This window comes from Haemaphysalis longicornis, unplaced genomic scaffold (assembly GCF_048455015.1).
Source record: "Haemaphysalis longicornis isolate Haplotype H1 unplaced genomic scaffold, Haemaphysalis longicornis Haplotype H1 scaffold_7, whole genome shotgun sequence".
Taxonomy (NCBI): domain Eukaryota; kingdom Metazoa; phylum Arthropoda; class Arachnida; order Ixodida; family Ixodidae; genus Haemaphysalis; species Haemaphysalis longicornis.
The window spans coordinates 166,832,860-166,904,948 of record NW_027526422.1 but is presented as its reverse complement, the minus strand read 5'-3'; the positions used below and the strand labels follow the sequence as shown (position 1 = coordinate 166,904,948).

Here is a 72,089-nt window from a genome sequence, read left to right as displayed (position 1 = left end):
ACCGCGAGAGGAGTTTTAGTAGAGCGTCTCATCAGTTTTGCGTAGCGACACGCTAATGCTTACGGCGCCATCTGTCGAATGTTTTGCGAAATGAATCGCTGGCTGATTTGCCAGGGCCCAGCGGAGTGTCGGAGTGCTTGGACATTTTGCGACTATCCGAACAAGTGTAAACAAACGCTTTCCCTTTAGTATTGAATGCAACATGGCCATAACCCGACATGAATATTCTCTTACCTGAGTACGTCCCATAAAGAAAACGTTGAAGCCTCGTGGCACTTCTTTCGTGCAATCGCAGGGAACGCCCTCAACCGAATGCCCGGGTTTGACGCATACATATTATTCAACTTCAAAACAATCCTGAGATGCGCTTCTAATGAACACAACGTCACAACATGCGTTGCAAGTCCGAACCGCGATTGACAGGGGATCGGTTGCTCCGCCTACCCCTCGTAAATACGGCATTCACTTCTCGCGCGTTTTGTGGGGACGAACAGCAAGTCACTTAACTGTGGCTCATACATACTGTGGCGGCGCAGAGCAGCCGTCGGGGAAAAAGAGATCGGCCAGGGCCGCAGACACGACTCAACGCTTCCCACAGTCAGACAAGAACTGTTTATTTCTCGCTCCGAGCACACGAGGGGCGAGCACCCCGCGGCCGCAGGCACGGCGTCTGGTGTCGGAGGGTCGGCGTGGGAAAGACAAGAGGGAGAGAACCGCAGTCCGCAGTCGCGCGTAAGTGAGCCGAAAAGCACTTACGTTACATAAACACAGCGCGCAACGCCACATTCCGGGGTTCTGAAAAATGTCGTCCCGACATTTATGTTTAACACTCCCCTGCGGGCTGTAGACAGGAAACACTTAGTTTTGAGAGTCACAACACGGCTGCGAGAACTCTGCAATGGGCGACAAGTATGGCTTCAGCTTTTCCACGTGAACTATTTCGCGGCACGAACCATCCATGAGTTCAATCTCATAGTTCACTGGGGAAACACGAGACACAATCCGATGAGGACCTGTGAACTTCCGCTGAGCTTTGATGCCGACGGGAGGTATCTTTAGGAGCACCAGCTGGTCTTTTTCAAACGTGATATCCTTGCGGCCCCTGTCGAAGTAGGTCTTCTGCCGTTCTTGCGCGAGTTTGATGTTTTTTGATGCCAATGTCCGAGCTTCGTTCAGTCGCTCACGCACTAGCGCGGCGTAATCTGATGATTCCCGGAGCTCGGCAAGTTCTTTGCGATTGAAGCTGACGTCGAGAGGCAACACTAGATCTCTGCCGTACACCAGAAGAAAGGGCGTCTCCAAAATGGTGTCTTGGTAGCCGGTGTTGTAACAAAACACAACGTATGGCAATATATCAGCCCATTTTTCGCCTGTGGCGGTCAACATGCTGATCATTTGCTTCAGTGTCTTGTTGGCCCTCTCGCACAGTCCGTTCGCAGCTGGGTGATAGGCTGTAGTAGGAGAATGGTGAATTCCACGGTGCTGAAGGTATGCTGTCGTAGATTTTGCCATCATCTGAGTGCCACGGTCGGTAATAATTACCGCTGGACAGCCATGCTTCAGAATGATCCGACGTTCAATGAATTTTTGAACAGTCACGGCTTCTATGTTGCGGACCGGTTTGGCCTCTACGAACTTTGTTAAGTAGTCGATAGCAACGATGATGTACTTGTATCCCCGTGACGACTTGAATGGTCCAACAATGTCGAGACCAATCGTGTGGAATGGAGAATGCACTTCAATCGGCTGCAGGAGACCTAGCGGTCCAACTGGTGAAGTCTTCATTCGTTGACAAAGGTCGCAATGGTTGACAAAACTTTTGATTTGCTGGTACATCTTCGGCCAGAAGTATTTCAAGCGGATGGCTTCGAACGTACGTCGTATACCCATGTGAGCTCCGTACTTGCCTCCGTGAAATTCGTTAACTTCAGCCCTTTTGCTTGCAGGAAGGCACATGAGAAAGCGTTGGTGAATCGGGCCCTGATCTCTCTTGTAGAGAACGCCGTCGTGTATGACGAACTTAGATCGTGCTCGCTTCTGCTGTTTTCTGGTACCGGATTCTCCCGCTAACAAGCTGAAGATGTCTTTGCAGAAAGCGTCTGCATATTGTGCTTCATCAAAGTTTGCCAACGGTTGGCGTACTTCTTCAGAAGAAATTTGAAGAACTTGGTCGGAGTTTTCTTCAGAGTGAGGGATTCTAGACAAGCAATCAGGAGGACCGTGTAGTCTGCCGGATTTGTAGATTACCTCAAAATCGAACTCTTGCAGGACAAGAGACCAACGGAGTAACCTTTGATTTCCCTCTTTGTAGCGCATCACCCAACAGAGCGCATGATGGTCAGTCACAACTTGAAACTTCCGTCCCATTAGATAGGGGCGAAGTTGTTCCAAGGACCATTTCACGGCTAACGCTTCGAGTTCTGTTGAGGTGTAGTTGCTTTCAGCGCCTTTGAGAGAACGGCTCAGGTAGACCACAGGCCGTAACTTGCTACATTCGTCCTCTTGTAGAAGTAAAGCTCCTAGACCCAGCCGCGATGCGTCCGTGTGCACTTGAACGTTTAACCGCAAATCGTCTGAAAATAGCTTCAGCAGCGGTGGCTCACAAAGGCAAGCCTTTAGTACTTCGAAAGCATCTTGCTGTGGGTCTTCCCATTGGAATGGAGTGTCCTTTTTCAACAGCGCGCGCAAAGGTGCGGCATGAACGCTGTAGTTTGGGATAAACTTCCTGAAGTACGACGTCAGTCCTAAAAATGACTGAAGCTCTTGGACATTCCTCGGTGGAGGGAAATTCTTCACAGCTGCCAGTTTCCTCGGATCCGGAGAAACTCTATTTTCTGTGACAACGTGTCCAAGGTAAACAATTGATGTGCAAAAGAGAAAACACTTCTGTGGTTTGAACTTAAGTCCAGCCTTGCGAAATCGGTCGAAGACTTCTTGCAAGTGGCTCAGGTGTTCTTCAAATGTTTTGCTATAGATGACACAGTCGTCCATGTAAACTAGAGCGTTGTCGTACTTGAGGTCTCCAATCAATGAATCCACTGCGCGCTGACACGTGAAGGGTGCTCCTTTCAATCCAAAAGGCATACGAAGAAATTCGTATAGTCCTCATTGAGTCACAAATGCAGTTTTTTCAGTGTCGGCAGGGTTCATTGGAATCTGGTAAAAGCCTGAAACCAAGTCCATAACTGAGAAGAATTTGCAACCAGTGAGAGCTTGCAATGCGTCTTCAATTCTTGGCATAGGATAGACTGTGTCTTCCGTGACTGCATTGAGGCGCCGGTAATCGACACAAATGCGTATCGAGCCATCTCTTTTTGTCACCAGTACCAACGGTGATGCCCATCGACTTCTGGATGGTGCAATTATTTTGGCATCAATTAGGTCCTTGATCATCGCTTTCACGATGTCGCGTTGAACAGGAGATAGTCGGCGAGCGCCTTGTGCGATTGGTTTTGCGTCTCCGGTCGGTATTGAGTGTTCCTCAACGGAACAGTTCCCAACATCTGTACTACTTGTGGAAAAGCATGCGAGGTTTGCTGCGAGGAGCTCCTTTGCTTTTTCGAACTGGCTATGTGTCAGCGTTGAACCAACGTTGAATGAAATGCCATTCAAGTTTAAGGTCTGATGCTGAGCTTCACTGCAAGGGGCGGACGCTGGTTCCTCCATATCCTCAGGAGACGGCAAAGTAGTGCAGCGGAATATATTCTCTGCTTCGTCAGCGCTGATATCTAACTCTGTGATGTCGGAGACGACTTCCGCCAATCCCACTGTCATGCCAGGAGTCAGGATAACAGGTTGCGTTGAACAGTTCGTCAAGAGAACGTAGAATATTCGTTCCGTTGAGCTTATTAGCGCCGGCTCGAGAAGAACGGAGTGTCGCTCAAATAGCAAGCGCGTTCCACCAACCTCCATCTGTGCCTCTTCTTCCAATTGGGGTGAGCTAGCAAACTTCACCTTCACAAGCTTCCGCGATGTTGCTGGAATGTGGGTCTGCTTTTTATAAGGTTAATCTTCGGAAGTCGCTGAGGCTTAGGCACCTGAAAGGTGTTCGTACCCCAGTCAATAATGGCTTTCGATGTCACCAGAAAGTCATTCCCAAGGAGAAGTCGTTCGCTCTCGAGGTGAGGGACAACGATGAAGGTTTGGAGGAATGCTTGGCCGTCAGCAACAATCGACGCAGTCGCTTCTCCTAAATTGATTAGTGGCTGGCCGTTTGCTCCTTTTAAATGCAGGGAAGATGGTTTAATTTCTAGCTCAAGCTGCTGTGCCAAGAGAAAATTCATTAGTCTTCTCATTGCTCCTGAGTCCAAAAGTGCTGAGATCGTTCTTCTCTCAATGGAAACATCGATGCTTTTTCCACCCGCTTCCGTGTGACATGCAACACGCTTGACTAATGATGACCTCTCACGGGCGTCAGAGGCATCACATCGTCGTTTCCCTGGCTGGCACTGGTGAAACGCTCTTGCCATTCCAAAAACTGCTGTGTCAACGGCTGTCTACAGCGCGTGACGAAATGTCCAGGTTTCTTGCAGTTGAGGCAAAGACGACGTACCTGTGTCTGCTGGGGAGTTGAACGCTGAGCGCTGTGTGAAGGTGACGCTGGTTGCGACATCCCTGCAGCGTTTCTCGACATTCGAGGAGACGAAGTTGGGGGCGTGCTGCTTCCGGATCTGGTGGGTGGTTGTTTCCTTGAGGGAGAAACTGGTGGGCTTTGCTTTTTGGGTGGTGCAGCCTTCAGTGTACCGACGGTCACGGTGAGTGCTGGCGCTTTACCTGTAGTTGATGACACTTGGTCGAAGCGCAGTAGCGAATCGAACAGCTGGTCCAGAGACTTGAAAGTCTTGTCGAAGAAATGCTTCTTGGCTTTCTGTGAAAGAGTGGCCAGGATCAACTTGCATTTCTCCGCTTCGGCCTCGGGGTAGCTGCACTGCTCGATGAGCTCCAATTTTCGGAGGGCGAAGTCCGTGCATGACTCTCCAGAACGCTGGCTCGCGCCGTACATCTTCTGCTTCGTTTCCACTTCATCATCCAGGTTGTAGCGCTTGCGGAAAACTGATTTTAGCTGATCCCAGGTTGTGACGTCCGCTGTCTTCAGGTGGTGTCTCATCCACATGAAATCCTTCGGTGGCAATTTCGAAACGATCAGGGGGATGGCTACGTCGTTGGCAATTCTGAAGGTTTTGAACCAAAACTCTGTTTGGTAGAGCCAAGCCGTGACGTCCTTTCCAAGTATTGGAAGTGAGGCAGCCGCAACGGAAGTGAGAGGCGCCTTCTCCTCACCTGGAGTTCCTGTAGTTTCGGATTTGACCGAGGTTACTTGCTGTGGCGAGCTTTTCTTCTTTTTGGTTTTCACCTGACTACCTGAAGAGCTCGTGTCGGAGTCCTCGTTGCCTGTCGCAGGTGAAGAAGCTCCACGCATCCCTGCTTCGATCTGGTCGAGGCGGCACAACACTGGGGAAAGCATATCCGCGATCAGTTATTGCGTAGCTTGCAGCTGCACTTCAATGTCAGTTGCTGGCGGCTGACGCACTGTAGAAGTCTGTGAGGATGGCGAGGCTGCTGTTTTCAGCTCCGTCAGTTGTCGCCGCATCTCTTCAACTTCTTCCCTCAAACTTCTTACCTCTTCGACGGAGGCTTTGTACGCTTCCGTCTTGGCCGTGTCGTCCATGGTTGCGAAACTTTCGATGGATGGCTCCATTATGTTCACAAAACGTGGGCGACGTCGACCTGTAGCAAGCGGTGACAGAAGGGGTGGTCGAAGAGAGCGTAGACCCCACATACGTTGAATAACTGCTTAAAATCCCTGGTCCCCGTTCGGGCGCCAAATGTGGCGGCGCAGAGCAGCCGTCGGGGAAAAAGAGATCGGCCAGGGCCGCAGACACGACTCAACGCTTCCACAGTCCGACAAGAACTGTTTATTTCTCGCTCCGAGCACACGAGGGGCGAGCACCCCGCGGCCGCAGGCACGGCGTCTGGTGTCGGAGGGTCGGCGTGGGAAAGATAAGAGGGAGAGAACCGCAGTCCGCAGTCGCGCGTAAGTGAGCCGAAAAGCACTTACGTTACATAAACACAGCGCGCAACGCCACACATACCCGATGCGATCAGCACATATCAGCACATACCCGATGCGAGGTTGAGTCGTACGTCGCTCTAAAAAGATGATCCAGTGCATGGGATGCCCTATCCACCCGCAGCACAACGTCGAGCGCGCGCGCACACACGCACACACACACACACACGCGCACGCACATGCACACGCACACGCGCACACACGCGCACATGCGCACACGCGCACACACACACACGCACGCACACACACACGCGCGCACGCACAAACACACACACACACACACGCACGCACACGCACACGCACGCACGCACGCACACACGCACACGCACACGCACACGCACACGCACGCACACACACACACACACACACACACACACACACACACACACACACACACACACACACACACACACACACACACACACACACACACACACACACACACACACACACACACACACACACACACACACACACACACACACACAGCTTCGGTCGCTGGCTTGGCTGCAAGCATCGTTCGGACAGTCAGCGATGTTACGACGATACAGAGCTGCGCGAGGGCGACGTGCTAACCACTCGACGTATATAAAAACACAGGAGCAAAGAAATTGGCCCATCGGAAGCAAATTACTGTCCACAGAAGAGCGGAACCGGGGATGGTTGTCGCGCTACTTGCCGCCATGTTGGAAACGCAAGCGGCCTCACGTACGCACGCTATTTTGCTGAAATAGCGTCGGCTATTCTTCCGTCCGCTAAACGCAAATGCGGCTTAACGTACGGCGCATGCGCAGTGCGAACGGCGCAAAAAATAGCGTTAGCTAGCTATTTGCGTACGGTTGCGTACGTTATTCTAAAACTCTCTATTAACAGCTAAGCGCAAGCATGCAGCGCGCCAGGTCGCACGATTTTCTCGTCCCAGTTATTGACGCGTGATTTATTCAGCTATGCGACGAAAATTGGCACCACTGGATGCTTGATCTCCCTAGACCAAGCGAAAGCCTTCGACAGAGTGGAACATCGTTACCTGGCAGGCGTTTTGCGTCAAAACGGCTTTCCGCCATACTTTGTAACAATACTCTAGCTGCTGTACTCGAATCTGAGTGTTAGACTCCTTGTGAACGTGCTATTAATTAGTCCGTTCTCTGTCACCCGTGGGATAATGCAGGGCTGCCCCTTGTCGCCTCTGCTCTGCGTCATTTGTCGCCGTAGTGATTCAAACACCTCCGTGCGCGACTTTCCGTTGCCAGGCATAGGCCAAGTCAAAGTGTCTGCGTATGCGGACGATGCGTCCCTGTTCATTCGGGATGTGGAGAGCTATGAAGCGTTTATGCGGGTGTTCAGTGAGTACGGTGATCTGTCTGGAGCTCGCTTGAACAGGGTCAAAAGTATGGCGGTGCGCTTCGGCACATCCGCATCTGGCCTTGTGGGCGGCGTTACGGGTGTTCGAGAAGAGAGAGAAAATGAGCTTTATTGAGGAGTCCGGCATGCAGGGGCGGATCAGGCCACGCAGGGCTTCACCGCCCCTTGTCTAGTATCTAGACCTCGAGGAACACTAGGCCAGTGTCCCGGCGTTGGCTACTTGGCGGGACCGCTTCCCCCCGCTAGGAGGAGTACTCGGTGTCGTTTTCCATTCCTCGGGTGAAGTGGCGCGTAGTACTTGGAAGCGCCTCCTTGAGACAGCGAATAAACGTCTTGCAGTTGCAGCAAAGTTCAGGCTTTCCTTCTCAGAGTAAAGCTACATAATTAGGTCGTCCGTTTTGGCGGCGCTTTTTTATGTAGCACGCGTAGCGAAACCGCCGAACCATTTCACCCGTCAGCTCGCGACGAAGTTTGGGTCGTTCTTTTTGGGCGCGCAGGACATAAACAGTGTAGCGTGCGCTGTTGAGACTGCCCAAGTCAATGGGTGGTTTCAGTCTGCCTTGTTTGGAAACCATGCTTAGCGTGCTGGCCGTACGCGCGGTGTTCAACCTTGTGAACTCAACTGAGTACCCTGCACTACTTTCTGGGACCTTCCCGCTCAATGTTTTATGACGAAGGCATTGCCGGTCCTTTTGCCGAGCAGTCACTGCCATTTTATGCCTATGTTGTCAAAACGCTGAAAAACATTCAGTCTACCTTGCAAAGCCAAAAAAATTACCCCACCTTCCCGCGAGGGGAACCCTTTTGAGATGCGACGCATCTTGGGGGTTCACTTAGTGTTTCCGTTGGGTTGATTCTCTAATTGCGTGCAACGTGTGAGGAAGGCGTATGATGTATTCTTTATTTAACACGCGGCGCAACGTTAACGATGACGGCCTTGTGGTCACTTAAGTGTACGGGTAGTGGATGGTGAAGTAACGGGACCACCGTGCAATTTGCAGCGAAGATCAAGTCTATGCACGTGCCCGAAATCGGAACGCCGGTGCTGGAACGACCGCGGCTATGACGCAACGTGGCGCGGCTATGACGCAACACAATCCAACAAAATCTCCTTTAATCCACTCCAATCCAAATCCAATCCAATCCAAGCCAAGCCAAGCCAACCCAATCGAGGCCAATCCAATGCCCCTCGCGAGAGAGTGTTCGCTATCGGAGAGGAGAGGGGGTGAACGGGGGAGAGCACAGCTCGCGCGGCGAGGAGAATGGGGGAGGGGTGTGGACGGACAACAACAACGCCGTATGGAGGGACAAGGCGAGTGAATGAGATGCAACCGCATCTAAAATTTTAGGGAAAGTACGGCAAGCGAATTCTGCGAGAAATTGGCAATAAATCAGTTAGACAATCAACAGATAGCAAGATCACGTGGCATTCGTTGGCATCAGCTTACTCCGGCGGCCCTTCCGTCGGTTGTTGGGGTTTTGGATGGTTGCGCGTCTGGGAAGTTCTTCCGACGCGTAACCGTCTGGTGAGATTCGGCATTGTGCGTTCCTCACGGTGCAAATCGTGGTGCTGCATGTCTTCGAGCCCGGCCGCCACGGGCAATGTTCCCGCTGCTGTGGCGTGTCCGGTCTATCCTTTTGAGTCACTTAGAAAATTAGTTGGCAGTTCTAGGCGAAGAAGCCTTTCTGTTACGCTGGTTCACGCGCTTCAAAGTAGTCAGGAACAACATCCTGAGCATACCTATTGTACAGTATTGAGTTTCAGCTAGTTTCTGAACTCTCTCTATACATGGCCTATGAACTTTCTCTGGACTTAATTTGCAGTAGCTTTTTTCACCACCACAGACATTTGTTGTGCAGTGTTAAATGCCGGGAGCAATTGGAAACTGATTGGTTTTTTTCCGGTTCTAGGGCAGCGCTGTTACGACTAGTCGCTGCGCCCTGATATGTGAATGACGATACAAGGCGCCGACACACGATAGCAGTCACACCACTCAATCCACGCAACAACTGCTTGGAATACTCATACTTCACGAGAACCATTGTCGATAGGAACAACCTCTCTAACAATACGGTAACCGAATAATCACTATCTGCTTTCGAAAATCGCTATCTGCACCTGCTCACATGATACATCTTCTGTTTTATGTATATTCTTGTGTATGTTTCAGTGTGCGTTTTGCGCGAAAGTTACTCATGTAAATTTTCTCCCACCCTGCTAAGATCTTCAAGAAAGATCGCAGTACTAATAAATAAATAAATAAATAAATAAATAAATAAATAAAAAAAACAAACAAACAAACAAATAAATAAATAAATAAATAAATAAATAAATAAATAAATAAATAAATAAATAAATAAATAAAATAAATAATAATAAATTCTCCTTTCTCCTTCAACTTTCTGACGTGTGGTGGTGCGTTTATTTTGTGGAGAAATCGTGGTGCTACATGTCTTCGAGCTCGGCCGCAACGGGAGATGTTCCCACTGCTGTGGCGTGTCCTGTCGATTCTGATGAGTCATTTGAAGCTCAAGTTGGAAACTTGAGGAAAAGAATCCTTCCTTTTGCGCTGGTATACGCGCTTTATAGTGTTCAGGGGCAGCATCCTCAGCGTATCTCTGTTGCCGTATTGATACCAGTACAGTTTAGAAACTCTTTCTTTGAACGCAGATCAACTTTGTGTGACTTGAGTTGAAGTAGCTTGTTGCCCACCCCCAACAATTTTTGTGCAGTGGGTAGATAGACCATGTTGCATGAAAACAGACTGCACAAATTAACTTTCTGCTCTTGCGCAGTGCTGTTACCAGTAGTCGCTGCAGCCTGATATGTGAGGTATATTAAATTATATTTACTTCCCCCCGTTGGTTTTGTTGCTGAATTTATTAGTGGTCTAAGTCTGATATGTGCGTGTTGAATGTTGTCTGTATGTCGTGCTTCGCGCTCAGCCGATCTACATGGTGACGCACAGCTGCGCTGTCCACAGCCTTGTGGGGCATTTATCAGCACCCCCTTTTAAAGCGAAGCTTTATTGTCCTCACAGATGCCTTTGTACGCCCATACGCACTGCAGGGAAGCCAACTTACTCCGAAGATGATTGTGAATGATTGTGGGTGAAGTGGAATAAAAACGCTTACCGTGGCCGGAATCTAACCTAGGTGCTCGCGTTACGAATCCGGCGTCTATACGATTACTCCACTTCTACATGGTCGAAGCGGTTTGGAAAGCTCAGACCACGATCAAATAATCCGTCACGAGAAGAATTGCGTTGCTGTGCGTGCTGTAGGACAAGACGCTAGGGATAACTTCCCATTTTGAAGTTTAGGACGTTAGGCCTAGCGCCACATCTTTGGGTTTAGCGCCTCAAACTGGCCCCCGCTCAAAAATTCGCCGACTGAACTCCAAGCAGCAGGCAATGATTCGCGCCGTACACCCCAGACGTTATGCATACGGAGTACACACCTGAGAGTTGCTGTGGCTATACCAGAAAAGTGGTGCGTACACTCTTAATCTGGTTCCACGTAAGATCCACTTAGTAACTGGAACTTTTTTGCAAAAAAGTTCCAGTTATATAATTGGAACCGTGTTCCACATATCCTGAAAATTAAGTGGAACAGTGCACCACATATTTTTGCAACTAAATTATGTGGATCGGTGTTCCAAATAAAAGTATGCGGATCACTGTTCCAAATAAAAGGGTAGTTTAAGTTACTGGAACATTGATCCATGTAAAATGATTATGGAATTTATCCGGTGCGCCGTTCCAGGTACCTTCAGACCAGCTGTTTATATAAAACGGTGTTCCTATAGGCATTGGGAAGCTGTCCTGGGACTCCACTTTTCCAATATTTCTGCTTTCCTGTCGGTATACACCGAGGTCATATGCTAGGCTGGCGGATGCATTGGTATCAGCAGGAAACCGCAAGTACCATTTTAACACAGCCTTGATATATGACCCGCAGTGATACCAACAAATGGAAAGCAGAAACCACCGCAGCAGTGTGGTCCCTGACAGTTCCCAACAGTTGCCTATCGGAGCACAGTTCTATATAAAAGTTGGTCTGAGGCACCTAGAGCGGCACACTCTCTTTGCCTTCATCCGCAGAATCCTGTGCTGGGTTTCAGCTGCATATAAAAGAAACAATATACTTGCATTAAAATTTGCATTGCATTGCATTGCATAAAAATACTTGCATTAAACGCACGAAACAAACTATTATGACTCATACACTGCTTTTCAACATACTATACAACTTTATTGGGTGTTAGTATTCATACATTTCAGATTTTAATAGCTGTCTATTTTAAATTGCACAGAAAATGACCAACGTACAAGGAATAAATACCATAACGATAACACTAGGCTCCAAGTGGCATTTTCACATATTCACTTTTACTCAAAAACATGGTTAATAAAGACGGTATTAGGGTCGACTGCTTCATAAATAAATAGCCGTGTGCGTCTACCGCGGCACTGACACAGACATTATACAACAGTGAGCATCAAATATGCTGTCTTATCAGGTAAACCAAGGTAATTCAAAGGCGGAATTACTCATTGCGCTTGCCATACTGTGTTTACGCATAACTGTTTGGGAAAATATAGTTTGCTATTAAATTGTAGGGAAAGGCCTAAAAACAAGCCATAAACGGTTGTTTTATCAGAAACCTACAACAGTGCAGTGGAAGATTTTAGGAAAACAACCCTCGAGCCAAGATTAATGATAAAACATTTTGACACGAGAGGTCACATGTGGCAGTATGCCACAATTAAAACATGATTATTAAAGATAGTAGTTTCCTGACACCAGACGTAAGTGTAACATCAAGCTATTTGTAGGCAAAATAGACTTTATGAGCGTCCTGAAAAGGCCTTTGACTTAAGGCACGTTACTTGACCAAACAATTTGTAGTTCAAAATAATTCATCCCCGAAAATCTCCTGAAAGCCAGCGTGAATATTATATAATTTTGCAAACCAGGTAGCTGGAAGCATGTTACACATATTAAAATTTAACAAGCAGACTAATTATATACGTCATCAATTCAAGCGGGAACAAGTCAGACATCCTTAAGAAGCAAACAAGCCAGCGTTGAATCATACAGGGGACCAGTTTTACAAAGCAGACTTGAAAGCATTTTTCCCAGCCTCAACGTTTTACCTTAGGTAAAATTCACAGTTGCGTGCTATAAAAACCCTCCCGTCTTGCTGTCAGTGTAATTGTGACCAAATCCCTGCTTCCGCCAAGCAAGAAATGCAACTTTGTTCAAAGGAGAAGACTTGTTCAAGCCAAATAAGCACATTTTAAATTCTTCTACGGCATGGGTGTCAGCTCACTTGCAGTACTAAAATTTATTAATGAAGGCGCAAGCTATCTGCGTAAATAAGCACTGTCACTTTTGCATCAGCAGCAGCACTGCCACGAAAAAAAATCTCATGAGCTACACTTGAATAATAGGACGTTACAATGCGGTGCCATGAACTACATTAACACCCACTATAGATTCAAAGACAGCCTGCGCATTGTGCCAATGATGAAAAATAAGGCACGACTTCATTGTTCAGTTGACATGAAACTTGCATGTGCCAGTAACTTAAACCTCTTCATCTGATTTCACCCCCTTCATGCCTTTCATCTGACCTCCTTCATGCCTTTCAAGAGATACTTTAACCTTTACCAATAATTTAAAATCCCAAGTAGAGCTGAACACTTCAAGTATTTCAACAAAGACTCCAACTTAAATGACACCAGGCCACTGTCAAATTTCTCATGCTTTCCAAGAACTCCCAGCAAAAGTCCCAAGAACTCTTCAAAGGCACACAACCATAAGAACATGATGACACGATGAAAAAGATGACATATGCGGCGAAGAGGATGACCACATCCTGAAGTGACAATGCAGGCGGCGAATCTGTGATGTGTTTCTTGCGGGCAATATTGATGGCGCCAGTCCCTTCTCTCAGAATAACCGGGCCTCGAGAAGACTTACTGCTCACCTCATGTACCTTCGAGGAAACAAGAATATTTTGTTACATGGTTGCTTTAAATGAGTGAGTTGCTTAGGCCCTTTCATAAGACAATAATTGATTTAAAATCAGTGATTTCTTGCGTTTTTTTCTGGGAGTGCTGCTAAAGGTGAAAGTGCGCTAAACAATATCACCACAGACAATCAATGAAATTGCCCTGATTCTGGAAAGTATCCCACCTTGCTGCCTCGGTATCCTGAATATAAGGTTTTTTATCCTTGAGAGGTTTCGTTTATTAAATAAATCAAATAATAATTACTATAATCACCTTTCGGCATTATATTTTACACACCTTCTCTCTGCAAAAAATGTTCTCTGTACTGTATAATGTGCTCCCTAGAATGCTGTAGTGAGGCTGGCTTAATATAACTTACAGCTAAACGATGTTTCTACCGCAAAGAAATAAATGGCCAGTCATAGGAAATCATAAATATCGCACTGTGGCAGAAATTTTGGGGGGAATTAGTTCAACCTAAAATATTTCCCTCTCGATATGTATTACCTCCATGGTTCGTAGTGGTATGAGGCAGAAGTTGAGCTGACTAATGCTGAACTAGGCTGTTGCACAATTTTCTTATAAATCACAACTATAGCACATTTTCTTGCAGACGACACTTTCTGTGCTCTAAACAATTCCCTTAAAAAATTGCCCCTTAGTTAACCACCTGTCAAAATCCAATGCAACCATTACTCATGCTACGGTTGTATTTGGGAGTATTATTGGTGCTACGGGCGTATTAAAAGAGGGAAATTTAAATCGTAAGTTGCCACCGTATTGTTGTAGCAGCAACCACGTTGGGCGTGTCCGTCGTGCTGGCAAATCACAGCAACAACTCTCAAGGTGTAAAAGCTAAATATTTACAAAACCTAAATACAAAATCGTGTTTTTTTTGGCCACTGTTGGAGCATCCGTAATAGGTGGAATGTGAACACAATGGCCAATATTGGCGTTCACAATAACTTGTTAACAGTGAGATTTTATTAGGATGAACAGGCCCAGAAATTGAGTCCCGCAAAAACAAAATGCCAGCTTACCCAACCAAAATTATGACCCGGGTGTTTCTGCCAGGGACGTCTCAAAGTGCACTTCCAGGAAAGTTTCGCTAACGTGTTCCGAAAAGCTCCTACTGTCACCTTGAGCCACAGACCAAGCTGTCACTGAAAAGAAGTTCAAGTTTCAAACCATTAGTTACAAAGAAACTACCTAAAAACGCGCCATGAAAGACCCGAAAATGGCAGTGCGTACTTACTTGTAGACTGAAATGATTTCATCCCGTGCAAGAGCTTTAATGTGTTGCCTTCTGATGATACACTTCCAAGAAGGGGTCCAAATACAATTAAAATGGCCATATGCATTCGTTGTACAGCTGTTTTAGGTCTATCTTCACCCTATTGCCTAGAAAATAAACAGTACAAAAATATCAGAGAATAAATTTATGCCTTGCTTTACCCAGGGAGCACGAGAAAATATTGAACAATGTTTGATTCGTTCCACGAAAGTCGAATGTCTTTTTTACAGCGGAAGCCCTGGTAATCTTTTCTTGCTAAACAATTTGAGATATAAAAATATTTGAACATACTTTAAGCTCACCTGTCCTTGGTCTATGCGAACTGGTGAATATCTGCACAATATGCACGACTCAAAAGGTACTCTTTTGTGGCTTATGAGCTCCACAGGGCATTCATAATCCGCCGCACTCTCCCCGACGACCCTTCAGCATGCCGAAGATGTCTTCAGCCAGTAAATGCCACAGCCATGACTTCGCAGGAGCATGTAAAGAATGGAAATATTTTTGTTTTCATTTTTTTTTGCAGAGAAACAAAAACATTTGTCACAACCTATCAGTGGAGGGCCAAATGTCTCCACAGTCAGCCACAGACTCTTTCTGAACAGGTCATAGAGTATGAGAACAGAATGTAGCAATCTGCTTTGCAGTATAATTTCTACGTTCAAAGGAGAACAAAAATGGATTAATGTTTGGTGCACATCATGATTCAACAACTTTGCACCTGAGCGTTTCGAAAATTATTCCAACTTTCTAGCTGCCACTGAAATTGATAGCATAAAATAGCTGGAATGAATTATTTTTAAACTTACTTTGTGACGTTAAAACTTCTAATAGTCCACACGTGAGCTTCATGGGTAATTATTCTGAGGTCTCAGGTTACCACTGACATTGACAGCATAGAAACGGCTCCACACTTTCTGCGTGTTTCCACCTGACTTCTCCTCCACAAAAGGAACGTTTTGTTACTACGCTGCTGCTCAGACAACCACTTTCCCTTGCATTTCACTACACGTCAGGGAGCCAACTAAAGTTGACTAGTGTAAATAGACCATCTGAATTCATCGAAGGCATTGGAAGAAACGGGGAACAACTACACACACAGCACAGATAAACGTAAGCAGTGCTGCCGCCAACGTCTTGAACGCACATCAACATTAGGCGGAATAGCGTGATTAGCACAGTAAATGTATGGCTCTCAGAAGACCAACACAACGCAATTAACACGGAAGTTTGAAAATACCGATAAGGCTAAAGACAGACGCTCCGACAAACAAGCCGTGCAGTGTGTGCGCGCGAGACAATAGCGTGCGACTAACTCGAGAAGATTCAGCACTGCTGACAGGTACAGCAACCGTCAATATACAACTAAGCAACACCACACCATAAGGGGACATGCAGACTCGAGAAATGCGCGCACCAGCAACTTTCTAAATAGCACTAGCTAACGTTTGCAGTCAAACGTTTCTCGCATCGTACAGGCAGCGGAGCGACACGTTTATCGGACGCAGTGATGAACAAGTCAATGAACAACAACTGTTACCAGAACATAAATAAGCAGCACTGACCTTTTTTGCGCCTCCCGGCAAAACGTCACTTCGTCGAACAGTAAATACAGCCCGAGGACATGAAGAAATCCGCAGTTTCACGCCACAACCAAACTGGTAACCGTTCCCGCCAGTCTGACCGACAGTTCATTTAGTACATCAGGCGCATAACGCGAGCAATAAAGAACACCGCTTTAGAAGGCCACTGGTGGCGCTGCATGCGGACGAACAAAAACTAGCTTGCAAAAACGTTGAGACGTAGGGGCGCTGCTGTCGTTAAAAGTGTTCACGCAGTCCCGTTTTTCCCTCATCGTCGTTGTACCCGTTGCCGTCCCACTATACCATGCATCAACGCAAGCGGCGCTGCTGCCTTGCGGCTGTCAACGCATGCGCACGGCATGCCGCACTGAAGTGGCGGTCGTTTCGTAATGGTTTCGGCCAACTTTTTCTTCCTCCGTGCCTTGGGCGATGCACGCCGTGGCCAGTGACCAGTCCGCGGAAGAGATCACAAGCTCGGCACCCGTGATCGCTTATATTTGCTTCGGAAAATGGTAGTAGGCCTCTAAGCGGACGTCTACGCGGCTCTGAGGCTGGAACAAAGAGCTCAGATATTAGCCAATTTAACACGTTAGTTGGGCTAAAGTTGTTTCTCGCCGCGGGCCGTGAGCGCGTGCGGTATGTGTGCATCAACTTCGATGACAGCTTTATTTCGTTATTTGCACTGAAAACAAAACGACGCTTCTTTATTGACTGCGTTCTCTTGACAACAAGTCTTTCCAATACCAAAAATATATACTGCGACGCTCTTTGATATCCACGTTATAGAAAACTACTTCCGTATAGTGAATCCAGTGTGATTACTCGCTAATAAGCGAGTAATAATACACCTTCCCGTTTTTCAGCAGTTTGTCTTCATGAACACTAATAGTGCAGGAAAAGAGCAACGGGGGGACCAGGAGGAGAAGGCAGGTCATTCGGTGAACTTGAATTACTATGGCAAGTAACAAGATTAGGGTAACACTGCGAATTCTCGCGATACTGCAATGCATAATTTGAAATAAGAATGACATTTCAGTATAAATATATACAATGTAAGGCAGATGCCGCGGGGTAGATTTAGTTATCCGGGTTCTGTGTCGTTCTCCTCCTGCAAAGAGGCTTTCGTTTTTGCTTGTGAAAATTAATAGCCGGGACGAGACAAAATACAAAAACGAACTTCTTAGCATATAACTGCATGCGTAGCATGATGTGTGCGGTGTAAAACGTGACGCAGTCGGTTACCATTATGTATGTATCCCATCACAACATAAGTAACGTGGACTAAGTACCATTGAGCGCGTACTACACCACAGCGAGATGATGACTGAGTGTTGAACAAAAACTGCCGTTTCTGCGAAACTTTGTAAACCAAATGCATAAAATGTAATGGCCTCAATAAGTATTTCGTAATGAAGATGTTCACAAAAGCACCACGAATTCTTCAGCGCTATAGCAGCTATGGCTTTGCCCGAACGGCAGACGGGGAAAGGGAAGACGTTTAGTCCTTCTCAAATTGAAGTCACTGGTGATTTTGTATACTTGACGCCCCAAATTAGAAAAATACGATGTTCACGAAAGTGGTTTGGGTGCCGCAGAACACCTGGAAATGGGTTCCTGCAATTTCTTCTTTTGCCTAAGATATCCTCCTCTCGACATTTTTAATGCTTTGTACGGCGTTGACAAAAAAGTGGGATTTCGTTTTCTGTCAAAGGACATCACTAAAACTACAGCTTAGCCGTATTATGAACGTTAACTGCTGCAAGGCAGTTTCATAGATGTCGGCGAAGTTCATTAAATTTTATGTGCGGTGTGCGCGTGTATATTAAACGCGCACGTGCATCTTGGGTCAAGAAGCACCTAATATATATGGTTCATTGTTCCAGTTGATGCATGAAAGAGATCATACTTCACTGCCATGCACGATTTATGTGGAACAAGACACGAGCAAAAAATATACAAACGCACTCTCCCCAAACGTTTACTGGGACATAAGTGGAACAGTAACTGGAACCGCCGACATCGCATGACCCCATTTCTTCGGTTCCAGATAAAAACCACGAGCATAAAGAAAACAAGCTGACGGTTCCAGATAAGATCCACATATATGCTTCGTTCCAGTTATTCTTTCGTTTGGATCCACATAAAATATATGGATCACCCTTGTTAACTGGAACTTATATGGAACCAGATTAAGAGTGTACCTCCAGAGTAGCGCATGCTCGCAGTGTGGAATTTAGCAACTAAAGAATCCATCAAGAGAAAGCTTTGCGTTCAACCATCGCCTTCGTTAGACGGAGGGGTGCGTAATCTTTTCATCCTTACACCGTTATTTAGGAAAAAACATCTTTTAAAGCTGTGTGCCTCCGGGGCAAGCTTTTGACACTCTTTCCCGAGAATAACTGTGTAAAAAGGTTATGTATATACGCACTAGATTAAGGTCGCGCTTTTAACTAGGTTATGCATGGCCAGTTCGTAGAAGCATGTAGCTGAGGGGAGTGTTATTCAATAGGACATTCCCGATAAAGGTAGCGGTGCTTACTACCTGCTTCTAAACTTACTACTGCTACAGTTACTACCTCCACTCCAGTTACTAAGTACCGAGTACATGCTGTGACAAATAACTTGTTATCATTGTGTTAGTAAATGCGAAAACGTTTTTTTAAGTGAAAGCGCTTTCAATATGCTTATTTAAACTACTATACATATATTCCAATTTATTTTTAGGGCTACGGCCAGGCTTCCTGATTGTAGTTCCGCAAGCATTTTTCGCAGGTGTTCTGCAGACCCACTGAACATCAGGATATCGTCCGCACACCTCAAATGGCTCAATTATTTCCCGTTTACACAAAATCCTGCATTCCCCCAGTCAAACGTCCTGAATGTCACCTTCAGGCGTGCTGGAACAATTTCAGTGACAAGGTAACTCCCGACCGCACCCGCTTTCTTATCGGGTATTTCTCTCTTTTCTTACAGAGGATCAACCTCCAGTACATCCCACATATATATCCTCTAGAATTATAATGTAGCCCTCCTCTGTTCCCCGGTTTTTTATGACTTCCTGCACTTGTGCAGTGTCTAGTAAATGAAATGCCTTGTCACAGTCTTTAAATGTCATTTGCAGGGGTTTGCTAACTCTATGGATTTTTCGAGTGCTTGACTAATGATATGGATGTACCTTTCTAAAATATTCTTTACTAGCTGAGTGGTTATTCGGGTTATTGAAAATATAGGCTGTGGCTTATGCGGGTAACTATTATTTTGTTAAAAAGCCTCTATTTGGCCTAGTGCGTTGATGGGCCTTTAGTTATTCAGCACATATACTTATTTAAAGGAACACTCCTACCTTCGGTTGGGTTCTTGTGTTTCGACTAAATGCCCCAAAGTTTCCTCGGCTCTATAAACGGAACGAGAGCAAGAGAGGTGGGCAAAGCTGTGTTCATAGGGTGGCCAGGTAGCGCCAAACACTTGGCGCAGTTTAATCTCTCGAGCGGCATGTGTTGCGGGAGCATGAAATGCTACGCTGCGCTGCTGCCGCGATCCTCTTAGCGCTGCAGATTGTGGCCGGTATACGAATTGGCCTGTTAGGTGCTGCTGCCTTCTCCTTCGCCGTCGCTGCTCCGAAGCTTTGAGGACATTGTTAGTTTTCATTGTGGCATTATCCGTCCCTTCGCTCGCGCTTACTGCGATAAGTGTTTCGTCTCCTATATATATTCTTGCTCCGTGGCTCTATATAATGGTGAAGTATATTAACTACGCCACCAGCTCTATTCGTGGGGAAAGTTGCTTGCCTACACATTATTTGTTTTCACTCACACTCTTTTAGGCACATAATTTTTACAATTTTGTACGGCTTGAAATGTCTACAAAAAATCTACCCCAAAGCAAATGAGAGTGCGGCAAGGTTTACCTGACATTTGAAATTTAGTCATGGCTTCAGAAGGATGAGGGGTAGGGAACTTAATTTGGTGTCTTTCTTTTTTGTTTTTTTGTTAATAAATGGGGAAGTTTTACAGCTAGCTATCTTTGTTAATTCGAATAGAGAAGCACTGGAACCTATACAGGCATGAGCGGCATGCTTTGTGACAAGCAGCTGTAACTTCACCGCTAGATGGGCAGACATTCGTTCGAAATTTCTATAGCCTCATTCAATCATTTATCTTTTCTTTCGTATCCAATACACAGCAAGCGCTTAACGTTGGTATACATGTCAATACAATAAAAAACAGTACTTGTAATCATAAAATGTCACTAGTAAAACTACAAGCACATTTCTTATGCGCAAGCTGTGATTGTGCAAGGAGATAATTGTGCATACATGGCAAAACTGTGAGTCAAGGCATTTGAAACATATTCTTGAAGTCGCGATGAAAAAACACTTTGGGTGACAAAAAAATAATCTATGTAAACATTCTGTTGCACAAGAATTGTAGGAGCTCAGAAAGAGATAGGCTATGTAACGTGCTGGGGGAAAATAAAATACAGTGGCGTGTGAATCCCTGAGGCCCATGTAAATTAACGCTGGGCATTATATCAGGTGCATCAAATGACCATTATTAATTTATAGAAAAACGTGACGTCTCGGCAACATCGGCGACTCTCTACTTAATACCTTCTAAGAACGAAGCTCTTTAAGAAATCGTAATTTTTCGTGTCTCCACGTAAAAGTACGAAAAAAAATTACACAATCGATCGGCCCGTAGGTGAACCCTGAGTAGTATACAAAGTAGCCATGGGGTCGATTCAGGTGCCCATTAGTTTTCAGTTCGTCGTTTCCCTTAGGTTGAGGTACGTAGCTACCGTTATATTTACAGTTTGGTTTCCATGGCAACTACCACACTTTTCACTTACCGGAACTACGAAATGAGAAATTGCGTTGAGGCCATATCTATTTGGCATACTACTCAGGGTTCCCCTACAGGAAGATGGTGTAATTTTATTAGACGCGACGGGGCGTGTCCCTCCCTTGTCGTTGTTGCGCCGTCCACACCCCCACTGCGCATGCTCGGCTTGCGGAACGCCCGGTGGTGCCTTACCCTTTCATTATCATCACCATCACCAGCCTATCTACGCCCACTGCAGGGCAAAGGCCTCTCCCATTATTCTCCAATTACCTCGGTCCTGTGCCAACTGCGACCAATTTATCCCCGCAAACTTCTTGATCTCATCTGCCCATCTAACGTTCTGCCGCCCCCTGCAACGCTTGCCTTCTCTAGGGATCCACTCTGTTACCCTTAATGACCAGCGGTTATCTTGCCTTCGCATTACATGCCCTGCCCACGTCCATTTCTTCTTCTTAATTTCTACTAATATGTCTTGAACACCAGTTTGCTCTCTGACCCACTCCGCTCTCTTCTTGTCCCTTAATGTTACGCCTATCATTTTCCGCTCCATTGCCCGCTGAGTCGTTCTCAATTTAAGTTGAATCCTCTTAGTGAGCCTCCAAGTTTCTGCTCCGTAGGTGAGTACCGGTAAGATGCAGCTGTCATACACTTTCTTCTTCAGCGACAATGGTAGGCTGCTATTAATTATCTGAGAATGTCTGCCATATGCACCCCACGCCATTCTGATCATTCTAATTATCTCTGCCTCATGGTTGGGATCTGGGGCCTTACCCTTTAATGGCTCCTGGAGCGACAGTGCTCCTGGGGTCTTCCTGGGCCGGTGGATGGATGGACGACGGACGACGGAGCCGAGAGCAAGAGATGCTTTGCATCTAAAAATTGGCTGGCGATTGCGATACTCCCTAATACAATATTTAGGTGCAGCAGCAGTGCGCTGAGACAGTACTGACTCGTGGGTTTGTATCCCGATCCTTGGCGGTCATCTATCGGCAGCTCCAGACCCGCTCCTTCCCCACTTTGCCATCATGTCTGTGATCTTCCCCGACACCTACGTAGACGCATGTCCATATTATTCGGTCCCTTACGCATCGCTACCCCATATCATATGGGCCTGTGATAGTATCCCACTATCCAGGCACCGATCTCATCCGATTCTCCTTACCATCCTGCGTCCTGCGTACCCAAACCTCCAAGTTCAAGACGACCTGGCCCGCTTGGCTGACGGCGCCGGACCCCTGCCCGAAAGGGGCCCTGCCGCCCGACGGACGACGGAGAAGATGTCGCCGGCCTAATCGACCCAGATGTGGCCAAATAAAGTTGTTCTGTCTGTTTGTCTGTCGACGGCAGCGATGATAAGTCTCTGCGCTGGCGGCGCGAAGTGCGTCTCAGGAAGGACCCCGAACTGCGTCTGAAGCGAACGCACATCATGGTCACGCGCACGCCTCCCTCCCGTTTCCGCCAGCTTCGCGCAGTTGAGCGCCTCGTGCGGGCACGGTATACTGCCTCCTTTCTTCCCCCACCACACACTTTCGGAGAGCGCTGGCTCGCGCCGCCACGGCGAACCGCCCTCCCATCCAAACTTTGCGACAGTCTCCTCCTTTGCTTTGTTTCATCGTTGGCTTCTTCTTTCATTCGTCGGTCTTGCCATCATTCACTCCATTCATGCGGCTCCCCGCAGACAGGGCCGCTCAAAAGCTTTGCCCTAAAATTTTTGAGCGCCCGCATGTGAAGCCGGTCCTCGTGGCGACCGCTCGTCAGTTAAAGCCCGGGAAGAGCGCATATGAGCTCGCACGCGTGAGCTTATGCGTCACAGTGACCACCCAGCAGTAGAAGCCCCGGCTCACTTTTGTCACGGCAATCATAGAGACATTGGCTAAGACTTCCCACTAAAAACACCCCAGCGCAAGTGTGGCAACACCTTCGCTATCACAATCACACTGCTCGCGTCACTCGATGCCTCCGCTCACGATATACGGCTGTGCATTCATCATTCGCATGCGTCGTCATTCACCCACGAATCGTCCGCACGCCCAACGAAGAGCTGCTCGCCTCGAGACTCGTCGCACTGGGGTCCAAGTAGGGAAATGAGTCCAGAGAGCCAACACGGAACACATATCCACAGAGAATGCTGCCAAGAGGCGTCGGTGAGAACAAAACACCTAACCCGTTCAACGCAACGGGCCGACGGTGCGTAACGTGCATAAGAATGCTATTAACTCAGCTAAAGGTAAATAACAGGCACTTGAATGTGCAAAATGCGAAGAAACGGCTGTACTAAATTGGCCATTCCAATCAACATGTTTTTTGTGTTACGTGGTTAGGTGAAGTGACAGAAATGTGACAAGGTAACGACGGGAAAGGACGGAGGAACGACTTTGTAACACGAAAGTGTTTTATTCCGGGATAGACAAATATATCACTGACGTCATATCCGTCACCGAAATGACACCAGCACAACGAAGCAAGCGTCCTGTAAAGTGTGCACCCCTGCGCACAGGACCTCCATGCGGGAAAGCAACCTTTTGTACTAAAGAGTGCGTTAAAGTTGTTCGTTTTCGGTTTTTTTATTTTAACGCGAAAGTGTTTTATGGCGCGGTACACCAAGATTTCACTGACAATATACCCGCCACGGAAATGACGCCAGCACACCTTTGCAGAAGTAACCCGACAACAGGACGTCGCTCGCCAAGCACACCCACAAGACAGCCGCCGACCCGCAAATCATGCTCAGCTGCAGATTTCGCTGCATAATAAATTTTCGTGTTTTATCGAATACTATGGCAGAGAATCAACCACAGTTTTTTCCAAGTAATTGCATGAACGGTCCCTAAATGGCCTAGAATAACTCATATATTTTAAAGACTTACCAAAAGAACTTGAGGGAGCCATGAAAAGATATTTAGATGTTTTTATTCGTCGTAATAAAACATCCTAAAGTGAAGAGCTTTTGTGGTGGTACATTCGTTTGAGAATGATATAGATGCCACAACGAGCACAACAACATTAATGACCAAAGACAAGGGCTGTGAAAACGATCTGGTAGGAGATTTTCTCCAGTGGTATTCGCTTGAAGTCATTTAGAATGACAAAATCTCTGCAAAAGTATTTAAGAAGTGTGTATGGGTGAATGTTAGATGCGAGAACCGTTCAGAATATGTTTCTGGGAAACAAATATTGGAGAATCTGTGAGAACATGTTTAAGCTTTCTAACAAACCTGCAAAAGAACACGGAGTAAAAAAAATTGCATATCCGTGGATCACCGTGCTGTGAATAGAAATGGTGTGCTTGCGAAAGCAGAATTTGTTTATTCGCAAGGTTGTTTAATCGTGCATGCGTAACACGGACGTTCGTCGGGTGACATACTTTGCGCATAGTGATTTTGGCATCACAAATCGAGACAAGAAAAGTGGAATTGGCATAGTCTGATAAAGCTTTTTCATAAAAACGCTGATGAGAAGTGGCAAGCCAACGCGTATGAAGGGGCAAATCGAGGCGCCGCGGTTCTACCTTGAGAGTAAAGGGTAAGGTCAAGGGCCCCACAATAACCAGATAATAACTACGCGCTTTTTTTCTGTTGTATATAAAGTGCCAAGCTTACGCATCTTGGAAAGTCTTTCATTAAGCACATCCGCCATTTGGCCCTACCGCTGAAAGAAACCAAACTTAGCACCATTATCGGATGATTATGTAGAGCACGTAAGGGCGTATGCTTTTTTTTGGAATATTTTTAGTTTCTCTGTGATACTTGTCTTCTTGTTCTTTTTTTCTTCGTCCTGTTCTTACTCTTATTTCGGAGTCCGGTTCTACAGTAAAGAAACAATGTGCACGTATACAGTGACATCTAAAAGTAAAATATTTGCCTCCGGTTACAACGCTTACAACAAAAATATGAGCCGACACGAGTTTTTTGTCAGCTATTTCTTGAAGTTTTAATTGTCACACGATTACGCAAAAATGCCCTTCACAATCATAACTAGTAACGCATATTTTCCTTCGAATTGTAGTGAGCTGTTTTATTTATTAGCGCAGAAGGGCAGTCAAAATGGTGATCGACTCTCAGTCCTGTCGGAATTATTGGCCAGGAAAACCGTGGCAACTCCAGTTTTCTTCACACCAAGCAATGACCCGCGATAAATTCAAGACAGGATCTGCAGTGACCCGATCACTTTGCCGTGATTCGTCGCCATCTCATTCTCCACGACTCCAAGCGCTGCATTGTCTACGCGGTTATTGTGGATACAGCTGTACGCAGGCTTTTGTCCGTTCAGTTACCGTCTTTACCAGTGGTAGTGGAACCTTTATTAGTTTCAATTATTCGAACAACTTCCCCCTTTTTTGCTAGAAATGGTGTCGTTCAGAATGCCAGCCCTAGAAATGTCCTTGCGCGCGCCGCTACTAAGTGCTAGTTTGTAGTTCTTACTCAAATTGAACGAAATGTGGTATTCCCACCTAAACACCTCGTTTTATTCGTAGGCAACAAACGCGCACACAGGGTGAGTGATCGGTCTTTGAAGCAGCGATGTGGCAGTGCGCACATCATCCGCTCAAATGCCACAAGCAGAATGTAGCTGATCCACGGTTTTGCAGGAATGGCGCCTCCTCCCTAAATGTGCTTTCGGCGAGGACACAATTCGCAACGTCTCCTGCAGGTGAAGGAGTTTCGAAGGCAGAATTACAGGGCATATGGCACACAGCATTCCTCTATAGACGAACTTCGACATTGCATCCTCCGCCAAAGGACTAGAGCACGAAGAAAGACCCACAGAGAGAACGGAAAGAGAGAGACAGAGAGGGATAGATAGATAGATAGATAGATAGATAGATAGATAGATAGATAGATAGATAGATAGATAGATAGATAGACAGACAGACAGACAGACAGACAGACAGACAGACAGACAGACAGACAGACAGACAGACAGACAGATAGATAGATAGATAGATAGATAGATAGATAGATAGATAGATAGATAGATAGATAGATAGATAGATAGATAGATAGATAGATTGATTGATTGATAGATAGATAGCGAAGAGAGAGAGGGAGAGAGAGAAAAGAGGGAGAGAGAGAGAAGGCTCCTAATTAGAGCAAAGCAGGGAGGTCTGGCGGTATGTTGTCGCCCTCATGCTACACTGCGGCGATGCGGATGATGCAATAAAATCCCAGAAGGAAGTAGGGCGGAAGAGAGGTAACAAGGGAGGAATTAAAGAACAGTACAAGTAAAAAAATTCACAGCATATCCACGGGGTGAATGATGATGAGTGGGCGAAGCTCCTGAGGGGAAATCATCGGTAAAACCGTGACTCTTCAGTGAAAGTTCGCCCACTACATCTGTGTCCGAACGTAACGTCTAGAAAGTCTCGCTTAAACCGCGCGTCGGCACCTTGGGGCTGAGCTCGCCTGATGCGTTTTGCAGACGCCTCACGAGCTCTCACTGCATCGGGGTCTGCCTGCCGATACGCGCGCTTTCTCGCCGCTTTCCGTTCTCTGACGTTTTGGGGATCCTCTTCGCGCCGCAGCCGTGCCGCTTCGCGTACGGCAGGGTCCTCGCGCCGTTGCCGTGACGCTTGGGCCTCTCGTTCTCGAACGCTGGGATCTTGGCGGCGTCGTCGCGCAGCCAGACGACACGCTTCGGCCTCCCGCTCTCGTACGGCAGGATCTTGGCGGCGGCGTCGCGCAGCTTCACGGAGCGCTTCTGCCTCGCGGGCTCGCACATCTGCAGCCTTATCCATCGGGCGACTCCGAGCGCGCGCCAACAGCGAACGGATTTTATTACAACGCTCCCCGCCATCTAGTAAACAATCCAAGAACTAAACTAGAGGTAGCCACGCCATCTAGTAAACAATCCAAGAACTAAACTAGAGGTGGCTACATACATACGTCGAGGATGGACAGACCCACGCCTTAAGGAGCTTCGCCCCTAAAAGAAGGTTTAGCTTGTAGGTTTTAGTCTGTCACCCTGGGTCACATCTGCCCGTCCGAGTTCAGTGTCTTTGTTCACACTGGTCTCCTTTCTATGCCGACTACAACGTTCAAGTTCACTCAGCGCTCACTAATCGAAATTTCTACCCGGTTATTTATATTTTAAGAGTTATTTACCCTTTGAAAACTGATTTTGTTGAAGAATTTTAAATAACGTCCTATGATATTATATATCGTATGCAATCTTCAGAAACAACGAACCCATCAGCTCATTACTTACCCGTCATAATACCTATGGAAGAGAAAACAGGAGTTTCCATTTTAAAAGGGCCCCTCTCCCCGCTAGGGGGACTAGAGTAAATGCGTCGTATAGGGGGTGGGTGTATTGCGTTAACGTTTAGTGTTTGGGGAGTTGGTGGTAGTGAATGCGTTGTATCAGCAGCTTCTTGACGTAGTTTGAATGAGTCAAGGATATAAGGCGCGTTCGTAGCCTTTTAGTCTGTGTCGGTTTTGTGGCGCAGTGGGAAGAGCACCATGTACCTCGCGTTCCGCCCACAGGTAGTGAATGCGTTGTATCAGCAGCTTCTTGACGTAGTTTGAATGAGTCAAGGATATAAGGCGCGTTCGTAGCCTTCCATTCTGTGTCGGCTTTGTGGCGCAGTGGGTAGAGCACCATGTACCTTGCGTTCCGCCCGCAGGGTCGTGAAATCGAAACCAGGCGCCGGTAAGTATTATCTTTTTATATAGTGTAGGGGGAGGGGTGCGGACCTGTTGTTGAGAGCGAGGAGGGTAGCGTGATGCGGGAGAGGAGGAGTGGAGGAGAGGACGCACCTGGAAAGGCTGTTGCGGACGCCGAGGCACGCCAACGCCGACAACGCCGGGTGACATCGTGAGTTAAAGAAATGCTCTGCATTTAAAACACCTGGCTTGACGGGAAGAGTCCCTTTCGCACTGGCAGCCACTTTAAAGCAGCCGCTAAGGTAGTGAGTTTCTCCGTCTTGTAATTTAACACCGGAGTGGGGCTTGCGGACGTGCAAATCCAGGTATACCGCTTTTTTGCGCATCTTGAGACAATAAAAACAAAAGCGTTATGCCCTAATGCTGCGCTTCGTGTATGCTTGAATATTGGCTGTGAACCTAACATTATACCTTGCGGAAATAAGCTCGAGTACATGGGCAAACTTACCAAAGTGATTCCGCACGGCCGCTTCATCGACACTTCTCGGGTTTCCTGGGAATGTGGAAGCAAGACCGTAAAAATGTCCTTCCATTTCACTAAAGCTTGTCGTTGAACAAGTTAGGTACATGCTGTTTGAAAAATAGCACGATAAACGTGGACGAAGAAGAGGACAACCACAATCACCGTCGTCAAGATTACGCTGATGCGGTCAGCTGTATGCTGTCAAATGCAATAAAATTTCCCTTCGTTGTTCATCAGCACTTGAGACTGTCCTCTACTTATGTCAACTTTTCTGGGCTCTTTCTCAAGGAAACTTTTTTCACTCGTCTTAATCACATACTCCAAAACGTCCATTCTTTTCGGCTCCCTACAGTACGTTCATTTATGCTTTTAAATAAAAAACGGCATACGTCTTTTTTTATGTAATAACTAAACTGTGAGCCAGTGGTTACCAGTGTAGTATTGCCATTTCCGGTTCGCTTGACGTCAATAAATAGCTGCATGCTTCTTTTATCATTCCCTCCTCACTTGCCTTCTTGTTTCGAACAGCCAAGTCCCAACAACCCACACCATGAACGCCGTTCCCGTCTGCGTCCCGCACTAAGACATACTAGAGGGATATCTGCTCCATACATCCATCAGATTTGCAGCCTCGTAGCACCTTTGAGGGTAGAATTCTTGGCTCGGCTAGCGAACGAGCTCCAAATGTGCTCATAGCTGAAAAACAACCTGTGTTGCAGTCAGCGCCGTGTTTGTGTGCTCTTCCTTTTGTCTCGTTCCTGCGCTGTTTTTGACTCAGTTATGAAAAACAAGCTTTTCTGTGTTAGAAATGTTTTTTGTTGATTTTGTCCTAGTTAAACAAAATATACTAGGCTAAAGAAATTCTCGCAATACAACACATGCATACAAACCGCACTTTACTAAATATTCGCACTATGGCCACTTTAAAAAAACTTGGAGGATAGAGGTGAGCAATACCTTTAACAGACTTCTAATAGCGAATATGAACTTTCCTGCATCAATAAACACCAGACTATTATTGTGATATTACATTATTCTGACATTTAAATGATTTTTATTGTGATAAATATTGTTCTGAATTGTCTGTTAGTTAAACTAGCTGCCCACAAATTTCAGCCTCATCGATGAAACCTTCCTGATGCGACGGGCACATCAGGGGTCACTTTGTGATATACCGTTCTAGCGTGGAGTTTCACAGCTCCATATAATAAACGACTCTTGGTTGATCTATATCACAGCCTACACAACAAAACTTGCCACTGCAATGCTTTTTTGGACGCTTCAGGCAGCATGCAGAAAAAAAGATTGGGTCCAGCCGTCATGACTCTTCCATTTGTACCAGAGCAAGCGGTGTTTCGGAGGGGGAGGATGAAAAAATTTTTTGGCATTAGCAAGGTGCGTGACCTATCGGCTAGTGAGAAAGGGAGAAAGCTGTAAGATACGTAAGTTTATCTTCGGCAGCCTCGCTAGTGAAGCGCCATGTAGACATCAGTCTATTTTTGGTTTGTTGTAGACATCCTCCATGTCTCCAAGGTAGTCAACATTCTTGAAGGTGCCTCTGCTGTACGTCTCTGAGGCCATTGCAATCCCTTCATGTCTCCCTCCTTCCTGTCCCACTCTTACACTCCTTCCACCCCCCTCCCCCTCTGTGGCCCTGTAAACTTTAACTGCGGCTTTATACATACAACTTGCTTTAGGGCTTTAGTCAGCCTTGTCGGAATGAAATTGTAATTAAATAATTCAAAGGAGACGAGTGAAAATTGAAGCCCGGAAAACAAATGTTTATCCTATTAGAATCACGATCGATGTCAGAAATCTTGATCCTTCGCAAAAAGAACCATTTGAAAGACGCTTCCTCTTTTATGGTATGGGAACAGCTTCTTTGCACACACTTCACATGTCAGGCTTTTCTGATGGAGGCGAAGAGCAAAAACGCCCGTGTGTACGAGATTTCGGCGCACGTTAATGATCCCCAGGTGGTCAAAATTTATCCGGAGCCCTCCACTACGGCGCGTCTCATCGCCTGCGTTGCGTCGGCGCGTTAACCCCACATTCAATGAAATCAATCAATCACATGTCGGGTGCCTCTTTTAAAACCGTGCCGATGTGAGGAATATCTTTCACACAGTTCTATCACCTTAAACTAGCTGTGTTTAGTTAAAGATAAAAAAGAAACCCTCTTCGGAAGAGAAAGACCATCGACCAAAGGGAAGCTTGCTTTTCTCGTCGCGTTTGTATCGGGCAGTTCGGTAGTGGCGGCTTGTCCTTAAGAGCAGCTGAAGAGTAGGGATTGTGGGCACTTGGTGCCTTCCCGGGAAGGGGGGTGAAATAGACCATATACAGGAATACATAAAACCGCGCAAAATCTTGAGGTGCAGAGGTGCGCTGCCTGATACAAAAACGTGCAACGAACAGGGGAAATACACAGGAACAGACGAAGTGAGCAGCAACTGCACTTGAAGATGTTCAAATACCAACTACCCCACTTCCAAGGCTTCCTGAGTATGCGAAATACCCCGTATAAACACGTCACTTGCAAATGGCCACTTTTGAATCTAAACAAGGACATTCATACGAATAGTGCACCTACCTTTGTACCAAGGTGCGTCGTAAACCGGCCCACATAAGGCGTAGGAAAAGCCAGGTGCTAACAGTGATTTCAACACCGCGGCATACCTGGCGAGAAAAGAGATGCTTTGAACTCCAGCCTTTTCTGCTCTGCTAATTCAAATCAACAAGAACCTCTTCCCTGCCGCGGTGCATAACGTAAGATCTGTTAGACGCCTAAACATTGCAAGTACAAAGGGGTAAAAAGCCGACACATAAAAGGGGCTACTTCATCAGTGGCAAGTGAATGCGAATTGAAGGTTGTAGAAAGATTCATCTGCATGATTATATTCTAAATTTTAGTGGGAAGCCCTGGCTGAAATCATGTTTGCATATCAGAGACGTTGTAAACGCAGTTGACATTTGCATTCAGCCTCTCCAAATCAGGCTTTTCAATGAACCGGACACCAGTTCCATGACTAAGCCGCTACTTCATCACCGCGTCATTTCTTTGATTGACTGTCACCGTTGCCGGTCTTCAAGCAACCAGTGCAAATACAAATGTCCGTTTGTACGAGATTTCTGGGCCCCTATTTTTATGCAGGTAATAAAGTCAACGATACAACAGCTAGGAATTTCTATATCAGAAAAAATGTATACTGTTTCGGCGCAGGATTTCATTCTGTTTAGTTTTTTTTGCCGGTGGCGTAACACCCCCTGAAAATTATTTCTGCCGACACCGCTGGTCTCGACGAGGAGTTCGAAGATTCTTAATTTGAGACAGACGAATTTTTATTTAGCGCATCGTTCACCCGGTACCACCGTTTTGCCCGCACAGAGTCTCGTGCGGTAGGACAGGTAGAGAGGCAGCATAAAGCATGAAGAGATTACACACCAAATTGTTAGAACCGATCATGAACTCATGTATAGCAGAGCTTTCGGAGGAATAAAACATTTCCCTAACTTTCCCGGTAGTTGGATAACAGAAATGAACACCAAAAAGGAAAACACTTGGACATTTATTTGCCCTTTTGCTTAAATGAGTGCGTCAGTGTACTCCCGAAGAACAGCGAATCACGTTGCAGCGGAGGGACCTCATTACATGTGTACGTACTAGCGGGGATGCGTCAAGCAAGAGCCATGCCCACATCACTGGAAATGGTTGAACCTTCTAGATGTGGGTTGGAGGTAACGGAACGTACAAATACCACACAACCCGAACACTGCCCTATTTTCACTGGTTTACACACCGAAGCGAATGCAACAAGTTAGCGTAAGATGTAGACTTTTCCAGCGATAAAACGTGGAGGACAGAAAACACCAGCATTACACTGCACTTAGAAATTCACGATCCCCCTACTTAAACTGACCTACTTCTTCCTACTGCCTGCTTAGACGCCATCCGACGTTGTGGACAGAGCCAGAGGTGGACTACCTAAACCACTTTTGGAAGGCATCATTCGTCCTCCTAAGCTGAGTGACTCGTAAATGTGGCACACTTTTTGTTTTACGTGCATAAATCTGTGGACGGTTTTCTAGACTTTTATACAGGTTTCATGACCTCGATTCTTACATTAGGAATAAATTCATTCCTTGTGCAGTGGCTGTGAACTGTTTCCTATTTGTTGTTCTCCGCCGTCAGGAATGCCCACTAGCCGAAAGACCGGGTATTACGTATCCTAAATAGTTCAACACGCAACACATGTCAAGCACTCACCTTGCCCGGTCCTCCTCATTGATGGCCGTGAATGCAGCCCGGTCCCAAACAATGTCCATGCTGCCGGCGCATTCCCTGATTGTCAAGAACAGTGTTGGAGAAAAGTTCAACAGCTGTAATTACCTTTTCTACACTCCGTTTCCACTTGAACCGAACCATAAGGTTTGAAATGTATATTTTTTCACCCGTAATACCTTGGTGGTACGGGACGAGCCGCATTGTATGAGCCCGTTTAGTAAAGATGTCGGCTAATCTGGGCGTGCTTCCTACAAGTGTTTCCTTTTTAACGTTATCTCCGGACCCAAGAAAGCGTGTTTTCTTTTTAGGGCTACCATGTCACTAGAGATAACTGCACGCTTTACTCAAGCTCACCTACTCCCTGTAGGCTCAGCTTACTATGCTGCTCTACCTTTTCCACAGTTATGGCCGCATCGCGTAAAAGAAGATAAAAAATGGCCACCATCAACTGGAGCTGCTCTTGACGCTCATTCATACGCATTTCGCATTGGATTCAAAACATTTCGGAAATAAATGTCCATCATTTTGTTGAAGCGTCATTTCTGCCATCGTAGCGCTGATAGTTGAGCGTTCACAGTTCAAAAATTAGCCGCACCTCCGCTAGCTCCACTGAAAGGCCATCGAAAGACGTCTACCTTATACTATCCCTGACAAGTAGCACCCTCTACGCCTTCCTCCTCCTACGTCTCACGCTCATGTCCCGTCTTTATCCTGCTACGACGCATGACATATAGGCATGCCTAAATTAGTTTTCCCTTGTTAAACAGTGCTGGAGAAATCTGTTGGGACCTTTTGCTTTTGTTTTATTTCAAGCAACTCTTCGCGTCTTCTCTTTTAGGCTTTTCCTGTATCTTGCATGTCTTACACACCATGTATCTTACACACCATTGTGTGTAACGCGTTTTTCTTCTATTTGCGACCGTAAAAACCAATCCAACGTATTTTGCTAGTTGTAGGGACGCTCGTAATTTTGGGCATGTACTTCCGTTTCGTCTCAGACGTAATGTTCTGCTGTATCTCCCACGAAGTCAGTTTTGGTATTCTTGAAAAGTCTGGTCTATATACACTATGGTAAAGCTTCTCTGAAATGGCTTTTCCCAGTTGGTTTATTTGAGTTAGAGACAGGCACACAGACCAAACTTTTAGTGTTTCGGTAGTGCAAGAAAGGGCTGTAGTCTTATAAAAATTGGAGCTCTCTGTTAAAGAGGCTACCGTGTCTCAAAAGATAAACGCGTTATTTCTTCTCTGATTGGGTGAAGTGAAGCAAAATATCGTCAGTTTCTTTTGTTTCTCTCCCATTCAGTTCAGTATATTCAGTATATTTCTCCTGTAGCAGAATTTTCAAATAAAAACTCGGGTATTCCTTTTTAACTAACGTTGATTACTTTCCAACTATCTATTGTGCAGCTCCAACAGGTGTATCTTTGAGAAGACGTCAGGAAGATTCCAGTAGGCACTTATCATTTATTCCCTTACTCCATTTTATTATCTTTGCAGTTTATGGAGGAAAATTCCTCGTCTTCGGCTGCCTTAACCTGATCCCCATTTTCCGGCATTCTTTCAGCATAACGCTGTTTTCAGTTCTGTTACTCAGAAGTTGTTTGTGCTTTAATATCGTCTCAATCGAGATACTCCGTCCTAATCGCACCTTGATAAATTGTTTATTCCGAAGGCACTGCTTTTTATTGGTACCGTTGTATACACTTGGGTTACGGAAATACGATGTTTAAAAAAGTACTGACAGAAAATTTTGAAGGCGAGATAACTTGGCAGATAGATTGGTGTGAACACACATACAGTAGTCCCTCGTTATAACGAACTCGCTGTACTCGAAATGTCGCTTCATTTGAAATTTCTTCGGGTCCCAACCCAAACACATGCATTTTAGGACGCATTATTCGAAGAGCACGAAGAGCTTGACCCGCTTAGAGCGAAGTGGCGAGCGGAGGCTTCGCCGAGCGGCGGCGACTCAGCGCGGGTCAGGCTATCAACATGGCGGGTCAACGCAAGCTGGTGTTGCCCCGGCAATTTCTCGAGCCGGTCATACTCGATTCACGCCGTCCGACTTAAGACAAAAGGTACAAATTCGTAGTAGGGTCATTGAATTTTGTTTCTAGACGTTGGTCAATGAGGCGGACGCGGCGGTGCGCGAACACCGACACTTGAACCGTACAATAAGCAGTGTCGGAAGAGCACCAAATAACTCTGCACAGCTAGGGAAATAATTGCCCAGTCTTCATGCAAAGCCCCTAGTGTAAAACCCGTCGGTTTTCATGATTGCTCTGTGCACCCACAATGAGCGGTTAAACGTTTTCTGGCTAAAAAAAACTCCTCAAACTACTCGAGCCACTGTGTTTGCGGCGTTTTCTAGCGTGGAACTCTCGTAGCGTTCCGTGACGCCTGCACGCCCCCTATAAAAGGGGCCACTGCCACTGCCACTGCCACTGCCACTTTTATGTGCGGCGACCGCAGCGTCATGCAATGTTTGGCCAAAGCTGGCCAAAGCAACGGTTGCTCGCGCCCAGTAAGAGCTTGAAACAGCGAAAGCTAGCTGCCTTGTTTGCAACCTAATAAAGTTTTTCTCCAAAGAATACTTTGTGTTTTGGGATTACTGTAGATCATCCGCAATACATCAGCGGCAAATACACCCTAGATCACATTTAAAATCAATTTTAAGGTGTGCGCAACGCAACCTAGCAGTCAGCGGAGGTCCTTGCGAGATGTACATCTACTTGGATGTGGAGTAAATAAACAACATCCAAACAAGTCACGAGTTCGTGATGGCAGCTTCTGCACTGACGGCGTTTCTCGCCGGCTCACCGCTCCGATCGGAGATCGGTGCTGTTGCTCTGGAGCTAGAAACGATCCTATCGTCGGCGGTGGACGCGCCAGGGTTTAGTTGGCTCATCGGGCAGCTGGCTGTGACATAAGTTCTACAGCGATTCCAGGCACTCTATTTACATTGCTTTTTTATCACACTGGACGCGAAAACGCTTCGCGCATACGACAGACGCACTGAGGGAAACCCGTATACCACCAGCACGGTCGCTGTGCGGGCGTCGGCCGCGACCGCGAAGTGGCGCAGGCAGGAAAATGCAGGCAGCTCGAGGGATAGCTAGTTACCGCTGCACCATATGGGACTCAAGGAGCAAGCAAGGCGGGGCATACGAGAAAGGAGGTAATTATGTTATGGCAAGTTGTATTAAAAATTGTCATCTGAACCGCCTACAAGAGCCGGAATCGACTATCTGCTGCAGTGCTAACCCTAACATCTGTAGTCTCACCAGTAGGCAGACCACGGCCGGCTGCTCCTAGGACGCGTCTCCCCACCCGCCGCCTCGAGCGTAACGCGTCGCTCTCTACCCGCGGCACTAAAGTGCACTCGCAGCGCCTGCATGACGTCCACGGTCACTTTTTAACTAATCGGCTAAAGCAAAAAGCACGTAGGGGCATTAGCAGAAACTGCAGCCGACGCTCAACCGACAGTGCTACGGCAGCTAGGCTCTGTGATATCCGTCCGGCTGTCGCATGCTCCGTGTGAGTAGAGTTTACTAGAATGATCTTCTTCTAGTACAGTTTAGTGTGAGCGAACGAGCTGACCAAGCGGAGGTCCACCTTCGGTGACGTCACGATCTCCCTCGTATTCCTCCGCTGAAGTGCTCCCACGTGCGAATACCGCGCTTCACGTGCGCAGGTTGCCGGGTGCGGCACATGTCAAAGTGTTGTGTGGTCACGTGGACAGTCTTGTTTATAGAAAATACATTTTGTTGCACGCGCTGAAAGTGGAACTGCCACTGGCCGCATTAAAAACGTCTCCAATTAAACAATCGTCGCACGCTGAAGCAAATGAGGCTTCCACACGTCATAAATAGGTCAATAGCTACTTATCGATACAAAAAAAGGATGAAACATTTTTGTGTCAGTGCCCCTTTAAAGTGTATATTTTCTAGTAAATGCCTACAGCTTTGTCCCCTGATGCCAGAAACATTAGCTCATGAACTGTGGCCCAGGTTCAGTTGAGTGAGTGCATAGAGTCAGCAATTTTCATCTACTAACTTTGGTGATATGAATGAAAGAAATCAACAGTATTTTATTGTAGCTTACTAGTTGCTACAAATCGCCTTAATAAAAGTTTCCCATGGCGAAAAACACCCTGAAATGTTACTCAGCAAATTATTGTGATCTGACAAGTTCTTCTGACAATAGTCACGCTTGCTTACCTTTTGAAATCAAAGATGTCGCAAACGAAAATTCGGAGCCTACCATCGGAGTTCTGCAAGTGCAAGGAGCAAAATGAACTCAGTGCTGAAACAATGCTCTACATCATTCTAGTTACATATTAGCGATGGCGGTTGTTTCAGTGTAAATTACTTGGACTGTCGGCACGAAGCCTTACGTTCACGAAACGTAACCAGGTATTTGATGTCAAATGGAAATAGCGACAACAAAAGTAGAATTTCTATGTACTCTTTATTTCTCGGCACAATTTTCGTCCAGAATGAATGAATCAGGAACTGCCGCATTACAGATCTCATGTGCTACTGCGAGATAGCCTTTCTCATTACAGGGCAGACGAGCAGTGTAAACGCCACTTTGAATCAGAGCAATCTGCGTTTTATAAAATCAGATTTATTAGCACTTGCTGTTTGGGTGGCCTATAATATCAAATTTTGTCATTCAACATCTCTAAAAACTTGACGGTGAGATAAACTTTGAACTGTGAGCTATTATGCAAGGTAGTGCATTAAAGCCGTTTACTAGAAGCATAGTTTTTTTCAGAAGATATTAGAACACGTATATCTGGTGTGGTTTTGAGGTCGGTCAGATACGGAGAGGAGCACGTCACTATGTTTAGGTTCTGCATCTAGCCAGTAGTTCCCGGCTTGCACCGACTTCGAAACGGATTGTCGCTGATGTGACGGCAAGCTTGGAGGCCTAGCGTAGTCAATGGTACTCGTAGTTCTATACGTGAAACGAGTTTTAAGTTGCATGGTACGAAATTGGGCTCTACGTAAGGGCAACTAAAGTAAGATCCCCGCATTGTCACATTATAGGAAAAAGCTTAGGGGCTCCTCTAAGAGATTTGTTTTCTTTTTGTTTTATTGGTTGCGTGCTTACACAATTTTTTAGCTATCCATGTCTTAAGTTTACGAACGTGTACAGAACGCCTGAAATTAGTTTCCCTCGCGAGAGGGTTTAGTTGCTCTACATTGGACTAAGACAAGATCTGTTTTGATCAATGTAATCTAATATCCCTTCCCTTGTGTAGTATGCAGTCTTTATAAACAATGAACAACGTCAGTCAGTAAGCACCTGAAAAACCTTGCACTTATTAACGGGGCAGCTGCTTTCTTTGAACTCGATGCCGTTCTCCGAAAAGAAGTCTCGTGCGCACTCTTCGACGTACTCCACGCCCACAACTCGGTGACCCAGGTCGTAGAACCTGCGCATAAGGGATGCGTATTTTGGCTCTTCCCTGCGACAAATTAGCAAAGCCAGTGGGAGGTGCAGAAGGAGATGGGTAGGGGAGGCAATGGGCAGGCCGCAAGCTCACTGAGAGTCATATGCGGCTTCGGTAGGCAGGAGAGATTTCTTGGGTATGCAGCAGGCAGCCGAAGGTTGAAGCAAAACGTTCACGTGGCCTGTTCTGTTATCGCTAAAAGCGGATTAAAAGTCAAAACCTGGGCGGCGATGCATTAAATACAGACACATGATTTGACGCACGCGTGGTTTAGTTTCCGCCACGTACTCTTTTCGCCATCTACATCCACCGCCAAAAAATACTTCTTCATCCACGGGCGTGATTCTTTTACCGGCAACGCGTATATTGACGTATATTGACCCGTATATTGTCCCGTATAATATACGCTAATACTGGTGAATCTCTCAATCAAACTTCACAACTGGATCTCCGTATGAAAAGGGTGAGCATCAAAATTTGTGTTAAAATTTTACAATTAGTTTTAATCATGGGAGAGGTGTTCTACTGATGCAGTCTAGTTGGGGCTCCAAAGACCCTTTATGGTCCTGCTGCCACCCCAAAAAGGACGCAATCGAGAGTAGCACATATCCGACACACGTTATTTTAAGCAAAAAAATTTATACCGTTCTTCAAAAGTGGTGAATGGCATGCAGATGTAAATATTTCTGCATGATGTCAGCTTATTATCACTATATAAAGAACATTGGGTGAACTGGTTAGGAAAATTCTCTTCCGCGTGATCATGCTTCGTACATTGGTCAGTTGCCTGAGGAGCTGAAACAAACCATGAAGTTCGTATCACAAGTGTCTTTTGTTGTCGAGTTACAGCTTACCATTTAAGCTCTTTCGCCTTTCCGCACAGTGGAATGAACACCTGGGCATTCACCTTGCCGGCCAGGACAATTTCCTTGTTTTTCTGCAAAGGCCTGAAGGAAATTCTGTTCTTGAAAATATCGCACTCGCAAATAAAAAACAAAATAGATGAGAATAACCGTGCTCAGGAAAGGCGTCAAGCACTAATGAAGAACTTCCTCTATAAATATTTCGCACGAAGAGAGTTATTATATAAGCGAGCAGGACGGGAATCAGGTAAACTTTAAAGAACCATTAAGTCTGCCCGTTCTAACTTTCTAATACGTTTCAACCATAAGCGACATAGCCGCGCAACACTATTCTCTCTAAGCTCAGCAAGTGGACACGCATCGGTTTGCACGAAAGGTAAACCCTTCATCATCTACTAGTGACCATAAAATATTACTTGCACTGGCCTAAGAACAAACTGTTGAACGTACTGCAGTCGCTTCAGCACCGTAAACTAACTGAATAACAAACCACGAGTTATGAGCCAAATGTGCGAATTGAAGAATGGGGTTTCTTTCCGGAAATTTGTTGGTCATCCCGTTGATATACTTAGTGACAGCTGAACGAGTACTGGTATTGTGGCCGGGCTCCCCCGGAGAAAATGTGAGGCATGAGTACAGGGGAATGGCAAATGCGCATTGCTATTGGACACTGGAGATTATGATCCACCGGGTCATAAAGGACAGAGATGTGGAATGACGGGAGGTTCCCGTTTGAACCCATTCCCATTTCAATCTTCCCACTTGTTCTCTTCCGTTTCAACCCGGCGCAAAACGACATTCCCTTTTCGTCCTTTCCCATTTCGCCTGTTCCCATTTGAACCTGTTCCCATTTGAACTTTCTCGTTTGTTCCGTGCTGCTTCAACCCGGTACAAAACGCCCTTCCCGTTTCGTATTTTCCCATTTAGCCCCTTCCCGGAATAACGAACCCAGCTTCGACTCGGGTTACTCAGACCGAGGCGTGCGATTTTCGAAATTATACTTGCGTCCGACTGTATTTTAACCTCATAAAAAATACGTTACGGCTGGCGGAGCCAAAGTGTGCTGATGCCCTATTAACCTGCAACCTTTTCGGAATGGTCCGCTTTACGATACGCGGTGCCAATTAACAAACAACACGTAGGTTGCTGAGTTATGTCCGCCCCGTACAGCGTGGTGAATGAAGTACAGCTGAAACCACACCATTCCATCTTCTTCTGCGTTTATCGAGCTCTTTGGGACGTGTTGCTCGCATGCGTACTCCGTGGCAGTGGTGATAGTTGTACCCCTTGCAGTTGCATATACGAATGCACATGCACTTATATGCAACACATACAAAAAAAAAAGAAAGGACGAGGATTAACAAAATAGAACCTTTCGTCGGACGCAGTGTCAGTTTGTAGGATCCGGACCTCTTGCCGAAAATGAAGTTGGGTGTTTTAACAAATGCAACTATTAATTTATTAGGGGTAGTACAAGGCTACTGTTTTATTTATACGCAGGAAACAGATCTCTCGGAATATAATTACCAAATCTAGCAAACTACAGAAAAAAACACATTTTATGAACGCGGTAACTATTATGGATGAAGCCAGTGGTACGGTCAATTTTAATGTGTTGCCAAGGGTCACTTTATATGCATATATCTGTAAAAGAATGGCCATTGAAGTCTAAAGCTGAAATTTTCGCTTGGAGGAAATGGTTCACACAAATTTTTCATCGAGGCGTTAAACACCCCAAGCTGCATTCTCTTGCATGTACCTTTTACAGATAATACATAGGCAGGCACGCAGTACATTGAAAAGCAAAATCAAACATTTCGGTAGCTATCCGTCCATAATAGAGAAATTTAGCATATCGCTAGCGTGTTTGCGTCACCATTTACCATGTTACCGGTTAGCACACCGTTTGCAGTTTGCGTATTCCGGCTGCTGCGGCGCAAGTAGCGACATCTGATGAATTAGTTTCAAAGCAAATCACGCATAATTTTGTTGCTTTAGTTCACCATAACTGTAGTGGTTTTGAGAATACTGTAGCCATTGCCTGTAGAGCTATAAAAAGAAACCGTTTCCGTGGCGCCATCTACCGAGTAGAGTTAGAGTCAAAGTGAAATAGAATTTGCCCCCGCGCTAAATAATTAGACAAGAAATGAGTAAAATATGTTGTAGTACTTACTCAATAACCTACAAGACCTTGCCCTGCGCAATTTCGGAGGCTAAAAGCGCACTGCGAGCTCAGAAAGTTATCTGAACTATTTGAGGTGGGCATTTTGGGAGCGGGTTCAAACGGGAAGGGTGTTTGGGAACAGGTTGAAATGGAAAGCGGTCAAACGGGAAGGGTGTTTTGGGAACAGGCGCACGCGGGACGGGCCAAACGGGAAGGGCGTTTCGGGAATGGGTTCAAGCGGGACGGGTTCAAATGGGAATGGGTTGTTTCGGGGTACACCCGGAATGACATAGCGCAGTCTCTCATCGAATGAAATTCTCGCGCCCGTCCTTTGAAGCAGAACCACCCATGAACTGCTCTTCCACGCATATGGTCTGTGCGGTGTTTGTACAAAAACTACTGTGCTTTAAATAATCTCTTCGAACACACATACGCCACCGTACTTAGTTTTTCCCCTGATGCCGTCATTTTATGATAAATAAAATCGCCGAAAAAATCACACGAATTTTTGCGAATGGCAGTTAAAGTGTGAATGTTATTGACGCCGTTCAGAATAGATATCCCATACAGTCTTAATAAAAAGGTCGTAAAAGGGCAGTAATGGCCGTATTTACAAATCCTTGCGAACCGTACTGTCCCGCACTACTGTACGTAGGCTCTGTAACAAGCAACTGCGTGGTTAGTAAATTAACTGGGTGTAGGAAGTAGTATACCAGATTAACGTCGTATATTGGATAGGTTACGCATGACCAGTTAGTAAACGAATGTAGCTCACAAGGGTGTTATTGCTGGTACTTTACTTGTGAAGGTTGGGTTGCTTCCTGCCCGCTTGAGGTAGTACTTACTGTTGCTGCATTTACTACATCAGTTACTGAGTACCTAGTGTATACTGGGACAAGTACCTTGTTAGTGTTCCGTTAGTGAATGCTACAACCTTTTTTAAGAGTGCTATTAACTGTCCCCACTTTCAAGCTTAACGTTTGTGCTACACTTTAGCGCTAACCAAGAACAGGGTATAAGAGCAGGATGCCGAGACTGTTCTCTCACGTACATCCTATTAAGCGGTTCTGTGGTGCACATTACCGGATAAGGGTTGAGAAAGACTTTTTAAAAGGAAATGGGACAAGCGCTAACTAAACGTTTACTTCAACCTTCGTGTGGCCATGTGTTCTATAGCAGAGTACCAACCTGCCCAACAGCATATTCTTCTGTATTAGCTGTTCCCACAATGCTCTTAAAATTGTTGGAAGGTCATGGCTGCACCTCATTTTGATGTTCCAGCCAGCGCGTCAAACCTAACGTCGTGTGCTGCGGACGAGTGGATGGTGTAAGGCACACAAATGCCCCATATTATTTGCATGGGAAATTCTTTGACGCTGTCGATATGACTACCAGAGTTGCACGCCGCTCTCAGAGTAATCTCCGCAAGCAGCCCTTGGTGTCCCTCAAGTTCCTACAAAGACCATCGTAACTTTGCCATTACCAGCTGTCTCCAGCCTCCTCCTTTAGAGACACAAATCGCCTCTTGTCCTTGGTGGTTCTCCTAAACTTAAACTGCTTTTAAATGTGCGTAAGATGAAAAGAGGCATTTAAAATTTTGTAGCCAGCTCAAACAGTAAGAAATTCCAATCTTGCCATTCCACAATGTGGTTTTTGCGTCAAGCATTAGAACCGACGTAGCTGTTTGTATACGCACGGTAGTGTCACGTTGTGGGCTAACGCACGGAATAAAGACGACCCCGGCTGGCTTATGTTACCCACCGTACTCTTGCCACAGCGGGATCCGCAGACTCACGGCCAGGTTCGGGTACTCGCACGAGGTAGACAAACTCCGGCTATCCAAAGTAAGGCTTTATTGCTTTTGAAATACAGAGTATATACCAGACAACGGCTCTGTTCACTCGCTGAAACCACGGGGACTCAGACTTCGATATCTGTCATCCCCAGGGTGTCAATCCGGAACTGGAACCAAACCGAAAACCGGAACCGAACTCGAATTTTTGCCCAGAACTGCAAACCGAAACCGTATTTTTGCTCCATTTTGGAACTGAACCCAGACGAAGGAATTGAAGAAACCGCTCCGAACCGGTTCCGGGGCTACAAAACTAATTTCCAATTTTTGGTTATGGCTCTCTACCTTGCGTCTCAAGGTATTTTTGCCACTGGCCTGGTATCACCACCAAATATCATGCATAGCCTGTAATTCCACAGCCCATCAGGTTCTCTTGCAATTATATCCCTGAAACTAACGTGAAGTTGTCCATATATACTATCAGTTCGCGTTAGAAACGGCCCATCTCCACCAATTTTTTTGCATTTAGAATAAGTTAGAACATATAATATCAGGCAAAATGATATGGTTTATTTTGTAGGGTTTCTATACGCATGGTGCTTAATACTCTTAACACTATGTAAAGTTTTCAACGCGTTGTTAAATTCAATGCATCCCTTCCACTTGTGAAAGTCTTGAGGGACATCATCAACAATAACTCTTTAACTCCCAGTTATTCTGCTGGAATAAGCCAGTATATACAAAAAGCAGTGCAGACACAACTACTCGCCGTCCTCTAGGCCACCGGCCCTTTTTCTTGATGTTGATTATGGTTGGATGTTTATGGCGCAAGTCCAACTAGGGCAAAGAGAACCAAACAGTGGTTATGTACGATGGAGGAAGGTGTAAACCCCAAAATCACTCAACAAAAACAAAATTAGAATCAGTAAAAGACGGCGAGGATGGCTCATGTAGAAGTCCAGATTAAATTTGTGCATGGCATGACGTTACGTCTAAAAAACCACGCGAGATAGGAAATTAGGTGTCAAAGCTTGATTTAACTAAGGAACTTAAAGTGCGTTGCAGAGGAATCACGGGATCATCCGTTAAAAATGGTGGATTTAGTGGAATGTGGTGGGAAGGCAACCTCTCTGGGCAGCAGAGAGGCTGCCCGCCCGCCGTCAATTTTGGTACCGTCAAAAGTTTACAAACGCGCCAGGGCACGCGTACGTATTGTGGAACAATGAGGCATTATTTGGAAATGAGGTGTGGCCCCTTCACTGATAGGCTAGGGGAGTAGATCACAACGCAGCACCGCGGCGGGAGGGCAATGTTTTAGAGGGTTCAGCAGTTCGGCGCCAACTGAGATTCCCACTTTTTCGCTTCATAGATGGCATAACATATCGCCGCGAAAAAGCTGCGTCAGGTAGCAGCAATCTAGCACTCTAAAAACAACCAGGACACCGAAGCACGCTTTATTCCGCCGCACGAAAGGAAATATAGCTCCGATGACGGCATGCTTGGGTCGTGCGATGACACGAGCGTTCCCCTATACGACCGAAGATCGTGGCCAAGAATGTGTGATATCAGTACGGAATGAATACTGGCATGACTTGGCCCAGATGTTTCTTTTTACGTTTTTGCGTACTGTTTTTTTTTCTGGAAAACCCGAAGTCGGCGACTTGCAAAGAGGGCAAGGAGGGTGCTTTTCGTGGTGCGAATGAAAAGCTGATTCATTTCCTGCGACCCGCAGATAAGCTAGGAAACGTGATTTCTTTAAGGACGATTCCCTCCCACTTATGCGTGTTCAATTCCTGCAGCGACTATTTCGAGTGTTACGCATGAGAAAAAGCGCGCCAATGTCAGAGCAGAAACTGAAAACACATTTCTTGCGGGCGAGCAAATCATGCTGTGCGGCGTTGTGCTGGCGATAACTACAGCTTTATCAGCCCTCCTAGATGAAGAAGGATGCCTAAGGTTGCACCCGCCCCGCTTTTAACATGCAAACATAATTGTTCTCTGAACAAATTTCCTCCTAAATATTTTCCGCAGTCCAGATAACATGGTTTATAACATTTCTCGAATAGTTAAATAGCTTAGTTGAAATTTATGACTGCTGTATGGCTTTTGAAAAGTTTCGTTCAATGAGACATGAACAATTTGAACACACGATTATCAGTAGTATCGACGAGATAACATTTCGTCATAAAAATCACCAAACAAGAAGAACGACTATCACTTTCCCGATCACGCTATTATAGAAGCGGTTAAGCCCAATCTAAGCTATGAACATAGCGGTTCGAGCGGTAGTGATTGTGGCCATTGCCATCATCGACTTGTGAGTTATTGGACAATTCAATTTGCCCAGTGGCCCGGTGTTTTAGCATGAGAAGCAAAACGGGAAACCGGGTGTTGCGCATAGGATCCAGGCCATGGCTCTGCCGAGAACTCCCTTTTATGACCTCATCTTGCCCTATTTAACGATGGTAATTTCTCTCTTAGATCGTTCATTTTGTTCTTTTTCGGGAAATGTGTTTGGTGTACCAACATGTTCTATATAGACGGCTTTGAATCTTACGCAGTGTACTTACTTGAGTCGTTTTTTTGTATCATTTATTCTTGTAAAGAAATATAACAAATTATTATGACCATAAATGCTACGGAACGACGAAAGCGCTTGTAACAAGTGCAATGCGGTGGTCACAGCTTAGGTAAACGTTACCGTATCGCTTAAGTCATATGCATAGGTCGGCGTACTCACTCGTGAGTACACTCATTTGTACTCATTTGTACTCAAACTCACGAGTGAGTACGATGATGAGTGAGTACACACCCAGAAAAAAAAAGTGAGTATGATGACGAGTGAGTACAGGGGTAAGTCCACTACTCGTGAGTACAGTACTCATGAGTACACTACTCATGAGTATGAGTACTCATGAGTACAGCATTCATGAGTATGAGTACTCATGAGTTTGAGTACTAATGAGTATGAGTACTCATGAGTACACAGTACTCATGAGTACACAGTACTCATGAGTACACAGTACTCGTGAGTACACAGTACTCGTGAGTACACAGTACTCATGAGTACAATACTCATCAATACTGGTTTTGCGAGCGCTTGCACTCTTGAGTATGTGCACTCGCGAGTACAGTACTGCAAACAAGTTTTATCACGAGCTCGAGTTTGGACGCGCGTGTACGAGTCGCAAACATTAGCAGTGCCGCTGTGCAGCTTAACTGTCAAGGATGGCAAAATTAGACAACGAAAACTGCACCTCCCCCCTTTCCCGGTCCCTGTTTGGCGCTGCAAGCATTTCGCGGCGGTCGCTTGAAAAGGGGTCACGGTGAAGAGGGAAAACGAGGGGGTGAGGGCCCGGCGGGAAACGCAGGCGCAGTTGCTCTTCTCCTACGGCACTTGTTGACTGCCGCAGTTATTTTTCTTGACGCGGCCTGTGAACGCGTGGCGGCTTCATTGCGCGTGCTCCCTTCCAGTTGTTTTAGGGGAGAGGCGGTGGAGGCTGCTAACAATGGACGCACTAGGCGTACTGAAATCCCTCTTTTTCGGTTTTCAGAAGTTTCCATAGACGCATGTCGCGCTGCGTAGTCGTTTTGTGAGCCGAACCGCTCATTTCAACAGTCGCAGGTAATTTACGTAACTCGCGTCAAACCGACTACGTGGTTTGTGACGTTTGTCTCACCGAAATTGTCCGCACCATTTCGCTGTGTGTATTCAAGCGAAAATTTGGCTGATGTACGTGCGCCCATATGGTTTTATTAGGTTCCCGTTTTGAACCATTTTGCTCAGGTTCTCTAGTAATATGGTCTCGTGTAGTTCCTTTTACAAGTGAGCATATAGCCCCACCGTACAGGTGCGGCGGTGGAATTTCCCCAGCAATACAAATAAAATATCCGATTACACCTAAGCACGTTTGTCAGTTGTGAATCGGACATCATAATATCCAGTTGAACGCGTGCGACGCCTTGTTTAGCCTCACATATTCTGTCGAAGAGCTCTGGCATCTTGCCGCTGGAGGATCGTTTTGCTTTCGAATGGCTTTACTTTCGGGTGGCAACCCCATTCACCGGTTCTCGTTTATGCCACCGTGTAATGACGACGCTGACGATGATGGTGAATTTCGGTGGTTGTTATTCCCCTACCTTCACTACTGTTTAAAGGCGGGCGCCCACCCCTCGCTAGCAGCTACTGTCGAGTTTAAGCTCACCCTGTGGGAGGCCTCGTGAAGGAATCGTTTTGAAGTGATGAACGCCAACGCCAGACGCCGGTATTGCCGCTTAAGCTCACGTCTTGGAACATCTCGTAAAACGTGTGGAATGCACATAACGATGCCGCAGCTTTTTTTGATCGATCGCTGTCAGCTTCATCCGCACTGCTCGAGATAAGAGCTGCAGATTTCCATGGTGCATGCAACCAACCAACCAACACGGCAATACAGTGACGTCAGTGCAAGCTATCCCGCCTCCGAAAAAATTAAAGCCGTTCCACTCAACATGAAAGCTGTCGTAAATGCAGAGCAGTGATTCGCCATAACGGCCTGTGGCACCGTTATCCGCTTACTGCTACTACCCATCACGCTCTTCGCCTCCCTGTCTCACTTCTCTCTTGATGAATTGAACGGAGGTTTGTCCAAAGCTGTTCATATTTCCCGCCTTCGCAGTGCTCGCGCGCCCCCTGCCTGGAACGAACAGCGCGAGCGGTTCTCGCACGTGCCGGCACCCTTACTGCGCAGTCCAGAACGCGTTGTTTTTGGCGGTCCCATCTCCCCGCGAGGGGGACTCGAGTAAATGCGTCGCGTAGGGGGTGGGTGTATTGCGTTAACGTTTAGTGTTTGGGGAGTTGGTGGTAGTGAATGCGTTGTATCAGCAGCTTCTTGACGTAGTTTGAATGAGTCAAGGATATAAGGCGCGTTCGTAGCCTCCCATTCTGTGTCGGCTTTGTGGCGCAATGGGTAGCACCATGTACATTGATCGAAACCAGGCGCCAACCAGGGATCGAAACCAGGCGCCAGATAGTATTTTTTTTATATAGTGTAGGGGGAGGGGTGCGGACAGCGACGGACATCAACGCGGGTGACATCGTGAGTTACTGAAATGCTCCGCATTTAAAACGCGTCTGCAAACTTTGTTCTCGAGTGCACGAAGCACGGCAGCGCAGTTCGACACTGCTGGAACGGCTGCCAAGCACCGGCAGCAACTGGGTGCCCTGCGGCCCTCGACTGCGAGCGATACCCTCTCCATGCCCCCCCCCCCCCCCTTACCCCCCCCCCCCCCCCAACACACACACGCACAGTGTTGGGACTGGGCCATTCCTGCTCAGTCACCACTGTTGCGACGTTGCCCTGCTCAGTCCGCCATCGACGCGACGCAGAGCAGAGCGATGAAGTTGTCGAGCCGACGGCGATTTTAAGCTGCATTTATATACACTATATACAAAGGTAGCAAGAGTGTTACATGGCTCGCACAAAGGCGATAGCACTTCTCAACTCAGTGCCTCCAATGAAATGCCGCTGCACAGCCGCTGCTTAAGGGCTGGTTTTACACCCCCGGGGTTCCGCCGCAGCCGCGTGCAGTTCGAATCTTTCCAATCAGGACTATAACTGGCCGCAGGTTGAAAGCGAAGTGATTGCGTCAGCCGAGCCATGACAAGAAAGGGAAGGAGACTCAGCGGCGCCGTCTCCAGGGTCTACTCGCTGCATGTCTTTTTCGGGCCGGTCGTCCCAGGCATGATTTGGTGCGGCCGTCTCGATGGGAAAAGGAGAGTAGACTCGGCCGCGCTGTGTGCCGCCAAGTCGCGGCACGTCTGCCGCGAGCTGTTTGACTGAGGCGCGAATCGGGCCCACCGTCGGGCGCTCTGGTTAACCGCACACACACGCACACAAAAATTAGTGATTAAGGTCAGACCCGTGGGGGTTTTGACCGTGCTGTTAAGGGAAATAGACACAACGACGCGTAGCGCCCCTGTGCTGTCCCTTTCTCGCGGCGGGACCTCCCTCTTTGGCTTTTCGCGCGGTAGCTGGTTTTCGTCTTTCTGTTTATCTGTTACTTTGCGGGCTGGCGGCGCTTGCGGAAGTACGGTTGCGCAGTGTTCGCAGAATGCGGAACAGTTGCGGCAGCGTCTCTTTCCAGCTGGTTTTAAAGACGATAGCCTTTCTTTGGCCACTTGAGCGCGACAATGTTGGCCTGTCAGTCTGTCTGTCTGTGTCTGTAATAAAGATAATTTATTATTGCAACTTAATATCACGCCCCGCTGTATACATGGGAGCTGGGGTCACCGTTAAGTAGCTTTATGTACATAATGTGCCCTCTCTACAACTGGCCAACTGCCCCGCGATTCAGACGCTCAGCCAAAAGTTAAAAGAATCCTTAATCGAGGGCTTCATATTGGCAAAATATTCCCTCGCTACTAAAGCTGGTACCATGCTTCCTATTTATCAGCTTTATTCAACAAAAATAAAACATTAGGGATATTTGAACCCAGACATAAATACGAAAGTGATATGAAAGTGAAAGTCTCAGGCTACAATCCCGCGCGCTTCGAAGACACATAGAGTCTCGGGAGTTCTTATTTAAAGACATGAATTATACACGGAACCGTAGCCATACAAGCTTGGCTAACAGCCGTGCGCTTTCTGACGCTACGGGCGTCGACAGTGCATTATTTATATGTACAGTGGAGCACACAACGATTAAACCGTTGCCGCGCTTTCGAGCTCTTACTGGAACTGTACGCCATGAAAGTAAGAAAAAAAATAAACACCAGAGCACGGCGTCAGAAATGCATCTGAAGGGCGATTTTTTACCCCCTCTTCGCTGAACCGCCTTGCTGGCGCGCCGGCACCGGGAGCGCGAGCGTGAAAGTAAAAAGAGTGTGCAATCGGCGGCACAAGGCGGCGAAAATTCCGCTTTTTTCTTTCTTTGTTTTGCTGACCTCGGTTAACCCACGCCATCGACCAATGAGAGGCATCCCATTGCCTGTTGCCCTCAGCTCCTTTCCTGGCACCATGATAGTATCCCTGGAGAGAAAGAAAGAAGCGACGCGCCACCCTGACGCCTTTCCCTGCGTCCCGATACACACGACGGACCAAGTCCGTGGTCCAATCGGTCACGTGATGAAACGTCACGGTCCGCCGCGGTCCGATCCAAAGCAGAGCGCATCCACACGGCGGGCCGGCTGAGCGGATCGCGAATGGCCGACCGTCTGAACTCACAAGCCAGAAGGTTGAACACAGGCGCCGTTTGGCCGCGACAACCTGTTGTAACGCACAAGCCTGCACGAAACCTTTCATCCCCACAATAACGGCCACCCGCATGCAAGCCGGGCGGGCGTGCTCACGCAGCCTCCGCCGCCGTTCGCATGAGCGGCGACGGCGGGGCGATCCGGGCTGCATACGGCTCGTCACCGCTCGCTGGAACCGAACTCTTCCCTAAATTGAGGTCCACATGCGTGAAACAAAGTGAAACAAGGTGATAATCATAGCTAACATCGCACTAGTAAGAGTCATAGGACTCGCAAGAAAAAGCGCGAATGAAGTATGCGTCGCGATTGTAAGCCTAGCCCGTCGCTTATCCAACCGCGGGCGATTGACAGGCTCCTTCGAGCGCTTCGAAACAGCCGCGCTGCCCGCGCTGTTCTCTATTGGCGCAACTGGATGCGGCTCCGCCCACGCGACGCGGCCGCTGTCAGACCACGCTGATTGATGTCGCGGTCCGCCTTCGAGACTGCGGACCGAAAAGCCTCGGCGAATATTTGGACCGCGAAGGCCGTGGTCCTGCGCGATCCAACGGCGGTCCGCGCGAACTGGTGACGTCCTATCACGTGATGCGCGGACCGCGGTGCAAATAATCGTTTTGGTCCGCCGTGTGGAACAGCGAACACGCAAGCCTTAGCCAAGAGGTAAACACATCAGGGAGGGAATACTTGTGGCGGTTGCGCCGTGAAACTTGCAACTTCGCGCTGCGTAGCGCGATGTATTGCAGTGTCGCCCGTTCCTCTTTCGTGCTGTCCCGGCGCCGGTCCACGCAACCAACGACATCGCATCCGGATTTTTAGATATGGCCCCGACAAGCGAGCAAGACGCACGGCGCCCGAAATGCACCATACGTGCCGAACGACCGCACACCAATTATAGGGGAGTTTCCTAGATAAAACGAGACGCACAGCGCATACAAAAAAGCATAGCAATTTTTTTCGGTAAAAGGCTTAGTAAAAAGTCGCTCGGAGCTGTACACGTCAACGCAGAAGTTTGGGCTAGTTGGTGATGCGACTTCGACATGGTAAAAAGCGCACTAGATGGGGACAGAAGAAAAGACAATGACACGGGACGAGTGCTTGTCCCGTGTCACTGTCTTTTTTCCCGTCCCCGTCTAGTGCCCTTTTTACCATGTCGAAGCTGTACACGTCGCATACACGCCATGCTTTATCCACGGGCTTTATCTTTCTGCTAGAAACGAGGCAAGCGGCGTCGTGTTAATCATCTGCTAGAACCTCCTCGCCCGCCCTAATGCGACTTCTCATAACGATTGCCGAATGCGGCCGTGACCTGCCGCCGTTTGCGTGCGGCAGCCATGATGCATGCGCTAATAATGGAAATGAAAATAAAAGTAAAACAGACTGGTAACTTCGTAATATAGAAATCTGGCTGTCAGATGCTTTTCGACTGTTCAGGTGTCCCTTGGCTGTGTTCGGGCAGAAGATAAACCGCGGCGTGCGGTTGACATGTACAGCTCCGAGTGACATGAGCTTGTGGGCGCAGGTTTGCGGCACTCAGCTGCCGCCCGGAGCCCTTTGCGCGCATATGGTCAGCTGCGGTTCTGAGCACTGTACCTCTGCACGCAGTTACAATTTGGGAAATGTAATAATCCATACGAGATGGAGTCATGATCCTCTACAAGTCAATCATTACAACCAAGCACCTAACGTAGGATAATTGAAACGGTAATTAACCAAGTCAAGTTACATATTCCCCTAATGGCACTCGGCACCAGCCACGGCCCCTGATCACTTAGCGCAAGAAAAACAATTTTACTTCCAAAATCCCACTTTTTTTAAAAAATTACTTAGTCTCTCTGAACACACCGTATACGTACACAGTTATGTAACCTATTTTTGATTCACTACCATTGTTTATGTGTTTCTCTGTATGCCTTATATTCCTCATTTACCCAGTGCCAACCAGAGAAGACACAGTACTGTTGGTGAGCACTTGAAATAAATTAATAAAATAGTGCGTGGTTGGATGCCTTGGCGGTTGTGAACGTAGCCGTCTTCCTAAAAAAACCAGACATTCCGGAAAACGGAAAAACTGAGCTATCAATGAAGCTCTTGAACGTATGTATGATCATTAATCAATATTTTTGGGCACTTTTTGTGCTGTGAAACAGGAGCTTCAATGTTCTAATGTACAGAAAAAGTAAAGAAGAATAAATACTCAATTGTGCAGAATTTGAAATCGACACGTCCGAAAAACCTTTAAAACAATTGGTAAAAATTACAGCAATGCCCCCAGTAATAAATAATCAAGCTGAAACCATATAATAAAGCTGAAAACAAGAATGAACAGTTGGGCTGATCTATACACAAGTTTAAAAGAAACCAGTGCAACAGGCGGTACAAGAAGAGAACTTGACAACAAAACGTTCCTGCATTTTTGCAGCTGCCCCTTTCCATAGGGACAATTTCCCGTGCAAGCCGGCTTAACTTCGCAAGCGTTGTAGTCCCACACAAGAGCCGAGCGCCAGGCCGGGGAGCCGCTTGCCGGTAGGTGCTGTTGCGACCGGGCGGGGGCACCCGATCCGTTCTCCGTCGTGGCCTCCAACATACGATGGGTAGCGTGTATGATGCGAGCGGCCAGCCGCTGTTGCAGCCGAAGAGAAGTCCAGAGCAGTAGGATAACGTAACTGTTTACTTCATAGCGAGAGGTGAGCCGAAGCCAAAAAAACATACAATGCCCTGACGAGCGAGGTTACAATACAGGACTCGAGCAGAGCGACCGCATGGACTCGCTGCTCAGACAGGAATGAATATCAGCGTTTGTTCGGCTTCTATTTATACCCAAAAAAACGCCCCCAAGAGTAACACGCCACGAACATCACAGACACGCACACACTCTTTCCATAGTTCGTGAGTCATCCACGGCTTCGTCCCACGAGGCGTCCGAGAGGGGGGGAGAGAGTGTCCTTGAAGGGTGCCGGGGTCGCGCTATCGAAGAACGATCGCGCCGATAGCGAAACGTCTGAGTCGGGTATGTCGGGGCGTGACTCACCGACGCCCAGGTGCCTGAAGGGTGTGGCGAACAGCTTGAAGCATGCTTGGGCGTGCCGCTGGCAGCCGCCGGAGGCTGGTTGCAAAGCGAGGTGACTGACCCGGCATGGCGAGACACGAAAGTACGATTCACCGACACGCGGGCGCACGTGGTAGATTCCCACGTGGTGGCTGATGCGGGAAAATACGGCGGCGTTTGGCCGATTCGTAACAGTGCCTGGCGCCACCAAGGCACAGGAATGCACATGGTGCCTTCCACCGCCACGGTGGACGCTCAACTCACAACCACCTGTGGCAAGAAAAAGTTCCTGCATTTTTGCAGCAGCCCCTTTCCATAGAGGCGATTTCCTGTGCAAGCCGGGTGAACTTCCCAAGCGTTGAAGTCCCACACACGGGCCCAGCGCCAGGTCGGGGAGTCGCTTGTACCTATTTTACCGGTAGGTGCCCGGCGCCACCAAGGCACACGAATGCACATGGTGCCTGCCACAGCCACGGTGGGCGCTCAACTCGCAACCACCTGTGGCAGGACGTACCGCCAGACTCTTTCACCCCGGCAATAATTCATGTGTTGCAATGAATGACATGCAACAGATGCATTGGCGAGATTTAGGGCCGCGTCGGTCCGGTCTTGGCAAGGGTTCAGAGTTGAACAATAATAAACTAAGCGGCATTACTACGGAACCAAGCCATCCTTCCGTGAAAAGACAAAATATGCACCGCTTCGACCAACGCTATCGCTCCAGCCATGTTATTCCCCGCACGCTAAATAAGTGTCGAACCCTGCTCGCAACAGATGACGCCGCAATTCACAGTTGCATGAGTGACGGAAATCTTTCCTTATCTCTCCCGCGCGTATGCCGCATGGGCCCAAAAGTCCAGCGATCCGCGCAAGAACATAGCGAGACCACAGCGTGTACGCGATCAGTGGTAGAGCCTAATAATTTTTCCTCATTATTACTAAAGACGGAGCCACCAACAAGAGTGGGAAATTTGATTGCGGGCGTAGTCGAGCTGCGGAACTTTGAAAACGCCTAGCGCTCAAACTGTGGGCCTCAGAAGAATTCTACCGGCATGTATGCAACCAGAAGAGCCAAAGGGAGGGAATGTTCCGAACAGAATTTCGATATTGGGCAATGTTTTTTAATACGGCGCGCAGAAACACAGGCACCCCGAAAACCTATGTTTTAGCTCATATTCCTTACTCGTTTGTAAAAAAACAAGATCCTAGATAAGGTCCGCAACATTCTTTCCGCTTTTGACATCGGAAAAAGTCGATACTAAACGCATCAGGTTAGGCCAAATATTAGGCACGCTATGGCTTCTGAAAGCGTCCATGTATTGTCTACGGGAGGCCGGCACTGCTGAAGCCTCTTAAAGGGACACTGACACAAAAATTTTGCATCTTGTTTTTTTCTGTTGCGATAAGTAGCTAGTCACCTACTTATCACCTGTAGAAACCTAATTTGCTTCAGCGTGCTACGGTTGTTTAATTAGAGGCATTTTCAATGCAGCCAGTCGCAGTTTTGGTTTCAGCGGGTGCCGCGAAACGATGGATTTTCTGTGAACAAAGCTGACCACGTGACCGTCGGAGGGATATCACAAATCACAGCTTCTGTAGCACTGGGGAATCCACGTCGCCGGCACTTTCTGCGAATGCCCCCACTTACTGATCTCGTGAGCCGATTAATTAAAAAGCGACCGTGGACGTGACGCAGGTGGTGCGAGTGCAAAGGCTGCGGCGGCTAGAGAACGACGCGCGACGCTCGAGACAGTGGGTGGCAAGACGCGCGCTGGGAGCAGCCGGCCGGTCTGCCTACAGGTCCGCTTACAGATGTGTTCGGCTTAGCACTGCGGCAGATATTCGATTGCCGTTCTCGTAAGCACTGCAGAAGACAATTTTTAATCCAACCCGCCATCGCATCATTAACTCCTTTCTCATATAAGCTGCCATAGTTGGGACCTGAGTCCAATTTAGTTCCGCGGTAACAAGCTATCACTCGAGCTACCTGCACCGGCCTGCGCCACTTCGCGGCCGTGGCCGCCGTCTGCACAGAGACCGTGCGGCTCGCTCAGTGGGGTTTCTGTGTCTCCGGCGCGTTTTCCCGTCAAATGTAAATAAACTAATAAAAATAGAGTGCCTGGAATCGCTGTACAAGTTTGGTCGCGGCCAGCTGTTCGATGAGCCGACGAAATCAGGGCACCTCCGCCACCAATGATCGGGTCGTTCCTTCTGGAGAGCAGAAGCTCCGCCCTCCGATTGGAGCGGTGAGCCGGGCGAGCCGGCGAAAAACACCGGCAGAGCGGAAGCGGCAAACACAAACTCGTGATTTATTTGGATGTTGTTTATTTACAAAATATCCAGGGGATGTCGATTGCGCGAGGTCCTCTGCTAGCTGCTCGGTTGCGTTTCGCACACTTTAAAATTGATTTTAAATGTGTCCTACGCTGTATTCGCCGCTGATATTTTGCAGATGATCTATGCGTGTTCACACAAATCTATCTCCGAGGTTATCTCGCCTTTAAAATTTTGTGTCAGTACCCCTTTAAGCACCCTCTCCTTTGGTTTCGCGTCCTCCCTCGGCGTCGGCCTCGCTTTAACCGAGATAACAAAGAGGCAACCGAAGCTACAGCGACCAGGAACGCGAAGGATGAAAGTATGGCAGAGGTGTGAAGGAAAGGGCGGTATTCCGAGGTCACGTGAGACGTGCTAACTGGTGGCGACGCGCTACGAGATGACGCAATAGTATATCGCGCGCCCTCGTACGTTCGCTGATGACGGGAAACCTTCCTGGAACGCAATAGCTATGCGCTGTCCCCGAGAAGACTGCAGTTTGCGCTGCGCTCAAATTTAGCATGAGGGAGTAATCGTAATCGTCAGCCTTTTTTTTGTTTCCTCACGAAAGCAACTGCGGAGTATGGAACTCCGGATTTATGCGCGAAGTACAAAATAAAGTATATTTTATGAAATGAAATAAACTAAATTATTACAAAAAAACTTGCGGCCATAAAGAGTAATGTTTTCACGCTCACGCGCAATAAAGGGCCTTAAGTGGGAGACGCAAACAAAATACAAGTTGGTTTTATTCGAAAGATTCAGTGTTTTATAGGGCCCTAAGCACTTGTTAGGCAGAAAAAGCTATATTCACTGAGAAATTAAATGTTTTCAGACAAAATTTCAATTCTTCCGCTAAATTGTGTGTTTTGGTGACATCGACTATGAAGTATTAAGTGTAGGGCCCTAAAAATAAATACAGCGACTGACCCCGACTGCTACCATCGCGCAGGCGGCCGTTTGATTATATTGTTTATCGCCCACTTATATAGACGGCGCTGCAATACTGATGAAGTGTCACTGTTCGCAGTTTACTTATGTCCGGATTTCCACACGTTTCGTATTTTTATTACGAGGCATACTAATATTTTCCTAAAACTTAAGCTATGAATCGACAAACATGGTTCCGTAAGCAATCGCACAGCTTGTGTCAGTTGGTCAGTGTTGTTTCAGGCAAGTCCAGCGTGTTCGACAGCTTTGTTAGCGGTGTCAGCCGGCAAGGTGCCCCACTAATTGCCTCGGTGTTTACGCGTTCGCTCGTAACTTTAATTGCTCACCCCACAATTATTACTGCAATAAAAAGAATCTGCCCTACACTTAAGCACAAATGCCTCGTTCGGCAAACGTATAAGCCCTGCCTAATTTGCGTTTGCTTTCGCAGGCCTTAGCCAATCGCACAGCAGGGCTTATGACATCATCAGTTCTGTTGCGGGAATTTAGCTGGTGGGCCGCATAGCCATTCTCTTTTTTCTTAATTATGTAGTTCATTTTAGCGAAGTTTACATTAAAAGTGGTGTCAGTGTGATTCGAAAGAGCCAATCCCTTGAATGAACCAACCTTGTGTTTTGTCTCCATGGCCCCTTAAGTGTCCCTGTAAACTTTCGCTTCATTTAGTGTTGTGATCGTTCACCTCCCATGGTAAACATTTTGCGGTAGGTTTCATAGTTAACGGCCTAGTCGCAACATTTGCACAAAGAGATGTACAATATGTATTAGTTTTTATACCGACGTGACAGATGAACGAAAGCGCAGCCCTGAAATAGCAAAACACGAAAAAATACTCCTACTTTCCCCCCCCCCCCGAACCCGTTTGAACCGGTGCGAACCGGTTCGAAACGGAACGAAATTGTTCTCCGGAACAAAACCCAACAGGCTTGAGTTGAAGCGGAACCCAAACCGAACCCGAAAAAATTCCGGTTGGATACTCTGGTCATCGCATTCTCGGGAAGGGGGCCTTCCCTTGCGACCAGTCAGGACGAATCTCTCAACACCCAGCGGAACGCCCGCGCGGGCCGCTCGTCCTCTCGGAGCAGGTGCGGTGAGTCGCATGGGGTGAGGCGCCGGCTGCCAAAATGGCCCCTTCCAGCTCGCCAAAACATGTGCGGAAGAGGCGTAGGGACATCAGGGTCCCCACAACGTCTAGACACAACATGGCGCTACCTTTCATCGTACGCAAATTGACGTTCCAAACAAAACTATTTTCACAAATTTATTTAAAAATTCCTTGCAATTACCCCGCTATATAAAATGCTGGCGCTCATATGAGCTAGAGCACATGCACCCCACAAAAATCCGACTCTTTAATGATTCGGCCGCTGGACTGCGATCACAGAAATCAAGAAGAGAACGCTGGTTCAACACTGCTTCGGTTCCGCGCGTTGCACTGATGGGCGCTGATGTGCCTGCTACCGCTAGTGCACTGTAAATGTACGTTGTAAATGTTGTAAATATATCTACGCTTCGTCTCAGCACTGTAACAATAGTTCTTTTATTCGCGAAAAGGATTTTATTAGGCAGTTTTAGCATATCGTTACCGTGTTTACGTTACCGTTTCCCGTGTTACCGGAAGCACTGGCGACGGTGAAGCCTGTGCCGGTAAGTTACCGTTCGCGGTAACTCTCACGCTGCGCAGTCTACTCCCGCAAACACGGTAAACGGTAACGTAAACACGGTAACGATATGCTAAAACTGCGTATTAGGCAGTTTTAGCATATCGTTACCGCGTTTGCGTTACCGTTTATCAGGTTTGCGGGAGTCGACTGCGCATGCGCGAGAGTTACCGTGAACGGTAACTTACCGGCACAGGCTTTACCGTCGCCAGCGAGCTTCCTGAGCAGACGAAGTTTACCTTCGCGTATTGATTACAGCAAATGCAGTGCGGTCGGCGCTTTATGCTTGGTACGGCCGAATAAAGTAATCTTACTTGGTGCTGTTTATTACGTGTTTCTTGCTAAATAATGCTCAGGAAAGCGACAATCGACCATTTTTCTCGGATGGGTGAGCAAAATGGCCGTCCCTACTGGTTCTAAGCCTTGCCCGCCTCAAATAGTTCAGATAGGTTTCTGAGCTCGCAAAGTGCTTTTAGGCCTCCAAACTTGTGCTACGCAAGGTAGTGTAGGTTACTGAGTAATTGATACGACATATTTCACTCATTTCTTGCCTAAATAATTAGCGCGGGGGCAAATTCTATTTTACCTTGATTCTAACTCTCCTCAGTAGATGGCGCCACCAACTCGTTTTCTTTTTAAAGCTCTACAGATGATGGCTACACTATTCTCAAAACAACTACAGTTAGTGTGAATGCTTTACCTCAAAAGTGAAATATTCAAGTTACTTTAAACTAATGCAAATAGATATGAGCAAGAAAATTATGAGTCATTTGCTTTGAGACTAATTCATCAGATGGCGCTACCTGCACCTCGGCGGCCGGAGTACGCAAACCGAAACAGTACGCTAAAACGTGCCCTACCGTTTTCAGCGGTAAACGGAAACTCAGGCTTCCGGTAACACGGTAAACGGTAACGCAAACACGGTAACGATATGCTAAAACTGCCTATTATCTCTCACTCAACGCGTATGTTTACGGAAATTTATTGAAATTCAGAACGGGAATATCGGTTGTTTATCATTGATATTATCATTACAACGTCATGCTACTCGCAAGCATTGGTTCGTTTTCTGTTGTCGTTTAATGGTTCGGAATACTGCAAGTGAGGGTAAAACTGTATAACAAAACAGAGACCTGTACACAACCTTCTGCGATTTACTTCATCCTTCGTATCACTTACGACAATAAGCAATAAAAATTAAAACAAAATCACCTTGAAATTCAAAAGTCAATAGCGTTTTACTGCATAAGCAACATTCGCGTTCGAAGCACGATTAAATTCGTAGAGGTACGAATAAACCAAAAACACTTGGCATCGTTGTCGCGACAAGATAGAAACATTTCTCACATGGTAATGTCGTTAAGCTGCCAAGGTGTTTGTCCTGTGCTCCATTTGGTGATCCAGTAATCCTTGGTGAATTTTATCGCTGCGTCGGGAATGTCGTCCATTGTGCACTCTCTGTTCCTTTCCGCAGACCGCTTTTAAATGGTTTCTATACACTTAACGAAGAGCAAGCCGACGTACTATCAGGCGCAAAACAGCTGCGGGTTCGGCCGCACGACATCCGGCCCTAGCCGAGTTTATGAGTGGGTGAGGGAGGGGACAAAATGTGCACAGAGAAACGACTTTTATTGCAGCAAATAAAACTAAAACAAAATAAATAAGGACGGGTGCCTTTTATTCAGTCGAGAAATCCGCGCGCTGTAGCCGCTGCCCGGCCCGTGCGATGAGGTAACAATAAAAACAATCCGCAGAACTGTCTCTCTCTCATGTACGTGGCTGTTTCTCTCGCTATGAGTATTAAAAATGCTGCAGCTTTCCATTTCTGCAGAAGGCCTCGTCCGTATTGCAATATTTTTCGTTTTTGAAATAAACGTTACACATAACAATACTCAGAAAGAATTGGGACCTCCAGATTTGAAAACGAACACAGAACAGGTGTGACTACATGCATACGGCTTAAGAATGAATATTTACTAGTACAGCGACTCAATCCGCCGCTTACAGGACGTACCTTTTCATACTGTACGAGTGGTGCAACGTTTCTCATATTTTGGGGGCAGCTCAGGGCAGATTGAACACGTGGTGGTTCCTAGGACCCTCGTTTCCATTTCTTAAGTCGTTGCTCTCCTCCAACCTGTTACTTTTGTTTGCACGTTTCAATGCTAGCTGACTTTATCGTTCTGCAAACTATATCGTAGGCTGAGTCGCGCTTTTACGCAGATTGGCAAGTGGTATTCTGTGCTGCCTATTGCAGTCTTTATCATTGTAATGAAAGGAATTGACAAGTTAGAGCGTGAACTGCACTGCGGTTCTTCGCAAGAATCCCAGCGAGGAAGATTTGCGTTGGTCAAAAATTATGCTGGCTCGTTAACAGCAAACATCTCAAGCTATCGTTGGAGATAAAACGCTGCATATTCTTCAATTTCGAATGACGCGGCACTACACTTGCTATTGCGGTATTTATTTATTTGTATATTTCTGCATGTACCTACGTTTCCCTCACGGGCATTATTGTAGTGGAGACAATGAGCGTTGTCATACAACACACTTGACATATTACGAAAAGAGTTGCGAGTACAATTCTACAAATTGAACAACATGTTATCTCACAATGTTAGATATCTGGCATTGCATTGTAAATGCAAAATAAAAATAAGAAAAATGGCCGCGTATCTGCTCCTTTCGTTGCAAATGTCGACAAAAGACGATAGTCCTTGTCGACATTTGCCAAGTAAATGCCTCCCTTTGCTTTCCCGCTCACCTCTCATGCTGTTCCTCTTTGGTCGCTCTCCTCACAAGGTAAGCACACTAAAGGTTTGCTCAAGTCAATTTAAATTTACCGCGGTCCACTGCTCCAGGCCGGGTGCCTCGATGCCAGCGCTGCCGTCAGGCGGAGACGCGAGTGAATTGAGTTACCTTATAGAACGGTTATAGAACAACGGTGCCCTTATCCACGTGCGTTCCATCCCGGTCGCGGAATAAATGGTCCCGGAGCAAATGGTCCCGGACAAAATGGTCCCGGAACTATTGGTCCCGGAACAAACGGTCCTAACTTCAAACTATGAAAAAATAGTCTTACCCCTACTGTACCTATGCACGAGCGCCTGTATAATGGAAGGAAGGGGTCAATGTATTTATATTTATATGTTTGTATTTGTGGACAAAGTATTTTGCATCTGTTCATATATTATATAATTCCACGAGGTGTAATGCCCACCTTGTTGATAGCTACCAAGCCCGGGTGAAACTCTCTTGCTCCTGCGTTACTGTTTTAGGTTGTCGTATAGAGTCTAGAGCCTTTTAAAGGGTGAAGTCGTGATTGAGCAGTACTCTGGTAGTCATCTGGTCATAAATTACGGTAACTAATCATTCGCAACCAGCTTCTTTTAAGGTGGCTGTAGAATGCTGGGTCAGTGCATGACGCAGTGTCACAGTCTTCAGGAGAATCTTCTTGAACGTGTGTGTTGTAGCACGCTCAATTATATTCAGAGGAATTTCGATGATATCATTCAGTGCAGGGCAGTATATAGCCAGAACTTTTTCAAGGGGGTTATCTGTTTTGGGAAGGGGTAGGTTTGCCAAAAGCAAGTGAGTATTGCTCACGCGCTACCTGGAATAGATATCGGGAGCGGTTCGTACCCCCAAACGCCCCCTCTGGCTACGGCCCTGATTCTGTGTGATACGAATTTCTGAGAAGTCCTGGTGAAATTGCTTCGTTTGCAATGGGCACAATTTTGGCTGTTACGGATAGACCTTTGCGGACTGGAGGACGATGTCAAGGAGCCGGTGAGGCGCTTAACATGTCAGAGTTGCCGTGACCGCCGAGTAAGCAACGGTGACGTACAGGTACAGGCTCCCTCTTCCCTCTGTGTCACTATTTGTCTGGGAACGAACATACAGTCTCGCTCTCCTCTTTGTCACTGTTTACACGAGAATGGCCGGGCTGTTGTGGTGTACATGCATGCATAGTGCGCCGAGTTTACTGCAGCCGTGCAGGCGGGATATGGGCAATGCCACTCCGCGAGAAGAGCACCTTGATAGCTTTAGGCAGGCAAGCGCCTAAGATGCGGTCGGCTAGCGACTCAACTTCAGTTAGTTTCTGGCATCTCATTGGTGCTGGGTGGGGGGCCGCCCCTTCGGATTTTGGGGACTTTTGAACCCATTCTCGCTATTGCCGCCATATGGTCTTGGTGGTTGTTCGCTTGCTGAGACGTCTGTGCGAGGTTTTTTCGGTGAAGAGGCTTCTCCCAACCAAATCAACCCGGCTGTCAGCTATGTCGTGCAAAAGGAGAGCGGTTTCAAAAAGCAGCTGTAGATTCTCAATAAGGTCAACAGCAACCAAAAAGGAAGTGCAGCGACTTGACAAAAGAGCCTGACCTGCCGCCGTTGACATTGTGCGCCATCGTTTGGCAACGTGACATGGTTTTGCATGGCGTGAACGCCAAGCAGGCTGTCACGTCAATTCACCAAGTGGGCAGGACACACAGAAAAAAACTTAATTGATGTCGACGGTATTTCAGAGCACAAGACAAAAAACGGTTGTCATAAAAGCGTTCTCGTCGTTTGAGTTCGTTTAAAAGTCTTTAAGTGTGACGTCGCCTCACGTTGCATTCGATGCATCTCGTCGCGTCTCGTAGAGGCTTACTGGAAGTGGGCCCAGCCGATACCACCAACAGCCAAGGGAGCATAGCCCTAGTTTCGATGTGGAACTGGCGTCGCAGCGTATCCCGAGCGTCGCCACCTGTAGCCCAGCTGGTTTCGTTTCTGCAGTTGCCGATGGTGCGTTGCCGCGTGGTCTCTTTCCAGGATGGAGCTCCTGTCGGTAGGCCTGAGGTGTCGTCAGGCACTGTTGACGCTGGAGTCGGTTCCGGGAGCGTGGCCTGTTGTTGTTGTTGCGCCTTTGGGTATGGCACATACCCAATCAGGGGATCGGCCAATCAACAGAGGATGGTTAAAATGAATGGAATTCTTATCTAATCACGAGACGTTTAGGAAAGATAATTTAGACCGGTTGGAAAAAGGTTTGAGATTAAAGAAAAAAAATAAAAATCCTGAAAATGGTCTTCTACTCTTCTTCCTTCTCCCGACGCTTGCCTCGTTCCCCTTCGTCTGGTCTCAATGTTCGTTTCAATGTTGGCACATTTCATACGCTTCTTCCTGGCAAATGCCCCTTCGGGAGGTTGCTCTTAACACAGGCCAAGACAGCCCAGCACGTCAAGGTTGATGACATCCTCCTGACATGGTTCAAGGAAGTGACTGTGGCTAGAGTGAACATTGACGGAAAGGAGGACTGCGGCAGAAATGAAGAAGCGCCGTCAGCGAGTGAAACCCCGCATTTTGTTGACGTGTTGTGGTGTACGATGAGCTCGGACATCATGAGTGAGGGGATGAGTGCAAAGGTTATGTGCTGCAGAAAGGACAACTTCGTGACATGGAGAGTAAGAAAAAAGCAGAAAAACATCTCAGATTTCTTCACACAAAAGTAACAAAAATATACGATAACCTTTTTCAGGGGCTAAATTTTCGGACTATGTTGGTTCATACGAATTTGGATGCATCGAACATTTTTTGCAGTCCCACGGGATTTGTATCATCAAGATTTCACTGTACCGTGTTTCAATAGGGAATGGAATATTTCTTAAAACGGCCCATCATGACACTTAATTGTTTTGTTGCATCTGCGGCAAGCTCACATCTGTTAAAAGTGGCATCGGCCCTGTCGCCTACGATGCAAAGCATGGCATCGACGTTCTTAGGCTGCGTGCTTAGGCTTGATGGCATGTAGAAATAGGTGAAGTAGTTTAAAAAGTTGGCAGAGACATTTTGTGACTGCTTTTGCATGAGAATGCAAAAGCCGAGCAATGGCTCCACAGCTCCACCACACTCCTTTACAGCACAGTTCCCCACGTTGGCACTCGTGCTGTACTACAGCTGCATGGCGAGCATCCACCTTGCAACTTGATAAAACTTCAACTCCTATGGTGTGTCGCCAATGTGAGAACAGAAAACCTGCGCGGGTCCACCATAATCGAAACACTTCTTGCCAATTGGAATGCTGACATCAGATTATGCCTTTGGCCCTAGTCCATCTTGGTGTGAACAGCCGTCAACCAGTGCCACTCACCCTATGCCACATGAAAGTGACACAGCAGCTGTCTTGCTGTTGGCTATGCTTGCTCTAATGCAGCCTTCTCTACACTTTAATGATCACTGATGAAGACCCGTGGCGCCGCAAAACGGTAAGACGTGAATTATTACACATAACAGACCATTTGGAAGGATACACAACTGTCCTACAACGGCAGGTTCTACATGCTTCATTTCCATTCGTTCTTGCAAATATAAAAGTTTTGTTTTGTTGAAGACAAGCTACTAATACTACTTTGAAGGAGCCTAGGACACTAATTGAGAGCAACGCAACTCTATACTTTAATTTACATTTCAAATTTGCTACAAGGCAAGATTTTATTCAAATTTAATTGTTCCAGAGCCAAACCCAAGCACTGACTTTACAGGACACTCATCTGAAGTGCATAACAAACTGCCAGGGCTTGTTTGAAACAATGTCATAAAATCCCTTTATACACACTTTATGACATCATAATGTCATAAAGATGCTAGTTTGTAGTCTTAAACAGTGGCCATAAGATTTTGTGACCTGATTAGCATGCAGATGCACGCCAGTCAACTAAAAGATGGTATACAGAAAACATGAGTCAATTTGTTTGATTTAATTTCCGACAAGCAGTGTTACATCAAACATCAACAATGGAATCGTCTTTATCATTTTCATCTTGCACACTGATTCTCTAAGCAAACAAAATGGATAGGTTTTCTTTAGCAGCTTGGAGGCTGCTAGGTACCCTCAGTGCTTTGCTCGTTGTGGAGCAGCACTATGATGTGGACTGCACTAGCATTTGTTGCCACCGGCACCACCGTGCACCAGGTCATGTCGCTGGAGGTTGTCAAGTCAATAAAAATGATGTCTAGAGAGAAAATGCATTAGTAACCGATACAAAGACCCTCTGTGCTAAATACTACACGGGTCGCTTAAACCATGGTTTCTCAAAGTGGGTTCCGCGGAACCTTGGGGTTCCGCAGGCCCCTCCTCAGGGTTCCGCGAGCCACTGATAAATTTTCCCTGGTTCCGCAGTCGCAAAGTCTTATATGGTGAACTTGAGGTGCGATCGATCTAAGGAACCTCCATTACTCACGCCCGAGTGTCAGTAAGCACATCTCGGCGCATAACAGAAACGCGCGAGCTGCGCAATAAATCTCGCCAGCAGCTTGTAGCCAGCCAGACTCCGAAAACGGGCCACGTGGTCAAACTATTGCACTCCTCAGGGCAGAAATTTGGGCTAGTTGGTGATGGGACTTCGACATGGTAAAAAAGCGCACTAAAACGAGGACACAAGAAAAAGGCGGTGACACGGGACGAGCACTCCAATCTCGGTCTTATATTACCCCCACGCGCATTTCTCCTGTTTGGAGATAGTTGCTGCTAGCGTACGCATTCGCGTAAAGTGGACGGGAAAAAAAACGATACCCTTGCTTACTTTTGAATTTATTGCACGTTAATGTAGCATGAACGGAAAGAAAAATGGCGGGAAGGGGGGGGGGGGAGGTTCCTTGGCACTTAAGGGAACTTAGCAGGGCTCCCTGGGACCAACATGCTTGAGAACCCCTGGAAGCCTTAAACCATACACATTGCATGTATCAATTCACAGGTCTATCACACCACTCACTACACACAGTTCATTCTACATTTTTCCATAGTTCACTGGTAAACGCACTACTAGAACCACTATTACACCGAAAGATCACTCTAGATCACATCCTCGACAGTTCACAACAACACGACACCACCAATACAACAGTCAATAGGGTAGAATAGACACTCCTAGTTGCTTGTTTACCACAGGGATAAACCTAGTGGACCACCGCTCAAGCTTCTGCTCGTCCCCCAGCGCGGCGAGCTCAGCCTCCAGATGATCGAATAGACGCGACCGAATTTGTCGAAGCATTGAAACATGCACTTCTGCGACCGCGCTCAGAGCTCCGCAAAGCCGCGCCTTTTCCAGATGATCTGGGCACTAACGCACAATAAAAATAGAACAGATGTGCCCCGCGACTTTGTGCGTGCGCCGAGTTTGTGTCCAAAGATCCGAGCTAACAATTTCCAGTAGATCTTTGCAACCTGGCAATCGAACATCGCATGCTTCAGGGTTTCACGCAGCCCGCACTGTGGGCACCTGTTGGGGGGGGTCACACCCGATGCTGCGATGCGGTCTGCCGTCGGCAGGACCACCCAGCCGCGTTGCCAGCTGAAACCTCTGACGTCGGCCGGTAAAAATGAGGCCGTCAGCTGCTTCCACCTTACCGCCCTGCTCCTTCAGAGCTGGTCCTGCGTCAGCTGCGTCACGGGTAGGTTTTCGCAAACTTTAGTCGGCGGTGTGTTGAGGACGTCCATGTCAGGGAGTTGCGTTCGGAAATTTCTGAACGACTTTATGACGTGGTTATAAAAAGTCGGTGGCTGCTCGGCTGAGGGTCCTGCCCGCACACCATCGAAAAACAATGCTCGGTCAGTGCTAAGAAAGAATTCACAGAGCTTTCGCCCCGGGAAATCCTCATCACGCACTAGGTTGAACAAGTTCTTTATTGCGAGGAGACTACTCATAGTTTCTAAACAGGGGATACTGAATCCGCTCATTCTGCTTGGAAGTCGCAAGCAAGTGCGGGCCTCATTTTCCATTTTCCCACCCCAGAAAAAGGAGCCGAGCATAGTACCGAGTTTCCTGACTAGACGTCACGGTGGCGGCGACACCCTCGCTACGTAGTAGTCGGCTGGCGACACACAGGCATTTATCACATAGTTGCGCTCCCGCAAACAAAGGTCCAAGAATGCAGCTACCTTTATCCGGCCTCTGCCTTTCCCTTTAACTTCCTCCAGGTCTCATTCGCCACTTCTCCCGACGCGCGAAAGACAACCCCCAACACTTTCACTACTGCAACCCACTCAATGCCGCCAGGCAGGTTCGACACGAACGCGGCAAAGCGGAGCGCCTTGCCTTTCCCCCTGTTCAGCTGGGCACCAGACAGCTCGCTCTACTCTGTGAAAAGCCGTAAAACCGCTGCCTAACTGTCTTCGTCTCTTAAGAACAGGGAAACGTCGTCAGCGTTCGACGAGACCTTGGCCTGGCCCTGGCCAGGCAACGGGAAGCCGCGTATCGCGGGGGGGTCAATTATTCGACGCCAAAGCGGATCAAGGCATAAGGCGGAGGGGCGACAGCGGGCAACCCTGTCTTATTCCACGAGTGACGGGGAAAGGTTCACTTAGCTGCCCGTTAACAAAAAGCTGCGATGTCTCATCCGTGTACAGTGCCCCCAACCTTGCCACGCAGTCCCGAGGAAAGCCGAAGTTTTCCAGGACGGCCAGCAAGTACTGGTGCTCAACCCGATCGATGGCTTCCGCCTGATCGACCGAGACAAAACAGCCGGAGATGCCCGTTCGCGTGGCGAAGGTGAAGAGGTCTCTAGTTATTGACAGCGCCAAGAATATAGTGCGGCCCGGGACGCTGCACGTCTGCGCTAAGCTAACTATCTCCGGGAGCGCCAGTGCGATGCGTTTAACCAGCACACACGCTACCAGCTTGTAGTCCTCATTCAGCAGGGTTATCGGCCGGTAGGCATGCGGTTCTGAAGGATGGACATACGGCTTAGCTATAAGAACTACCCCCGCCTCCCCCCGCGCGAAACGAGTCGGGTTTCCTTCCTTCGGCCAAGTATGTGTTCATCATTCTTAGCATCTGATCTTTGAGGACCAGGAAAAACACTTAGGAAAAGCCCGCCGGGATTTCGTCAGGACCAGGAGCTGAGGAGTCGCACATATCTTTCAATACCTTCCATAGCTCCTCCGCCGTGACAGCGACACAGAGACGCTCGTGCAAGTAGCTAGGGACGCTGGACAAGGCCCCGCAAAAGATTCGTACGTGATTTTTGAAGCTGCTCTCATTAAGGCAAGCCTTCTCTGAAGTACTGTTCAAACGTCCTGTAGATATCATCATTATTCGTACTCCTTTCACCATGTGACTGTACGTATGGAACTTGAACACGCGATGACTGATCTATTGGGCGTGCTTTAGCCTGCCTTAAGACAGACGGATCTGAAACTGGGCGCCCCAAAACGAACACTTTGTTTTCCTCGCGTGACGACTGGCGCAACAGGCGCTCATATCGCGCCTTTATCAGATCCTTGTACTCTCGCATAGAAAACGTTACAGTACCCGCGCTCTTAAATATTCGTAACCTTCTGAGGGTTTCGTTTAGTTCACGCATGCTGCGAACCTTGCGCTCACGCCCTGCCTGGGTAAGAAGTGTACGCCATCCAGCTTCCAAGCAGTCCCAGTCGGCATCCCCTTCATGCGTGTTCCTTTCCTCCACTAAAGAAACCCTAATTACTGCCACGCTAACGGCATCAGTAAGCAGGCATTGATCCATTTGCCACAAATCGGGGTTAGGATCACCTGTATGGGATTTTAATTTTACCGAAACTGGTGGGTGATCTCAAATTCTGGGCGCCTTCTCTGGAAGGACAACAATTCGCAACTCTCTATACCAAGCCACTTAACTCGGGGGGAAAAAGAAATTTGTCTAAACGACTGGCCGATGGACCCCCAGATCATGTTGCCACAAACACGTCACCGTGAAGATGAACCCACGCATCGCAGAGGCGAAACTGTTCCATCAGGTCGCGCAACGCACTCGCCCCTCTATACGGCCTTCCTCGGCCTGGTCCTCGAAAGTATCGCTCGGGGTCACCAACACAGTTAAAATCGCCCACTAGACAAGTTGGGTAGGCATCAAACAAAATCATGTCTAGCGAACGAAAGAAAGTGGCTCAAAGATGATGCGGTGCAGGACCATAAACATTAACTGCCCGCACCCGGCGCGAGAACAGATATAAAAATTTCGCCCCACCTCCCCGCGAGGGGAACCCTGTGTAGATGCGATGCATCGTGGGGTTCACTTGGTGTTTCCCTTGGATTGATTCTGAAATCGCGTGAAACGCGTCGGGAACGCGTATGATTATTATGTTGTATGATTATTGTTGCGTTTTATTGGCCAATCTTGGTCAATCTCTCTACGTGGTATGCTTGGGGCTTCGCTGTCGCAACGACCTTTACTCAATCATTGTTGCTGTAAGTGGGAGCTTCGTTTCTTTTATTGCAAGTGTTAGTCATTGCCCCATCATGCGTTGTATCAGTAGCTTCTTGACGCAGTTTGAATGAGTGAAGGATATAAGGCGCGTTCGTAGCGTTTGAGTCTGTCTCGGTTTTGTGGCGCAGTGGGAAGAGCACCATGTACCTCGCGTTCCGCCCACAGGGTCATGAGATCGAAACTGGGCGCCGCTAACTATTATTTTTTATAGTGTAGGGGGAGGGGTGTGGACGGACAACAACGTCGTATGGAGGGACAAGGCGAGTGAATGAGATGCAGTCGCATCTAAAATCGACGGCAATTACCCGGCTGTCAAAGCCAAAAGTTACATGTGCTTTGTCGCGAAGGTAAGAACTCAAAAAGACAACACCAACACCTGAGGCCATAGAGTCATTTAGCGAAAAAAAGGCATGAACCGAAAAACGCTGTTGGAATAATTTAACATCGTGCAGGGTGCGAAATTGCACTCTTGCAAAAAAAAAATATCAAATTTCATTGCTCGCGCAAAATGCATGATCTCTCTCTGCTTGTCGAGGCTGCGGAAGCCTTGAGCATTTAAAGATAGTAAATGCACTTGCACCGAAGGATATAGTTAATTTAGGACCTTTTTTTCCGTTGTCAATCCCTTACTCCTCCAGAACAATCAGCGACGCGGATCACGAGCTGAGCTGGCCTCGTTACACCTTTAAAAAAACGCGAAGCATACGGCCTTGTGAGGCATAGCCTCCCTGCGTCTCGCGTGCCCAACACTTTAACACGCTCCTCGCGTTAGGCGAGCACACAACATGCACGTGATGCGGGAACGGAGCAACCGAGGGAGCTGGCAGAGGCAGTGTTAAACGAAGAACGCTGTCACATGATGTGTGTACTGAGGAGGAAAGGCGACCAAAATGGCTGTCGAACCCAAAACAAAATTGAGCATCAAAATGGCAATGAAAGTAGCACCAATGGGATTTCGTGCTGGCAATCGTTTCAACCACTGCGTCCCATTTCGCCAGCCTAAAACCCCGCGGGCAAGCAAGAATAACACGGCCACCTGACAATGAAGGATGGCTAGACTAACAACGAAATCCATCGATGCTGTCTTCATTTACAGATCAGGACTGGCGTTGGAGGCGGGCAGGCGCAGTTTCTTACTGGGGTCTGCCGTTTCATGTGAGGGCATTGACGTCGATAACAGCCGCTTGCGGTACACTCGTGAGGTACCTAGAAAGTCCCACACCTGCACTGTAAAAACAATCCGTACTTTTACGCGCAAATTACGCACCAGATGGCCGTAATAAAACAGAGCCGTGTTCCGTTTGATGCAGAACAAAGAAAACACCCGTAATTTAACGGAAGTGCGCTCCGTCCCTCAGTATACGGATGCTCTCTCCGTTACACGTCAAACGGAATCTTTTTCGCCTTTACAAAATACGGGCGTTTCCTCTGTACGATGTAGAACAGACACTGATCAGGTTAATAATAACTGCGAGAAATATATTGTCGCGTCGATCGTCGGGAATCGATCGAGAATCGAAAACTGCGCCCCGACAACATTCGTGGCGTAATGACTGCGGCTCTGTTTCGATAGTGTCTAAAGTGTAGTAAACTTAGTGAGGACCATGAAGTCCATACCGCTCAGAACGAGCGCTGTATCTTGTCTTTACGACGCTCCGGCGACGTCGCTGCCCCGGACCTGCAAACTGCACATGCGTGTGTGACCGGCACACTTGTAGAAAATATAAGGTCATTTGCGTGCAGAAGCAGAGTTGCGGAAGGTAATTTAGTTCCTAAGGAATCAATATGGGCCGAAGTATTTAGCCTAAAGCTTAAAACCAAAGCACAGGAAGCACTACTCATGCAGTGCGAAATCGCAGTCGCAGCCAGTCACACACATTTTTTGCGAGCGCTTTCTCGAAAAAGCGATGTTGATGGCGATCAACTATTGTGGGGGCTTCGCGGAACCTTACTGCGCAAGCGCAATTTAAGAAATCGCACTTTATCAGCCAGGAAATCTGTACGTCAGCTAGTAAACGCCGATGTATGGAACACGCAGGGTGGGCATCCGTGTAGTATTCAGGTTGTTCGGCAGAAGTGCAGGGTTCGTGCGGTGCTGCAGTGGTCCCGAGCGTTGTGCCCATGCGATCAACGCCGCGTGCTCGATTCCTCGTCAAAGTAATTTTTTTTTCTTTTCTGAAGGTTCTATCATTACGGAAAGACGTGCTTTTTGAAACGGGGTGTTTGTTTTGTTACGGCATTTCCGTACGACGGAATGTCCGTTCTTAAAATTCTTTTCGTTTTCTAAATTACGGAAATGTGTCCAGCAACATTTTACCAGCAGCTTTCTCCGTAAAATTGGCAGTTTTTTTTTACAGTGTGATTAATTGGTTTGACCAGACGCGGGTCCTTCCCTTGCGTTGGACAGTCCGGTTCGCTCAAGGGTGCTGGGTCAGTCGCGAGGGAGGAACCCTCGTAAAGTCGAGGAGGGCCGCCATAATGGTCAGCTGCTGTCACATCGCGATGGTAGGGTTTTTCTGCCTCACGACGAATGGGCTTCACGTCGTCCTCTTTGGATGAGGCAGGGAGACCACGGCTGCGAGGTCCTCGGGAAAGCTTGGTAGCACGGGCAGAGTCCACTGACTTCAGTGGTGCGGGGGTGTATGAAAGTCAGTAGAGCCACTTTCTTCTGTTTCGATATTCGAAGAGCTTGGCAGCGAAAGGGAGGCATCGGAGGGTGAGCTACTCTCCGTCGCTGCACTGGGCTGGCTAGTCTGCTCTTCAGATGACGACGTGTCCTTGTCAGGATTCCGGAAGAACGGGGATTCATC

At 47.3% G+C, this 72,089-nt stretch overlaps 1 protein-coding gene across 1 annotated transcript; it reads right to left on the bottom strand.

Annotated features, from left to right (window-relative positions):
* Positions 1 to 25,608: 25,608 nt before the first annotated feature.
* Positions 25,609 to 59,627, bottom strand: LOC144145450 (thiopurine S-methyltransferase-like). Its single transcript, XM_077677074.1, has 8 exons — positions 59,407 to 59,627; positions 38,893 to 38,985; positions 37,891 to 38,020; positions 36,798 to 36,850; positions 32,560 to 32,634; positions 30,886 to 30,971; positions 28,281 to 28,325; positions 25,609 to 25,814 (listed from the first exon to the last, which is right to left on the bottom strand). The coding sequence occupies exons 1-8, from the start codon at positions 59,505 to 59,507 to the stop codon at positions 25,708 to 25,710; spliced, it is 690 nt and encodes a 229-aa protein (XP_077533200.1). The 5' UTR covers positions 59,508 to 59,627; the 3' UTR covers positions 25,609 to 25,707.
* Between the last annotated feature and the right edge of the window lie 12,462 nt (positions 59,628 to 72,089).

Bases quoted from the DNA above. Each gene is read 5' to 3' on its own strand.
- LOC144145450 (XM_077677074.1), bottom strand. From the start codon at position 59,507: ATGGACGACATTCCCGACGCAGCGATAAAATTCACCAAGGATTACTGG. The intron at 38,021-38,892 runs GTAAGCTGTAAC...CCTTATGCGCAG, and splicing joins AAGGCGAAAGAGCTTAAATG to GTTCTACGACCTGGGTCACC. The intron at 25,815-28,280 runs GTAAGTTTGCCC...CTTCACCTGCAG, and splicing joins GGCCGTGCGGAATCACTTTG to GAGACGTTGCGAATTGTGTC.